At 41.0% G+C, this 72,089-nt stretch overlaps 1 protein-coding gene across 3 annotated transcripts; it reads left to right on the top strand.

The window, feature by feature from the left end:
• The first annotated feature begins 4,056 nt into the window (after positions 1-4,056).
• Positions 4,057-33,590, top strand: LOC138621779 (monocarboxylate transporter 2-like). 3 transcript variants are annotated; one of them, XM_069700084.1, is made up of 5 exons: positions 4,057-4,209; positions 17,426-17,671; positions 25,541-25,684; positions 27,060-27,863; positions 28,410-33,590. In XM_069700084.1, exons 2-5 carry the CDS (start codon positions 17,455-17,457, stop codon positions 28,688-28,690), a joined length of 1,446 nt encoding a protein of 481 aa, XP_069556185.1. In that variant the 5' UTR covers positions 4,057-4,209; positions 17,426-17,454; the 3' UTR covers positions 28,691-33,590. The 3 variants fall into 3 exon arrangements, with proteins under 3 accessions (XP_069556185.1, XP_069556187.1, XP_069556186.1); XM_069700086.1 differs by lacking the exon at positions 4,057-4,209 and adding an exon at positions 4,283-4,722; XM_069700085.1 differs by lacking the exon at positions 4,057-4,209 and adding an exon at positions 7,913-8,003.
• The last annotated feature ends 38,499 nt before the right edge of the window (positions 33,591-72,089 follow it).

The following is a 72,089-nucleotide window of genomic DNA, read 5'->3' on the forward strand; positions in this document are numbered from 1 at the left end:
TAAATATGAGAGCTCACTGGGCGTCGAGGGGAAACACCAGTTTTCAATAAACTGGTGTTTTAATGAGGTCGGAAAGGAAAGAAACGTGAAAGAAGGGATTATTTTACAGGTTTTTTGGGGGGCTCTTATAGAAAACAGCGAGGAAGTGAAAACAATCAACGAGACACGAGCGTTAAAAGTGCAAATACACATCTATGACTGACTTTTAAAGATCTGAGGCTGGGAGACATAAAAATGAGGAAAGGACTGAAGTCCTGGTTTTGGTCCTTTCGTGGCATTACAGTGAAGAAATATAGAAAAGCACCAGACTTGAGGCTTTTTGTTTTGGTAATTCAGCTCGTGATCTTCTGTGAAATACGTATAATCTTTTGCAATAACAAATAGTTGTGAGAAGGTGACGCATCCAGAAATCTCATGACAATACAACTTGTGCTGCATACGTGCAGCTTATTGGGTTGAACGACTATTAGCAGTTTTGGCCAGACATTAAAGATGTCTGAAAATAAGCACTGTCCTAGTTTTCAAAGCTCTTAATAGGCAAAAACGTCAACAACCAAACTGCAGAGGCATCGTTGGAAAGAGCTGCTGAATCATTGATGTGGAGAAAACACGAGATTCTTCAAGATGTTTAAATCCTCTCTTTCAAAAACTGCACCTTCGATTGGAGCAGGGTATATCTCCTGGAACTGGTAGCCCTGTGATTCCCTGTAAATGCTGCTCATTTTCCAGGTAGAAGTAAATGTCAAAACGTCCCGGCAAGTTTTACTGCTGATGCTATTTAGAAATACAAAATGAATGATGGACTTTTGGGACGAGCGAAGAGCGAGCATCCTCTGAGCCGACAAGGACGCACTCTTCTCTTTTAGTTTAGGTTCGTTTGTTCGTGCGGAAAGGACGCAATTCAGCAAATAACATGCCTCAGGAAAGACCTCAGAACACAAGGCATTGTGGGTAGAAGGGAGGCAAACGGCCAAATAGGAAAAACAAAAAAAAATGGTGTTTAGATTGAAACGTTTTATTTGAAATGTGTTCATGTGCTGTAGAGAACCGGCTCTGACCAGTTTCCGAAGCACCGCTCCCGAGAAACAAGGTCGCTGCTGCTGTTGTTTGTTTTAAAGACAATGCCTCATAATTATGGAATATGATGATGATGATGATGAGTACACTTCCTTGTGGGAAGAGTATAATTGTTTTCTTGCATGACAGCAGCTCAATTTGCAGTGTCACAAATAATGAAAACATTCAGACAAGAGACAAAGATACACGCATTTAAAACGTTAACATTCAACGTTCATATCAACATTACAATCACAGAACACACTTCACATTCAAGTCTTCCCAATGTACATTTAATCTGGTTTAAATGCAATGTTTTGACCGGTTGGTGTCACCGCTTGCACAAAATGTAAAAGTTTGAAGTTGTTGGGGTTCATTCTCTCCCAATTAAAAAAAAAACAGACCGCTTGTATTTGTGAATTCTCTTTTATTACAAAATACAGCAGGTTTTTGTTCTTCTGTCCTCAACTAGGAAGAAGCACCACAGAGGAAGTCCTCGCTTAAGTTGTGGGAAGAGGAATCCGATTTGTTGTGAGCAGACCCCCCAAAAAAAACAACTTCAGAAAATACACAAAGCAAGACGCGACTGACTTTGTGGAATTTGTTCTGCCGCTTGTTCCTTTTTGTTCTCGACCCTGAATGCAGAATAAATTTAAAGAGGACTCAAACGGGGAATTAAAGAAAAGTGCGAGACGAGGCTGGAGGTGGTGATTGTCTTGCAAATCTCTACTGAAAAAAAATAACAACCAAAAAAACAACAACACTTATCATGAAGAAATAAGAGAAATAAAAGCTGATGCTGGTGGTGTCCTTCAGATCGGGAGCGTTTTCAACTAGAGACAGAAGAATAATAGTTTCATTTAAAAAAAAAGCAATTCAGTTCTCAATTAGTCTGAAGAGTAAAGATGCCATAATGCTTTAAATTGAATTAATTGATTCTCTTTTATTCCTATTGATTTAAAGTAACAAATGAGTGTAGATTAGAAACGGGTCAGCTTGAACTCCTCATGAATATCGCTGAACCTTTGTTGTACTCATTTATTCGTTACATTTGCCAAGTCGGCGTCAGCATATGCAGAAGCTTCACCGTGAACCATTCCAATTAATCCCTTGGATTGAGCTCCGATGACCCAGATTGAGTTTTCTGCTGGTGACGCCAGCGGCTTCGTACACGCAAAAGAGCGTTTGGGAGGAACGATGGATCCCACACGCCGCCGAAGAAGTGAAAATCGGATTCCGAAAATCAATCCGCTGCTGATTTGACATTTCATCTGTTTTCATTTCTTCTGATTTAATTCACATCACCTCTCGGTATTGAGCTCAGCTGCCTCGAGGGGTGAAACATCAGCTGACTTCAAGTTTAACTGAATCTTCAACTCGTTTTAGCATTTTAACTGTCTGATGCTTCAACTTCCCTCAGTTATCGCACTTCAAATCCTACCATTTTAAATGCAATTTAATTTTCTGTCAGTAATCTTTCAGTCCACTAGAGGGCAGCGTATCAGTGTCACGGTTTTGCATTAAGAGGCGTCAAAATCCATGTGGTTTAAGATAATAAACAACGCGGAAAAGCACGTGAACAGATGGAAAAACAACACGTGGACACACAAAAATCACGTGATACTTAAGAATTCAACATCTTGTACCGAACTCAAAGCTCGCCTCCTGTACGAACATCCGTCAGCACCGCTGCAGCTTCCTTTTGAGGACTTCACAGCCGTTGGACTCGATGATCGCCGTCGAGTGACGTTCATCGACTGACGTTCATCGACTGACCTCCATCTTGTTACCTGTTTCACTTGACACCTGTCTTCTTCTCATGTCAAGCCAACGCCAGGTGTCACAAAGACACCCTGCCCTCTAGTGGACTGGCAGGTCTGTTACGTGCTGAAACGGGGCTGCGCTGATTAAAATGGTTTAACTGCAAATGTGATGCAGCAAACACGCGTCATAGTTGTATTCAGAAAAGGTTGCAGTAATGTTTGGAGTCCCAGCAGCAGTTGTGTTGAAAATAATTACATCAAGCAAAAAAATTATATTCAAGACGCTAGATATTTTAATTTCTACCGCTTGAGAATCATTTTGTGAACCAATAAACTTTCAACTGTTTTATTCTCATTGCATCCCAGTTCAACTACTTTCCGTGATCACGTGGGAAATAATATTTGAGCTCCATATAACATTAAACTTCAATTGATAGTTGAACCTTCTCAGTGCTTTATGTTAATGAACAATTGCCTTCACCTTACTTTCAATTTAAACAATAAACTTGAATAGTTTATAGTTTTAATGACGACAATAAAAAAAATATCATCAGTAGTATTCAGACAAATATTGAATATCCATGCAGTTTAGAGCTGAAACACTTGATGACAGCTGATAAATAAATAAAAAAAGAATCACATTTATGTGAATTACAACTATATTACATATTTTCATCTGATTTATTCAACCATTTTCATGTCTTACTTTCTGATTTTGGTGCAGCAATTGACACTTTTAACTCCCTTCAGTAACAAACTGTTCTTCTTGTTGTTATTACTGTTACTAGTGTTCATTATGTGATTTAAGACCTTTAATAACCTTTGTGTTTTCGAGCTGAAACAAAGAATCGAGTCGATTGACAAGAAAAGTATCATATTTGTTATTTAATAGATTCATTTTCATTATGTCGTTCCAACTTCTCAGTTGTGAGTGTTGCTTGTGTTTCTATGATGGTAAATGAAGTACTGTGGATTCTGGGAAGTAATACTTGCCAGTTTCACCATGTTTTGACATTTGAAACCATCTAAACGAGTAACCAACATTAATCATAGCCCCGCTTTCCTCCCACTCTCCAGCCTACAACACAACCTTACAGAGCAGGGTGGAGGAGTCAAGGGTGTTACGAGCACTGAGTAGTGAGTGACAAGAGTCCCGTGGATCCGCTGGGCTCGACAACAGAGGCGGAGGCAGGCGCGGCGCGGCGCGGTGCGGCGCGTCGCGGCGCGGCGCCCCCTCCGCAGCGCGCCGCAGCTCCGCGTCAGGCAGCGGCTCGCTCAGGAAATTTAAACACGGAGCCGTCCACGGCACAGACACACGCATCTTTCTGCTCCCAAGGTCACAGAGCCGGACGCCTGCGCAGGACACACACACACACACATTCCTCCAAAGGTAAAGCAACGTTAAATTCTTTCTTTTTTTTTTTCCTTTTTCTCGCTGATGGCGCGGAGAGACGAGCCTCCGCTGTCGGTGATCAGGAGGATTAACCGAGCTTTGGGCGTTTGAGGGACGTCGCCGTATGCAGGGATGATCATGTGCTGCGATGAATGAGAACTATACCAAGAGCAAGGCTTTAAGGCTGTGGAAGTGTCCCTGCTGGATGGTTGGCATCTACATTTTATGATGCGTTCAGGGGCCTTTGGAGGGAGGTGGAAATCTTGTCTGCTGCCCGGCGGTCAGTTCACGGAGAGGAATGTGTTGCATAAAACATAAATAGATACCATTTTTGGAGCTTCTTTGAGCGGCCGGGTTAGCTGTGGTAGGCCCTGGGCATTAAGACTGGCTTCATCCGGTCACTGTCCTTACATCAGCAGCATCATATGATTAGGCTGCAGTGCTGAGGAGTCACTGTTGTTGCATCACCTTTTCAGCTGTAGTTTTTCTGACGTGGATCCAACTTCACAGGTATTCACAAAAAGATGCATCATATTAAGTTTATTATTATTATTATCCAAGCGTGTGATGATTCTTTTATTTTTATTTATTTTTTTTTTTGTCACAAGTGGAGGGTGTTGTTTCACTCCTGGTCAGCTGGTGGGCTGTAAATATAGCTTCACATGCCTCATTCTGCGGGCAACCTCTGAACAGTCCATCCCTCTATTTTATTTAACTTGAATAATTAAAATCCACACAGGCTTGTATTCAGGTCGCAAGTGTCCCCCCCTCCCCCCTCCCTCCTCCCCAGTTCATTGTAAACGGTTTGTTGTGGCAGAGCATCACAAGCCTTTAAAGCCAGTCTGTGTATTTACTGAACAGCGGCCACTGTGGCCAAAAGTAAACCAAGGTTTGTTACATTTCTTATGAATTCAACTTTTCATTTGCAGGAGGCAGACTGTGTCATTTCCAAATGTACACATCCTGCTTTAAAAGTAGCCTCAACACTTCAAACAAACCCTTTTAAGGAGTCGCCAAGACAAATCAATTACAGGAGGTTGTTTGGAAAGACATCTGTTGAAGACAGTGAACCAACCAAAGTCTTCCACTAAGATGAATTCACATGATGCGATACAGTAGTTTATTAGTTGATCAGCCCTACGGAGGCTCATTGGTAGCGACACCTTTACATGTGGCTCCCAAATTGAAATGGAAATACTCGTGTTCACTTTCTTGCTCAGAGTTTAATGACATGTTTGATATGATGTCTGTTTCTGTACGATAAATATGAAGCTACCGCCAGCAGCCAGTTAGCTTAGCTTAGTTTAGCATGAAAACAGAGAACTGGGAAACAGCTGGCCTGTCTCTCTCTCTCTCTCTCTCTCTCTCTGTCTCTCTCCTCAAAGGAAAGAAAATCCTCCTTTTATTTGACAATTGACATTCATTTATATTTATAGTTAATTTATTTTGAGACGATGTCATGGTTCATGCTGCTGTACTGGTTTAATCTCCCCATAAATCATGAACTTTAATTCAGACATTTGAAGTTGTGGACAGTGAAGGGACGTGAGCAACCAAAGTCTTGGAATAAGATGAATTCCCATAAAAGCATAATAAATCATCAGCTCATTGGTTGCAAAACTTTTTACAGGTATCCCCCAAGTGTAAAGTGAATTTAACTTAAATTGACATTTAAAAAAATAAAAAATACTTGTATTCCCTTTCTTGATGACAGTGCAATGAGATGTTTGACACCACTTCTATTTCAATACGATAAATATAAAGCCAGTTAGCTTAGTTTAGCATGAAGACTGGAAACTGGCCTGGCTCTCTCCAAAGTAAAAAAAAAAAAAAAAAATCCATCACCCAGCTCCTCTAAGGCTGACGAATTCAACACGTTGTACCTCCTTTGTTTAATCTGCACACAGAGTGAAGTGTGTCAACAACAGTGTGGTTTTATGAGGGGTTGTACGTCTTGGCCAGGTGCAGCTACTTCCTGAAGCTCGGATAGATGGCTGCTGGCTGCAGCTTGTGTTTGTGTTTTGCCTTATTTTGGGAGTTTTGTGGTGCCTCCTGACATTGTTTCTTTCACTTAAATTGTGTTTCTTGACCATGTGTTGGACGCTAATCGAGACTGTCTGCATTGTCCACTATTTGGTTTCTGTCCTGCTTTTCTTGTTTTAAATGTAGTTTCCCTATGCAGGTAACCTAAACAGTGTTTGGTTGACAATGTCCACAATGGTATTTTCTCAGAAAAGCAGCGTTGGTGCGAATATTAGGATGTTTTTTTTTTTTTTTTGCTGACTGAGATGCTGGTCCCATTACTCAGGGGCCTGACATGTTTATCATAATTAATATTATTTGTAAAGGTTGTACTCAAATATATCCAGAAGCAGGGGAACCAGTTCTTTTTGGGACACTCATGCACAGTTTTTCAAAGTATTTGGCTGACAGGCATCATCTTTGAGAACATGTTGCCCTTCGGGGGACACACCCCGTCTTGCTTTGTTTGCCTTGTAACCGAAGAAACCTCTTTCTGACTTTATCTGTACGTTTGAACTCGTTGTCTGGCTGCAGAATGACCCGTTAGATATTAAAGGATAACAATCTAAACATCCTAACTTGTGTTCAGTACTGTATCAGTGACCCCAGACCGGGTGGTGCTCCTGTGTGTACTTTGTGGTTACGAGTAGATGTAAGTAAATGCAGTTTCAGATAAAGATCAGGTTTCAAGATCAGGACCTTTTTCCACTTTCCCAGGGTGAAGCCGGTTATGTGCAAACACATCCTGATGAAGAGCAGAGTAATATACTGAGAACATAGGTTACGACACTCAAGTACACCCATCATCATCAAACTACAATCTCCAGTGGTTCTGTTTGCTCAGGAAGAAGAAGAACACACCTCTTAATGTTTTGTAAAAATGCATTCAGTAGATTTCCCTTCAAATCTGACATTATATCTAAACAACATATCAATTAAAATCAAATGGTAAAATAGAGAGACTGACAGAGAGACTGATCTTTTTTTTTATTTAAAAGGAAATGAGAACATAAGCCTGAAATTTCTGCTTTACTTTTATCTTATTTTAGATAAATGTAGTTTATTTTTGCCGGCACTGAAATTTATTATTATTATTATTATTATTATTATTTACTTATGTCTAGTGTTCATTTATTTTCGTTCTATATATACTGCGTTATGCTGTTGCATTGACTTGATCTCCCTGCAAATCATTAACTTTTAATTAGGTATTTTAGGAGAGGAACTGTAAAGACAATAATAGAGGCAGAGGCCGATATGTTGGCAGCTGTTAGCTTATTGGCGATATATTGTTTATTGTATATTGTAACAAGAAATGTGAGTACAGAAAAGCCAAACCAGGTGTGAGGTGAAATTCGAATGGTGTCTCCATTATATCGTGGATGTGCAGCCTCATTGTTTCTGCTGTACCCTGACTTACTAACCTGGCTGGAGCTGGATTTGTGTTACTTTTTGAGCCATTTAGCATTTCAGTTTAATCTGCCAAGACAAAAATGTAAGAGGACTCTGTGTCTGACCTTCATGACGCGCTCAGAGGTGTGTAGCTTTGGATTGGATGATAATGTGGGTGTTGGCAGCCCACATGGAAAAGTGAAGTCCACTTCCCGGCATGCTATTGTGTCCACACAGATTTAGTTGTGTGGAGGTGACAGTTGATTTATCTTTTTGTTTCATGCCTGTAATGACCCCAACGAGGAGAAGTGGGACAGAGGCTGCAGCGTAAGGAAACAAATTTCTCTCTTGGCAGAAGGTTTGCTGCTCAGTCAAAGGTGTGTTGATGGAAATTTATCAGTGTTTAAAGTTTTTTTTTTTTTTTTCATCCCCAGGAATTACCTCAAGAGCTTCAAAGTATTGAGGCTGACAATCGAATAGAAAGGGTATTCTAGTGTAAGTATATTTTACAGGAAGACCCCCTGCATGGTGGCCTGGGAGCCATTGTTTCTGTGCTATTTGTCCTGTTTGTTTGTGTGGAGGACCAAAGGCGAGCGTGTTTACCTGAGATCAGATGGCGGTTGTGGTGGTACACTGTAAGAGGAAGAAACGTGAGAGTTAATGATGAACTATTTCTAAAACAAAGTGAACAGTGTTACTCGGAGGTTACCTTAGAGCTAATCTTTCGTTGCCATAACTTCAGGTCCCGTGAGGTCTGGGTGGAGTGGGTGTTGGAGCGACGGTCATGCTGGTAACCGCTGACCGTAGAGGTCAAATTTTCTTTTGTAGAGTCCGACGGGGCTTTTCAGCACTTGTTTATCTGAAGCCGTTGAATATTTCTGCCATTTCAAGGTCTCGACAAAACTCTGCTCCAGAGGCACATCCTGTGCTTGAAAGGCTGTAAATAGTTCATCTTTTCCAGGTTAATGTCTTCTTGCGAGCGGAGTCTGATTTAGCTGACCCTCTGTTGTCCTTGGTTACGATTCAAGTCCCACAAGACTCCACAAAGTCCACATTAAAAACACATTATTAAGTGAGCACTGACCAACCTCTCACACCTTCCACTGCCAGTGACAGAAGGGAAAAGTAGCTCCACTTTGCAAATAATGAGTCAAAGAAAATTGTATTTAGGAGACCATGGAAAGGTGGAGGTTATCCTTTCGATGGTACATTTTCCGTTTTTTTCTTCCTGCTTTTATGACCCCTAAAACCTGCCTAGAAAGTCTCCTGATATACTACCCAGGAATTTGAAGGTGATAATTATACAAATCTAACCTGGATTTTTTTTTTTTTTAATTATTGATTCCATTAAAGAGATGTCAAGGTTTAAAACTACACTCATCAATTGTTTTAACAATTATTTAGATGACAATTTGTATTGTATAGTGGTTGGAATAGTGGTTGCTGTATCTCCCCTCAGTTTCACAGAGGGGTTTCAGGGTCTAGCAGCTTATTGTTTTGGATGTGGGGCCCACAGCTTTACCGTTCTGGTATATTCTCTCTGCGCTCATTAGCGCTGTTTCTAGATGCAGGCAGCCATCTCTGCCTGCTACTTGAACAGAAACAAAAAACTAAAAAAGTTAACTCGCTAGCTAGTGAATTATTATTATTATTTTTTTGCATTTAACCTCTTAAAGGATATTTTACACTCAGGAGTTGGTGGAGACCAAAACGGAGCGTGAGGAGCGTTGATATTTGACACCTTCAGGTCCAAATGGATTCCTATGTTGCTTTGTATCGGCTGGATGTAAATAGGAAAATGTTAATCACCGTTCTTATTTTATGAATTTATAGCAATGTTGTGTTTGGAGCTTGTTGCACTGCTCCTATCCAGGCACAAAAATCATCTATTTAGACCTGCCAACTCTCCCGGGTTTTCAGGTTTTCCAGTATTTGAAGGCCGTTTATCGGTACCCTCCAGTTTTGTTGTTTCTCTCAGAAATCCCCCGTTTTGTATGTCTGATTTTACCCCAGTTGCCAGATCATCGACGAAAACCAATCAACACACCGTGGACAATTTCAACCTAAAGGTTACTGTAACTTGGCAACCCACGACTCTGTTCCACCTGCGTGTGCCAGCTTTTGTCTGCACCGATAGGCCAACGGTTTGTTCCCCAGACGGATGCACTGCGTGAAAGGAACAAATGAGAAGGATGTTCTGGCGCTCCTTTCTCTCTAAGTGATGACGGATGTGTAAACAGATGAAGTCACAACGCAGCCAACAGAGCGTAAATTATGTGGATGGTAATTGTATCAGACGACATAGTGGTTATAAAATTTGCTAATTAGCGCATGCTGTTATGTAGAAAATGTTTTCCACTTTTGGAGCGAGGTTTACTGGCTACTGATCATTGTAAGTAGCGAACCTACTTAGCTGTCAAAATGCCAGGTTAGCGGCCCACCTAATAAACTGAAATACACCTGCAAATTTACACAGTGGACGTCATTGCCGTGCCACACACCATATGCTCCTGGTGTGTGTGTGTTTTTGTTTTTTTGTTTCCTCAAGTCCACCGAAGTCTCAGTTCAGATTTTTGTGGGTACGGAAACAGCCAAAGATGGTGGCGAAACCGCTGTAAACCCAAATTCAAGCTGCAGCACCGGTTTCACGTTTCTACACGCGGAAGTTGTGTTTGCCTTCAGCCTCTCACCATGAGAGTCACACCCATGTCTTCCTCCGTTACTGAAGCTAACCTGAAACACAACACCGGGGTCCCTTGTTGTGAATTAAACCTGAGATTCTGTGTCGCACCGCGCTACAAAGAATGCAGTTCTTTTGGGCTTCCTGCCGGGCTGCTCAGTGAAGTCCTTGGAGGACACACAAGGTGTGCACCTGACTTGCAAACACACACACACACACATACAGAGGGTTTTTCTCATGGTCCAGCACCACGTCACCTGGTCTGATGAGCTTTTGCCAGTTGGATGATTTGATTATAGAAACACTATTTTGGTTTCTGGCCTCCCGCCTCTCTTTGCTGCTCACTTACTGAGGTATGTTGTCTGAATAGACTCACCAAGGTGACGGCAGCCGGTCACCTCAAGCGCACACAGGGGACATTGTGTGTGTGTGTGTGTGTGTGTGTGTGTGTGTGTGTGTGTGTGTGTGTGTGTGTGTGTGTGTGTGTGTGTGTGTGTGTGTGTGTGTGTGTGTGTGTGTGTGTGTGTGTGTGTGTGTGTGTCCATGTCCATGCTTCTTGTGTTCACAACTGTGGTTCTTTTCTACCTGCAGTTTTTTCCTGGCTTCTGAGATGCAGAAGTTTTCTTCCGTTGTTTGTTCAGTAGATTCCTCGTCATGATTAATGTAGAACAGTTTGAATTCTGGTTACCACTATTTTTCGTCATTGTTTTTCGCAATTTAAAAAATTTGTATCAGTTCATGGATGTTTATATATTTAATGTACAGTGTGAATTAATCAAACTGACTTCGGTGATCCTGACTTGTTTTCTATCTCCATCATCAGGTCGAGATTTGTATTTGTGCTATACTTAGATTTACGACCAAATACCTGCCAAACAAGCCTCATGTGCCCTTGGTGCTCAGTACCAAACAAGTAACAACCCACCGTGATATCACCCATTGTTTTATGAGCAGCTGTTTTGAAGCCTCGAGTCTGACATACTGGCTGTTGCTCTCTTGGTTGTTTTGGAGCCAATTGGCCATATTTGGACGAGCCGGAGCGGATCTGACTGAGAACCCGAGGACACTACGCCCGCCCACCTATACGAGCAACCTGACTGCACCCCAGGCATGTCAATCAAACTAGGCATGTGCTCAAATTGGAGCCAGAGTTTTCTTGGAGCCAGCCCCAGTGGACCTCAGTGCTATTGCGCTCTACACTATCGCTTACTTAGAGACTACATCCATTTTTATGTGCAGTCTATGGTGCCAAATAGTTAATGTCAGCATAGTAATGTGCTTATAAAGATGGTGAACATGGTAAACAATTTAACCTGTTAAATCTTAGTGTCGTTCATTATAGATTTAGAAGAAAGGCTTGTCGACACTCGAAGTGTGTCAGCTGGACTTAATCAGTCGTTCATCTTTCACACATATGAGAGAACATACACGCTTCCGTTGTAACCAGTACACCATCTAAATCTAACGCATATATTTACACTTCAAGTCTATTTTTTTTTTTCCATTTTAAACCCATCACTTTCTCCTTGTGTGTTGGTGTCTGAACACTGCCAAAATGCTGTTGACCTACGCTCAGTACTGTGCCTGTGTGGGCACAGATGGAGGTTTGAAGCTGCTTGATGGAAAAACAGAATCCAGACTTAATGTGTTTAATCATATTTTATGACAACAGCAAGCTGGTCCCTATTAATTATGTAGCACACACAAATACTCACCGTGGCGACCGGTCCATTAATAGTGGAATAAAGTTGTGTGTTGGCATACTGGTCTGTAGCTCCTGACCGTTGACCTCTTTGTTGGTGAAATTCTGAAAAAACATCAATCAATTAAGTTTTATTGTTACCGGACCCCTCGACAATGATTTACTTCTGGTTGGAGATTTGAAGTCTTATCTCCATAAAATAGTCTTTCAAGTGATACACAGCTCTTTCCTGTTGGTGTGGATCACGTTCTTCTTTTGTCACCGGAGGTCAGCTAACTCCGTCCTCGCTTGTGTTTTTATAAATCGTCAGGTTCGAACCAAGCGGCAACCAGCAGTGACGTTGTGGTTTGTTTTTTTGAACGGCCGTTATGAAGCCTGGAGTTCAGATTGTGGCCGGCGCCATCTTGCTAGTTCCGAGCAGTTTGGAGCCGGTAGTGACCATATTTGGGCGGGATGGGGGAGAGCAAGTGGGAGATCTGACTCGATCTGATTGGAAACCCAGCGATACCACATCCCGCCCACCGATAGCCATAATCTGACAGCGTCACAGGGTGTCAGTCAAACAGACACGTCCCCCCCCCCCCCCAAACACGGCTTTTTGAAGCTTATTTTGAAGTGGAATTATTGTCAGATGGACGGCTGGAAAACCAATAAGAAGAAGCAACTTTAGCTAACAACACCGAGATAACTCATGGAGACATTTTATTGACTGATAATTTTTGGAGACGAGTCTAATGGGAGTCTATGGAGCCGCAGGCTTTTCAGAGCCAACCTCTAGTGGCACCCGGTGGTATTGCAGCTTAAGGCACTTCTGCATCTGCCTCATTTTTCAGACCCGGAAGCTACGAACACTTTTATCTACAGTCTATGTTTTGAATGCAGCCCGTCCGCTGCTCTTGTGGTCCGTTTTGTGAGGTGAAGGCCACATGATGAGGATCTGGACTGGGAAACCAAGAAGGAAGTGTTGACATTGTAGCGACTGTACAATGACTTTGCTTTGTGCGACTTCTTATGTACTTATGTGGTTTATCAAAACCAGAGCTGTCAAGCTTTTCTGGATGTTTCCCTTCTTTTTCACCCGGTGGCTGCTCTTTTATGGTCAATGTGTTTGGAGCTTCATATTCGTAGCCATCAATTTAAGCTGCTTATGGGTTCTGAGGATCCTTCGTGCATTGTCGTCACATTCAATCAATCAAAAGCAGTATCTCCACCGAGAGCTGCTGCGGACAGCCTGTAATCTGATTAGCATGGATTAGACCCACTGTATGGAACTCTGGAAAAAAAGGCATAATCTCTAATTTTGATTCAAGGGGCAATACGAGGGATGTTTACTCAGAGGATTATATTTGCATTCACCAGCCTGGTTTTAGTTGGAGATGGAGAAGTTTTGTCTGTATTTACCGAGTTGAAACCAGGTATATAATTAATTAAATATAATTCTACATAATTACTAATACCAGTCTTCCAGTGCTACAGCTTCTAATTTGTCTGAAACCACCATTACAAAATAAAAGACCCAAGCTAGTTTAGTTTCCCATTTTTGTTCATTCTTTCATTCATGTACGAGGGACTTTTTTTTATGCACATTTATTTTGCCTTTTTGTCTTTAAAATATGGTGATTTGAGGAGAGGTTGCCGTTGTAGCATGAAATGTAAAAGTTGAGCAGAATATTTAAAGCTGCGCTAATCAAAATATGTAAAGTGAAAATGATCACTTGTAGTTATCAGTGTGTAGAAAGTGATCAACCAACTCTGCCGTTTCCATTAGCTGTGTTGAATATTTTAACGTTTGGTAAAACCGTCTGTAGCTTTTCTTTTCCGGTTCACTTTCACTGCTCTACCACTATAATTTCCAGTGCAGCAAGAAGCTGATTTCAGCCCAAAAATCTGCAAAACCAACTTAAGTTTTAAGTGTGCAAAAAATGCGGGTGACCACAGTGGACCATGTCGCTGTTACCTAGATATTTTACACAGGAGTTGGTGGAGACCATAAGTGTTGTTACTGTTTTTCTAAGTGAGGCAATAAGTGTTAAATAAATGTTCACAGTCCTCTTGATCTGGTGGAAATTCATTTACATTTTTTAAGCGGTTGGAGATTTAATCACATATAAAGTGTATGTTATGCAAGACAGTAAAAAACAAACAAACAAACAAAAGGAATTAACAAAGTTGTCATATTGACCATTAAGATGTATCGATGGATTCACGCTGCCAACTTAAAAGCCTCTTTTTGATCCACTACCGTTTGCCCTGTTAAAGTTACTGCATTACACTGTTAATACAAACTCAACACTTAATGCATCTGTTTCAAATTAAAAGGCCTTTGCTTGCATTTCAGTAGGCAGAACCCATTCATTTCTTAACATAGCTTTTATTTGAACGTGTTGTGACTGAAATCAGACCCTTTTGATGAGTCGTGCAGAACAACTATTAAAATTAGCCTGATTATAGTGTTGATTTAATTAAATTAAATAGATTAAAATATTGAGTCTACATTATTGACTATTCATGTAAACTTGCACCACAGTGTTTACACAACCTTAGAGATTTGTATGAATATTTAAATGCAGATACGTGTTTATATGTTACTTGTTTTTATACATGAATTTATTCCTTCAGACCCATTTATAGTTATTTTAATGTCACTCTCCAACTTGCATAAAAGCCAGCAGCTGTACCTTATCCTCATTGACTTGTTTCTTGTTATATTGATATTTATTAATTTCAGCGGGATCAGATTTCCTTTTGCTTTTTGCAGTCGTTCTGTTACAGCGGCTAGAATCACTTTAACATGCAAATACCTCATTTAAATAGATCGATCTTCACCTGATATCAAAGATGCAATTACTTTTAGTAAAGCATCCGCAAAAGGCGTTCAAAATAAATGTACAAACTTTTAGAAGAAACACGCAATTTAGAACCCTTTATGTCAGATCTTAGTATGTTTGAGTCTCCACAACACTGAAACCCGATCTGTCCAGAGCAGCAATGAGGAAGTAGAGCGACATCATTTATGAATGTGGATTTTCATGAGTCATTTACACACACTCTTGAGGGCTGAGGCTTCCACTTCCCTTTTAAAGCTTATGTCAGTAAATAAAGCTGTTAGACGTCGTTCCATGCTGGTTATTATGAATCAGCAAGCTGAAAGTTTATTTTTACATTGCGTCTTAAATAGGATGGGAGATTTTTTTTCAAAAGTGTGAAACAATGAAAAAAAAAAAACGGTTGTTTGAGAAGTTTCGTTTGAAGGAGAGGTGTTGTTGTTGTTTTTTAATCTGTGGGACAGTGTTGTACACAAAGCTGTGAGAGCTGCTCTCTGAAGAGATAAATGGCAGGGTGGTGCAGATGATAGTATTTAGAAAATACTCTGGTGGGATGTGATAACTGTCATAGGGGAGATGTTGTCAGTGGGAGCACTGGCTTAAGAGAAGAGGACTAAGATGTGAGAGAAAGCTGCTTAGTTTTAATGGCTATAAACAACATCAAGACCCTTTATTGATCATGTATGGATTCATGCTAATTTATTTTGCCATTTCCTTTGGTCTTGTGTGTGTGTGTGTGTGTGTGTGTGTGTGTGTGTGTGTGTGTGTGTGTGTGTGTGTGTGTGTGTGTGTGTGTGTGTGTGTGTGTGTGTGTGTGTGTGTGTGTGTGTGCGTGTCTTCGTCTGCTTAATTTGAAGCTGATTAAAGTGTAAGTACAGTTAATGTGATCAAGCCTTGTCCATATAGAAATGACAAAGTGGTAAAAAGTAGACCTGCAACAATTAGCAGATTAATCGATTAGTTTATCAAAAGACAATTAATAAGTAATCATTTAGTTTTAGTCAATTTACTTGCAAAAATGTTTGTTTCTGGTTCCAACTTCTTAAATATCAGGGTTTGATGTTTTACTTACCTGTTTTATGAAGTAAACTTGTGATTAGGTTTTGGATGATGGTCAAAAAAAGCAAAAAATCTGAATACATCTCCTTTGGAAAAAACATTTTTCCAGATGAATAAATAAGTAAATATTGGTCAGTTGCACATTCTAGCAAGTGCAGACCACTTTAAATCATATTGCAGGAACATTTAAAAAAAAAAATATATATTTTCATCATCCACACTGCAGCTGTTCACCGTATGCAACTTTGGGTGTTGAAAAGAGATATTTTTGTTAAGAAATGTTTGGTTACCAAGAATCTGAGCCAAAGTAGAAGAAAAGATCCTACCTTAACACAGAGAATTAATTGTTATGCATATTATTGTAAATAAAGGGGTTCTTAGATCACATATTGTACCTCCATAAAGATGGCGGGGGGCACATTTGACTTTTAATAAATAGTCATCAAGTCCCATATGTTGTCGTAATGACAACAGGATGCAGCTCATGTCCAATTAAAACAAAGCTGAACTTAATGTGTGAAATTGGAGTGAAGTGCCCCTTTAATTGTCTCTGTTCTGCTGTCTGATGCAATCACTGGTGGAAGCTATTTCACAGCTATACTTGGGTAAATCACGTCTAGCTGGGTTAATATCAATTAATTGTTTTCTTGTGATTTTGCAATGCAAACACGACCAAACATGTTGATCCGCCTGGCTTCCCATGATCTCAGTATGCACCAGAAACTAATTGTACGTTTCGTAAATTCTTCCTGTCTGCTTAGAAAGGTGAAGCCAATACAGTTAGGCATAGCTGAACACAGCAGCTGCCCTCTCGGCTCTATGATGTTTCCATGAAAACATAAACGCGTGTGTTTGTGTTAAACAAATCAAAAGAGTGACATGTGGCAGTGGGCAGTTTCCACTCTTGGTTTTATTAAAACAAAATTCACATGTAATTAGAGCATGTTTGTTTTGTACACAGCACCATATGATTCAATACTGCCACGCGCTTCTGTCAGCTGACAGCCTCCGCCTTAGTTTCCACTGCAGCCTGAGGGCAGAGGGGCGGGGTCAAAGTTCAAACTAGACAGGGCGGGTCTGGTGTCTCAGGTAGAGCGAGCTCATGTCCTGCGGCCGTGTGGGAGAGCGTGTGGGAGAGCGTGTTGGCGCTCGTCCTCTCCAGGATACGGATGTCCTTCTCGCTCGTGTACTATTTCTGCTGACACTGGTTCATCTGAACGACGGAGGGGCCACAGCCGTTTGACCTCCTTAATAATCCCACGGCCGAGTGTGTACCGTCAATAAGAGCTGATTGGATGTTTCTATATATTTTCTGTAATGATCTGTGACGTTTTTTCTATAAACAGCTTCTCAGCTTAATTTATTTCTAACCTTAAAGTCCCAAAGGACTTTAGAGAGAAGGAGAAAGAGCTTGCTGAGATGTGACTAATCAATAATCAATCAGCAGGACAAAATGAAGTCATGCATAATGTACGTTTTCTTCTCTGTGAGTTTTAATTTCTTCTCCGTCCCTTTTTGTTTCTGTCATTACAGAGAATAGTCAGCATTGAGGTGGGCCAGTGATGCCACCCCCGGCCACGAGTCCCCCCGCCACGGCCCCACCAGACGGCGGGTGGGGGTGGGCTGTGGTCCTCGCATCTTTCATCTCCATCGGCTTCTCCTACGCTTTCCCCAAGGCCATCACGGTCTTCTTCAAAGACATCCAGATCATCTTCGATGCCTCCTACAGTCAGATCGCGTGGATCTCCTCCATCATGCTCGCGGTCATGTACGCTGCGGGTGAGTCGCGGGTCGCATTTACTTTCATCTAATTTTAAAATCAAAGTAAAATTGAATTTTTTGTTGTGTGAGGGAATACGAACTACATACTGTTAAGTCCCCTGGTGCACTACCGACGGGAGAACGTCAGGCTTTATAGATTAAGGTCACGTAGATTTAAAGGAGCAGTATGGAGGATTTAATGGCATATAGTGGTGAGGTTACAAATTGCAACCAAATGACCACCCTCCCTCTCCTCACCCTCCCCAGCCAAGCATGTAATACAATCTATAGTGGTCACAAAAGGCACAAAGGCCCTCTCTATGTCCAGTGTTTGGGACTGTTACCTTTTCATCTTGAGTAGGAGTTAAAAACAAATACTGGAAAATACAGTTTGATTTTATATGTATATTTTATGTTTTCAAAAGGTTGTAACAGTTTATGCGCATGCTAAAATCAAACACTGACACTTAACACAAGAGGTTCAAATATTCCATTTTATTCCAGCACAGGTTTATGCATCTTTATATATTTCTGTTCATTTATGTAAAGTCAATCTGGTGGTATTTTTTTAAAATTTAGTTTCTATTTTTATTTCACAATTTCCACAGACCCATTTTTACTTGTGGTGAAAGTGTAAACTCGCCCGCTAGCTTAACTAAATGACCTGACTGAAAACGAACAGCAACAAGTAGTCGTGTCATCTCAACTCGTTTGTGTTTTACTGGTGATGGCCATAACGTGGAGTAACAGTCACAGAGGACACAGTGCTCAAATCTGCTAGTTTTTTGTTCTACCTTTAAGACAGGCAGTGACAGCGTACAGATGTAAGTAGGTGGCGTGATCGGATCATGACCTGGATTTGAGACCACCAGGATGCTGGCACAGCGTCACACGCTGAAGCCCTCCAGACAGCCAGAAAACCACAGTGCTCTGCCAAACAAACAGAAACAACAAATCACAATTCCTTGGAGTGTCACTGACAAGACCTACAATCGGCATGTTTGTTCGGAGAGATAATCTACTCGGAGCTGCTGGATTTTGTGATACACTGCTCCATTTCTCTACATGAGCAGATTGACAGAGTTTTAGATAAACAAAAATCAGTTCTAAAAGTTTTGCCATTAAAACTGCCAAAAACGGCGTATATTGTTCTTTTAAAAAAATTTTAAATAAAGACATTGAAGCTGAATTTTCATTTCTACATACTGAACTAATAAAGCTCAGCCACCAATCAAATTCAGACCACCATTGTCGCAACCATTTTATCATCCCAAACACACTCCTCGTTTTTTGTTTTAACGAGGAGCCTTTGGAGGGTCGGGTTGTGTTTTCAGCAGGTCTCTCCACCATATTGCTCCGATCACCTTCTGTATTTCCCACTCTGGCCTCGGCCCTGCAGCCTTGTGCTTGGCAGTGCCACGGCTGCCATCTGTCCACGCTGTAATCCTCCCGTCACTCTTATCTTGCGCTGTTGTCACCATCTGTACTGGTCATCGGCGGGCCTGGAAAGCTCACTTCCTCTGTCGTGGAGTGCAGCTCCCGTCGAAAAAACAGACAAAGAATTTAGTAAATCTTCATTCAGTAACTAAGAGGTAACAAAAAATATCAGAACATGAAGGCCGAAGATACATTCAAGGTTAGGAGCAGTAGGCCTCGTGCAGGAATTAATCATGAGAGAAAATGTCCTTAATTGTCACATAAATGTGATTTAAAAGAACTTCTTGGACCTTCGTTTGCATAAATTGAGGAGAGATTCAGACCTGACGAACAAGTAAGCGGAAAAACCCTCTGGAATATTCCCTAGAGTTTCTTTTTCACACCTAAATGTACGAACCAAAGTTCATGTTTTCGTTGCCTTATATACATTTGATTTGGTTAGTTTCATTACATTACATTTCGCTTTTATCCAAAGCGACTTACAACACACCCATCGGGAGCAATTTTAGGGTTCAGTGTCTTGCTCAAGGACACTTAGGCATGTGGACAGGAGGAGTTGGGGATCGAACCACCAACCTTCCCATTAGTGTGCAACCCACCCTACCGACTGAGCTACAGCCTCCCAAGTGAGTCCCTTAGTTTCATATTGCAATTTTGCAAGCGTCTCATTTCTTTCACGAGTTTATAGTTTTGATATTTTTAAGTGTTTTTTTCAACTTTGGAATTCTTCGTCGGACCAAAGTACAATTAAATCCTTGGTCTCCTCCTCTGCTCATGTGGTCCTGCAGTTCATTTTCACTTCCTTTTGATGAGCGACATTAATCTGCCTCAGCCTCAAATAGTCTGACCCATCCAAAAAGTGTTCCACACTGAAACGAGCCGGACCGTGGTTCGGTTTGATCCCGACTGAGACCACCTCTCTTGGTCGGATAAAAATGTGCCCCTTTGGTCCGCACCGTGGTTCGAGGCACCTTTCACACCCGCTACTTTGGTTCGGACCAAACTCAGAAGTCCGAAGGTCTGGACCGAACAAAGTTGGTGTGAAAGCATCTTTAATTATTAATGAATCAAATCAATCAACCAAAATGGCAATTTGAAAATAAGTCTAAATCCTCTGTTGCAGTTGACAGTGTGAAATCCATCACTGTGATCTTTGGGAATGCTGATGAAGCTGATCATCAAACTGTATGACGGGACACCTCATGAACAGGACGCATTCGTCAGGTTCAAACAAGCCACTCTGCAGTGAAGGTTTGCTGAGTGTGACTTCAAACACGTGCTGGTCAGAATCTAAAGCAGCCTGAAAATTACAAGCATGATTACAATTATTAGTGCAACACATTTGTTGAACATCAAGAAACGTTTCTGGTTGCTGTCAATTAGTGCCTTCCCTCTAACCTCACCGAGAGAGCCGCACTTCTACCGATCACCCACTGCTGCTTCACAGAGATTGTATGTCATTATCATATGGGGGACGGCGTCAATATGTGCAGTTGCTAAGTGAGCAGCTCTTGTTACTCATTCATTCATATTGATTGCTCTCATCAGCTATTCATTAAACACCTGCTCTCTTGTTCTGCCTCGTACGCTGATGAAGTAATCGCTGTTTGACTGCTTTAACACCTTTCTAATTCCCCACCGCTGCGTCCGGGTGTGTGTTGGTGTTTACACTGATCTGTCGTCACGGTGAAGCGGCCTGATAATGAGCCGACAGCCTCCGACACCCAGAAATAATAATACAATGGATCCAAATGACCTTTTACTTCTTTCCACAGCCCGGTGATAACCTTGTGTCTTCAACCTGTCGACCTTTTTATGAACTAAACATACAAAACAAGCTTGTTTTCAGCTGGATTGACTGAATGTCATAAACCAGAGAGGTCAGGTCACCATGAGGTCACGCTGTAGAAAGTTCAATATCCACCATGCTGTCCTCCCCTTTGTTAAAATCTTTGGCCTTTGACACAGCACTATGTTTACCAGGGACTTCATTGTTGTCTGAGAGTTCACGACCCACTCAAACTCCTGATTGATTTGTCAATAAAAATGCCAAACATGCTTGTTGGAGCCAAACAAATGTAAATAGTGGCTTCTTTGTTTTCTGATTGGTCTGCTTCTTTCAGATTTGAACCTGTGGACGGCAGCGTTGGTCGGTCAGTCCACCACCACTTTGGTCTGAAATATCTCAACAGCTATTGAATGGATTTAATACAGACAACTGGGGTGCCCAGAGGAGGAGCTTTCTTAACTTTGCTAGTCCCTGTACTGTGAATTCAGTTTCAATACTTGCCACACATTTTATTTTGGGTTTCTACCGTATTTTTAGGCAATCTCCCAGCAACCCTCTCATTTTATTGTTTCTTTTGGGGAACTGTAATTTCCATGTCCCTCAAACACTACATGGCTGTGTTTTTAGCTTCTGTCTGACACCTTCCTCTCCAGAAGCCATACAAATTTGCATGTTCATGTCAACGAAACTGAAAATGGTTTCACAGAACTCAAAAGTTGGTGGAAAACAGATTAACCTGCAAACCTCAACATGAACCAATCAGCGATGTTGGCGTGACAACGACCTCACCTCTCCTGGAGATTTTGCATCGTCAGTTGCCTGATCAACCATGCAAATCAACTTGCAAACAACATCTTCTTTTTTTTTCTCCAAACAACCAACAACCTTTCCCCTCGGGCGGTATTTTAGTTTCACAATCTGTCCTATTTGAAACAGGAGGGTTTGGCAATGTTTCAGCTCTGTGGTGCAGTCCTTTCTCGTGTTACATCAGACAGCTTGTAAGGCAACCATCCCTCATGCCTTCAGCACGGCGAGTGTCGCACTCTGATGATGCGTTTAAGCTGCATGCGGTGTCTGTGTTGGATCAATGTCGCTAATCCAGAGAGAGAGAGAGAGAGTTGACCTTGGGTGTAGAAACATTGTGTTACATTCACTGTCAGTCATAAAGACAAGTTGAAGACCGGATGAGAAGTAAATCGTTTCTTAGAAGGCAAAAAAACAACCTTTAAAAAAAAAAAAAAAAAAAAAAAAAAAGATTTTACATTCTACAAATGAAAACATATCTCTGGCATATAGAGTGCTCACTGTCATTAATTTATTCTTATTTGCATGAAGACACCGTAAAGTCACAATCCCCTTCAGCTTTAAACTAAATACCATCTTTTAACATAATTTGTAATTGTTGGTCTTCCTAAAAAACTTTTCTTGAACTTTAAAAGTCATTTCCAGTTCAGCAGCACCCTGAGGTTCCCACGGATTTGCTGCACGTGAAAGTGATTGAACACTTAACCTCTGTAGTCTACGTGTGCCCCTGTTACACTGTCGAAGAATCCACAGACCGTGAAGGGACTCAAATGAAAACCTTTGTCATTGCTGTCGGTGGATTAGCCAAAGAAATGGGGATATTGTGGGGAAACATGTAAGTGTTGACATTTCCGCCTCTACAATGATGAGGTGGTGGCTTCTGTGCCTTGTTCAAAGGCACCTCAGTGGTGCTAACTTTCCGCATTCACACTGTTCTTGCAGGTGACCCTATTCTCTAAGCTTAAAACCAGCACCTTAACATCATCCATCCGTCGCTGCTCACTTTACCTCAAAGCCTCATGTCAACCTGAAAATGCGGACGAACCGTTATCTGGTAAATAAACTGGGTTTAGTCCGGTTCTTCCTGTTATTTCACTGAAAAAGTCTGTGAAACAAGTCGACAGCCAGACGCGGTCTCTTCAGAAAAGCGTGTCTGCATCTTCTTGCAGCCCAAAACAGCTTTTAAAAGTTGTTTGCTTCCATGTCTGTCGACTTGATCCTATTTGAAGTGTGATGGATAGCCGGCATCCTCGCGTCGTGAGCTGTACCAGCCTCTTTGCCACAGCTCACATTAAAGGCTCAGGGAAAAACGCATTTCTATGTGTCATTCCCTTTTGGGATCGAGGTGGTTATATTTAGTTTGGGGTTTTGTCCGCTGTGTAATGAAGTCCACGCTGCGTCTGGCCAGGAGATGATAAGCCTTTTTTTTTTTTTTCAAGGGAGGTAATGTGCAGGCTCAGGGGCTTCCTCATCTCGGTCCTACTCGGGTCCCGCCGAGCCCCTGAGAATACTGATCACTGCCGCGGATGCAAATGAGGGGAACTTTCCTCAAGGTCGAAAAAAGATTCATGCAGAGCGAATTTAAGTGAGATGACTCCTCGCCCGTTGTGGCTTTTTTAAATTGCAGTGGGCCTGGCAGAAATATGATACATCTTCTGGCTGGTAATGAGTGCATTATTTAAAAAAAAAAAAAAAATGTCATTACATTTCTCTCTCCCTGTTCGATTTTCACCTCCTGTACTTAAAATTCAACTGAAGGTTAGAAGATGGTGGCAATTATAAGATTCCTAAAAAAGTGCTGGAAGCTGCCTCATTATGCATCGGATGTTATGTTCAGAGAAACTGATCAAAGACTCTCACAGTCCTTCCCTGGAAAAATGGAACCAATACAACATAAATTCACCATCTTTACTCAAAATGTAATAAAGTGAGTCATAATTTAGAAATACAAAATATATTTCATAATTCCTGGAATTAAACCAACCTCACATAAAACAAGTATTATATTAGTTTTGCTTAAGTTATATTTCAGATTTATTTTGTCAGAAGACTAAACAATATTTAGTGATAACAGATGATACAGATGGTGAGTCATCAACTTAATCACAAGCTTTAATCATAATAAATGACTTTAGTTGTCATCCCTACCGAACATGCTAACATTTTAAAACTGCAATAAACAATTTAAAAAAAAAATTTCAACCGGACTCTGCAGTTACAATTAGTTTCACAGTCTATTAACATCTTTCAACTTATTTATCTTTTTCTGGCCCACAACTTTAGCTTTCTGTTTCACTCTTTCAGCTCTCATCAACTTTGTTTGCATCAACAGGCAGTTTTCAGCACGATACTCCCTCTGCACCACCAAATCGCCCCCTGATGGAGTCAGCAACTAGGTGGTAGCATTTAGCAGCTCAGGAGTTTTCCTCATGAATTGCTGGAGACGATAATCTGACCGATACTGGATTTTTGGGGCCGATACCAACATTAGAGAGCAATACAATTCTGATATTGATATATGGGCCAAAATATATAAATGGAGTGATTCCTTAAATGTGGTTATTAAACACTTTAATACTTGTGACAAAGATTTGTAATGGAGTCAGGATATTTTACAATTACCGATCGCACAGACATCAGTGCACTGAAACACTAAACTTCACTGTTGTTAATAATTATGAAACACTATTAAAAACCACACGCACACATATATAGAACAATTTGTAATTCATCCCAAACATATTTTTCTGCAGTATGTTCTGTAAAAAATGTCATACCATTCATATATCATATTGCGTGCCAGTAACAATATATCTGCGAGAGGCCGATATCGGTATGGGCTGGTATATCGGTCAGGCTACACTGCAGACCAAAGCAGAGCTATAAGAGGGGGCAATATTGCTCTTTAATTCATCAGGTCATTCACTATATCAAATCTATCAAATGATAATATGTCAGTCTTTTGTTTACTGCGCTTCCCCCAAGTGGTCAGAAAAGCAATAATGCAGCTTTAAAATCATCTTTAATGTTGAGATTCGAGGATTTGGCCAAATCTCAAAACCAGATTTGTTGTAATTGAAATAATGTTGGACGAATAAACCCCTAATCTTTATTATAATTTATGACTAACAGCTAAACAATTACAATTCATAGCAGTGAAAGTGTGGAAAGATGTAATGTTGCAAGAAGTACAGCTGGTCCACAAAGTTGAACCAGAAAGGGCCTTTTTCAAGATTTCATGCACATTTCATAATATGAATGTTGACCTCTGTTTTCACTTTCAAATATGGTTAAACTGGGGATTTGGCTGCACCTTCACCTCGTTTAGGATTTTTACATTTGCTTTGCAGCTTTAGTTACCCGAATATAAACCTAACCTGCTTGCAGTAGGTCATTCTTTTACATCACTACAACACGGCAAATGATAGAAATAGTTTTGTATTGGTTCTGTGTGAGAAATATGTTTTGTGCAAGTTGCTTGTTTGCACAGCAGCTGAAAATGCAACCTGAAGAATAAGATATTACCTGATGCATTTGAGCTGTTTTTCTAAAATAAACATATGCTCTGTATCCTAAAACACATTATATAGAATATTAAATTACATTCTCACATGCAAGTCTTTTCTAATTTATCACGCTGTCACTTACAGTACTTACCTCAAATTGATTTGACACAAGATGGTGTGAGTGCCGTGTTTAAAAATTGAAGCAGGCCAGTTGCTGCTATTAATAGCAGATGGGCTCTCTGGCGTGCCGCACTAACCAGATTAAATCATTATTCACTCACTTTCAGCGATTCTGACAATTGTGAACATGCAACACGCGTGTTTTAATTCCCTGTTTTCCGTGTGTTGCAGGTCCCATCAGCAGCATCCTGGTCAACACGTACGGCTGCAGGCCCATCGTCATGATGGGGGGCTGCCTCTGTTCCTTCGGCATGATCTTAGCTTCCTTCTGCAACAGCGTGGTGCAGCTTTACATCTGCATCGGCGTTATCGGCGGTAAGTCCGTTTAAATCCACTTAAGTCCATTTTAAGTTAATTTGATTATCTTCTACTTCTTAGTTGCAGGTTAAAAATAAAACCAGTTGAGAATGAAGAATGTTTATGTCTTTCATTCATTCATTCATTCGTTCATTCTATTTTTTAGAAAAAAAATTTATTGCTTCCATTTTTTTACCCTATATTTTCAAATTCTATGCTCCATCTTACAACTTACTTTATATATATATTAGGGTTTGTAAAACAAAAGCCTACCTGCCTCAAAATTAGAGTCCCCTGGTCAAAGCTGAATTTGTCCTCACTGTTTCTAATTTCAGAAATCTACTTCAGATTCAGTACAACGGTATCAACTCAAAGCCCAGTGAAATTACATCAATTTACCTTTTAATATTAATTTGATTTAATTTATTCTGTACTAAAGCTCTTTAATAGATCAAACTACGGGCAGCTCTCAATGTCTTGTCATCAGAGAGGTGGTTCTTAATCTTTATAAGTATCACCCCACTCTTGAAAATACAAAACAATGTGCAACCACCACCTCCCTGTCCCCCAACCTCCACCTCAGGAAAGGTAACGTTAATGTCATTGCTAATAAATGTAAATGTGCATGTTAAACTTGAGAGTCCCAATCCCCAATGTTACGAACTGCTGCATTATATGAAGTCATTTAATTATTGGTAAGTTTATCACATTATTAAGAAAAGTGTTTTCACATTTCCTCAAAGTATTGTAACTTGCTATTCTTGTAATCCAGCTGTTAAATCAAATTGACATTACTTTATTTTTTTGTCATATTGTAAGTTAAACAAAATCTGAATCAAATAGTGTGCACATTACTGCTGAATGAAAAAATATATATATATATATATGTGTCTACGTATTGGTGAAACTGTCATACTAACAAGATGGAGAGTCTACAGCCGTGCCAGCTGCTCTGTCAAGCTGTACTTTTAGTTAAATGCTAACAGTAGCACATCTGAATGCGCTCATTGACAATGCTAAGATGTAAGCAGGTGTAGTTTTTACCCTTTTGTGACGTGTTTAAGCTTCCTAATATCTGTTTATTATCACAAAATGCAGAGTATGGCTGCGGCTGATGGGAATGTCATTAGTTTTGCATGTTTAAACAAAATGATTGGATAATCTGTGGAGTAAAGCTGCTAGCATGGCTTAAAAAAAGTTGCACTTCAAAGCACCAGCCATGGAACTATAGTTAGCTTGTTCTCAGCTGAGCTTCTTATGATCGTGTTCTTTCAATTTCTTTCTGTTTAAAAAGTAAATGAGATCATTTTTAACGGTTTTCTTTACCGCAGGTTATTGCATTAACAGTTGTAGTATAGCTGTTTCAAGCCTTAATATATTTCTGTCATCATAGGACTTGGACTAGCCTTCAACCTGCAGCCAGCATTGACTATGATTGGCAGATACTTCTCAAAGAAACGCCCCATTGCTAACGGAATGGCAATGGCAGGCAGTCCGGTCTTCCTGAGCACCCTGGCTCCCCTCAACCAGTACCTCTTCAACCAGTTCGGCTGGAGAGGCAGCTTCCTCATCCTGGGTGGCCTGCTGCTGAACTGCTGTGTGGCCGGTTCCCTCATGAGGCCGCTGGGACCGCCGGCCAGCAAGGCCAAGAAGGACGAAGAGTTGGCCGTCATCGCCACCACGACGAAAGAGAAGCGCACTACCTGGCAAACAATCAACAAGTACCTGGACTTGTCGCTGTTCAAGCATCGCGGCTTCCTCATTTACCTGTCAGGCAATGTCATCATGTTCCTGGGCTTCTTCGCACCTATTGTCTTCCTTGCTGCCTACGCCAAGGACATGGGTGTGGACGAGTACTCTGCCGCCTTCCTGCTTTCCATCCTGGCTTTCGTCGACATGTTCGCCAGGCCCTCCATGGGGCTGCTGGCTAACTCACGCTGGGTCCGGCCCAGGATCCAGTACTTCTTCAGCTTTGCTGTGCTGTACAATGGGGTATGCCATCTCCTCTGCCCACTGGTTGAAAACTACACTGGCTTGGTGGTGTATGCGGTTTTCTTCGGCTTTGCGTTTGGCATGGTCAGCTCAGTACTGTTTGAAACACTGATGGACCTGGTTGGACCTCAGAGGTTCTCCAGTGCTGTAGGACTCACGACCATTGTGGAGTGCTGCCCAGTTCTCTTTGGTCCACCGTTAGCAGGTATGGTCTCTCTGTCCGTCAGTTCGTTAACATAATTCATTCACTTGCATAATTACTGCCTACAGATTCAAGTGTATTTAGCATTTCTGGCTATTAGGTTCAGCCAGTAAAACCCTCAACATTATCAAGGCCTGGTCACAAAACAAATGTGTTTTCGAAGGGCGGTGGTAACTATTTGTAAAACTACTGCATCTGATGAGCTCTCTGCGAACATGATAGTCATTTAAAAAGCCAGCTCCTTTGCTAATGGGAAAGAAATTAGTTTACAAGATACTTTGGAACATTTCATACTTCTAGGCACTTGGTTCCCTCAGAGGTCAGCATTGTCACAGATTTACTTTGCCCCCACAAATGACAGTCTTGATGCCACAGATAGAAAGGAATTGATTTTGCCATTAAATGTGGGTTAGTCCAGGATTTTACTGAAATCATAATATTTGACAATAGTTGACATTTAGACATGTTTTCTGTTCAGTTTATCTCAATTCTGTCACTCTGTAACTGTGGCGATACCTTAACATTTTAAAACTTTGTGCTGTCTTGCAGGAAAACTGGTGGATATCACCAAAAATTACAAGTACATGTATTTCTGCTGCGGAGTTGTTGTGATTCTGGCCAGTATTTGGCTCTTCGTCGGAAACTTCATTAATTACAGACTCTTGGAGCGTGAGCGCAAGCGTGCGGAGATGTACAAACGGACTGAGACGGAAGATCCGGACCAAGTTCAAGATCAAAAGGAGGCCGACGGTGAAGGCCAAGCCTCTGAGATACTGGTCGACAGTAATCAGAAGAACGAGGAAGCTATGCAGCGGGAAACCAACATCTAGATCGTTCTACTCCGCTAATAGCTCACATCACCTCCGCTTCAAACTCACAACACCCACAACGACGATAAAACGACCTTGGCCCCAAGCCAAGAGGTGCCTCCCGGTGTTCCACCAGGCTCTATTTGGGGTCCTCTATACTTCCCTGAAACTAACTGCCAAAGCAAACAATGTGGTAGGAGGTTGTGAGGCATATAGAAATATTTACAAGAGAGTAAAGTGTAAGATACTGTATGCATGTGAAGAGGCTAAAAGTCAGAAAATATCTGTGGAAAACACTGTAGTACCGAACTGTGTCCTCATATTTTTTTGCCACATTCCCTTCATATCGGATAAACTGCAAAGACTGCAACTGGGGACAGAAACCCAGTGACAGTTAAAATCAACATTTGGGTTTATTGTTTCTGGACTGCAGAATTTTGTTAACTAAGAGCAAACATATAATTCAGAAATTAGTAATGGATATTTATATAATTTATCTCCACACGTCCCGATAAAGTAAAATACTCCAGCCTATAGCAACACGTGTCATTCTGTTCTTCCTACTGTGTCTTCCGATATGACGTGAATGCAACATCAGTGTGTTGCCACAGTTTTATCAGCACCAGCAAACTGAATTCACATGTTCAAAATAAGTTAAGCCTTCCTCACGACATATTTCGTAAATAAATAACGGTTGAATTAATAAGTCGAAGCAATCGAAGGAGTTATTGGTGTTTAGAAAGAAATGTCTGTCACTAAAAAGGTTTCACGCTGGCAACAGCCAGTATCCGTTAATGGAGATGTCTTGAACAACACTGATTTCTGTGTTCACCTCACAACTAACTTGATTTCTTTCCATTTTTTTACAGTTTGTGGGCAGTTTGAGGTTCTGGTCGCACCAGCTGTAAAGACATATCAGACAAGCTGCAATTGTCATGAGCAAAGACAGCTAACCAAACAACAATCTAAGAAATCCTCATTGACCATGATGGTGGACGCAGCCATTCTCCACGCATCCATCAACCTTTAAAATCAAAAGTTGTGGAGAATTTGTGAAGGTCCTAATTGCTCCGCGTTTCGTACGGCAATTGGGTGCCTTAAAAAACTACCACTCCCATAAATAAAGAGCAGATGTGTTCACAGCTGGTGACGATGGTGTTATTATGCTGCCCGCCTGAGCACTGTAACGTGTAGTAAAACCTGCACAAAAGCCCCACTTTAATACTTTTGATTAAGTCATAAAATGCTGCATTAAATGTCTTGGGTTCCATAGTCTGATACTCATATACAGTGTGTTTCACTCAAGGAGAAATGACCACACTTCACCCCAAACAACTTTATGGATTTACTGCAATTCAGTGAATTTAAATTGAATGTAATTTCCTCTGCGGGCCTTAATAAGGTATTAACGACCAAAAACCATCTGCTTAATAGTGGTTTTCTACCCCTCGAGCCCGTGAGCAATATCCTCACTCATATCTTAATGCAGATATACAGGGAAATGTACTTCTAGTAGCTAGTGACCGTCCATTGATACATTGCCTTAAATGTATTGTAGAGTAATGACTGCAGGGGAATTGTACAGTAAATACTTGATAGTATTATATGAAGCTGATAAACGTTTGTGTTAAATGTCACACACTTTTTTTCCCCTGTAATTAACCTTAAACCACACGAGAACTCATTGTAATCTGTTCAATCTGTCTCTGTATTGGAAAGTATTTAGTGTTCTGTATACTGTAGTCTCCCCATGAACTAATTCACTAACAGCATTTACGGAATATACTAATAATTAATGAATTACTAATCAAGTCTACATGTATAGTGTGCACTCAAATATACTGGATAGCCGTATGCTGTCGCTATAAATGTCAATACTGTTGAATATGCTGTCCATTCCACGTGTTAGTTTTTGTACACGTCACCCGGCCGTGCTGTCAATCACATCAGCTTATGTCCTGAACAATGGTGTCCTGTCTCAGATGTCCGAACACACTTTAATAACCAATGAATTGTAATTTTTTTTAAAGAAGAAACAGAGATATTTTCTGATTTCCCCGCAGCTTTAAATGTTTATTCAGAATCATGAAAATAGAAGTGCACCCGTTAAGCACGGGTGTATCCACGTCTCATCTCTACCCAACACTCATGATGACACTCGACACTGCTGGGGTGTACAGTTTGTGGGGAAATCAGGGGAATCCCTCTGCTGCTATGGGAAATCCTGAAGGATGGGTATCCATGACAACTGCTATGCTGTTTATTGTAAATAAGATCATTCTGAAAGATTTGCACACTATTCTGTTCTTCAGTTTCCCTGAGCTTGTTTTTGGACCTGGACTTGGGCTCATTTACATTTTCATTTTAGGACGAGCGAGTCTCGAGTGTTCGGGTTACGTCTCATAGTCACCGAGGTCATCTGCTAACTTTTCATCTTTAGACTCCATCTCCTGAAATGCACTTAGTTCACCAGCATTTCATGCCGACATTAGGCAGTATTTTTATATTACCATGTCTGTACCCTCCTTATGACTTTGATTGATTGACAACACTGAACCTTCGTGAATGTTACTTTATCCTGCTTGCACTTAACTAGTGGACAGAGAGGCTGCTTTAATTCACTATGCTCACTGTACACACACTACATGATGATTCTCAATGACGGAAACAAGACTGCTGTACAATCACTTTCTACCTAGTAACACTGCCCCCTGCTGGTGTCCAAACACAAAGACCAAAAGCTGGAGAAAGAGTTGTCCCTCAACAGGAAAACAAACCAGATTTGATCATTTACTTTTTGTAATGTGTAAGGTTTAACTTGTATGGTTATATCGGTTTGGGTTTTTTTGGGTTTTTTTTTTCTTGGAGGGGTATTGTCAACTTGAATAAGATTTCTTTGTATTTAAATGTTAAAAAAAAATGGAACAAAACACAACCTTGCAATAATTAACTAACTTTCCCCCTTTTTCTCCCCCCCCCCCCCCAATGCCAGTAGAGTGTTTGAATTCAACCATATTCCCCTAAAGTCAGGAACAAGAACTGTTCCTCCTGGAAGCCCTCTCAGAGCTCAAATAACAACAGTAGTAAACATGCAGTGAAACAAAAACAAAAAAAGCAGCATCTGTTGTGGTTCAGAGGTGTCAGTTCCCAAACTTCACATCAGGTCCCTTGAAGGGGTTGAAAGGTAATTGTAAAGTCAAGAGATGACTAACACGTAGTCTGAGAAATCAGATATGAATTCATCTGTGATAAGGTAAATAACACATGCATGAAGTTTTATGGTATTTTCCTTAATGTAGATTGCACTTCAAATCTATGTACGTTTTTATTTAACTTGGTTTATAATGGTGTTTATTTTGAGAAGACAAGGAAATTGGTAATATTTGAATCCAAATGAATGAAATGCACCTATAGCCTTATCAATTATCCTGCTTAGTATCTCGTAGATGTCTTCACGTGTGTTTATGTAGAGATAAGAGATTTATTTTAAGGCTTGCTTAAACCAAATTTATTTGGAGAGGTTACGTTTAAATGGATAATAAATACTATTTCCCCTCTTGTATTATTTTTGTAAACACACACGACGTCTTGAAAAAACAAAATGTTCACTTTAGGGAAGTTTGTTGAATTAACTATTGTGCAGCTTTATTTGATTTCCTGGTGTGTGGGATGATGTGCAGACCGCAATAGATGTCACTTTACTGTTAGAAACACGCAAGTTTAGGTTTTCAGGGTTGACTGGACAGCACTTAGCAGCAAACACTGTCAGCTTGTTGAAGTGACAGCAGGAGTTTCAGTCGTTCGTACTGTTTCAATAAAGAGGCAGAAATAATCGCGTCGTCAAACCACAGAGGTCCATTATTTTTGCGAGAACAGGACTTAAACTTGTCCTGCTAAAGGAATTCAAAGGATCTGTTTTGACTCTGGAATATGTGTTCTGGGCCTGAATGTGCTGTAATGAAAGTTTATGTTTTCTTTTATATCAGAATTTTGGAAAATGTCAAGTTTATTGTGAATTCAGGTTTTCCAACGGTCGCAAAACGCAAATGCATATATCCACTTGCAGAGCCAGTGAGATTACCTTCGCCTCCAATTTAACAAAAATCCTATCTGCAGAATGAAATCTTCCAACACGTGTATCGAACTTGAATTCCTTCACGCGGATGTGGTAAGAGGATCCAGCACGTGTTGGTGCTGGTTGTGTACAAGGGTAGTGTGCTACTGGGAGGCTGAAGGATTGTAAAAGCTGTTCAGATAACTGTGCCTTATTGTGCTATGCTGACCACTATGAGCATGAACGACGATATCGCTTCAACCGCCACACATTGTTTGTGCTTGTTTGTGCCGTTTGTATGTTTACAAATCACTGCAGTCTTTCATTTTCTGTAAATAATCGACTTAACGTTGCTGCAAATCAACAACAAAAAAAATTCCCTCTTTAAACTACATATGAACAAACAAGCCGTCGACGCGAGACGGCGAAGCACTGAATCGATTCCAGATATTTATTGTTTGTTCGGTCTGACAATATTCACTGTATATTGTGTTTATAGGGCTTCGTACGCAAAAGTTAAGGATGCAAATATTTCTGTGCGCGAACACCTTTAAGGGCAGTTTGTTTTGACGTGTTTGGACCTCCGTACCGTGTTTTGTCTCAGCAGTGAACTCAGTCCACAACGCCCTTCCAGTAGCAGACGCACTGTGTGCTTTCTCACCGGGGCAACGACCGTATGCTGCACGGAGTCGGAACGTTTGTTTTCAGATTGTGTCAGTCTTTCCACTACCTCTGCTGCCGTCATGTCAGAAGAACCACGCGGGTATAGAAAACGTACTTGTGTTGTTTTTTTTTTTTTTTTGTAACTCTAATATAAAGATATCACCTATCACACTAGCTGAATAAAGTATCTGTCAAAAAAGAAAACATTGACGCCTGACTTCGTTTATGATTTTGTGGTTTGACTGATGCTCGACGTCTTAAATTTGCGCTGCCGCTCGTTACGCGCAGTGACATTTGTCTTCATTGTGTGTTTCATCAATGCTGTATCGTCAGATGTCGAAGCTGCTGATAGATAAGTATTCCAGTCAGTTCTCAAAAGAACATGAAACTTTTTACACCTAACTTCATCCAGCACACACAGAGCAGCATTTAGTGAAGTTGTGTTTTTTTTTTTTTTCTCCCTCTTCAGCAGCTAAAACACGTGTCCACTTTGTTGTTAAGTGTCGGGCTGGTGGCGTCCAGCCTGTCTGTCGCAGCATTTTTCATTGAGAACAGCTTTTGCGGACCGCAAAAAAGCAAAACCACAGGCTGAAAGGCGCTAAAACGCTTCGCAGACGTCACGAGAGTTGTGGAGTTGGGCGATCGTTTTCTGCGGGTTCGTCGCTTCAACCAAAGCATTTAACGTCACACGCAGTCGTTAGAGCTGATGATAAGAACAAAAACACTGACGAGTGCAGCTTTCACTTTTGTGCAGGGTTCCACTTAGATGTTTTTAAACCGACAATATAGAGTTTGTATTTTCATTGATGCCGTTGGGTATTGCTTTCTGACATCATTTTGTTGTTGTTGTCACTCAGCCTTTATTTAATAGTTTCAGTGGAGGTTGACAGGAAATGCGAGAAAAAGAGCAGTACAGCGACCTGCAGCGAAGGCCCGGACGGCGAGGAGTCAAACTAGGGACTTGACTGCAAAGCAATTTCCCCCCACGTGGTCTACACCTTAACCACTCGGTCAGTACATCACCCTCATTGTGTCTTTTTGGACTAAATCATAATCAGCACATCTGTCTGCAATAATAGCCCAAATTAGACAGGTGACAATTCAACATGTGGCGGTTTTAATCCAGATTAAGGTTAACATTATTAGAACGTTTAAGACCACACAGAAAACATCTCAGAGAACCAGATCCAAATATGTATAATATTTTGAACAGATATACCTGTATTGTATACCGTAAAATATTACACTTCAGACCGATGCAGCTGGAAAAACGTCATCACCTTAAAATTCTGGCGAGTGATCTGATCTGATCACCGAACTCTCAAGTCTCACAAGTTTTTTTTTTTTTTTTTCCTCGATATTCTGATAACACAGAGGCAAACAAACAAAACTCCCAAATTAAAACCGAACCTTCACGGTGGAGGAAATAATCCTTCGGCATATCAGTGCAATGAATATTAATATCTCTCTGTGTCTTTCCACCCACAGTCAGCACTTCAAATCAGCTGGATGGGACAAGAAGTTCTCCAAATGAAGCCCTTCCTGCAATCAAACTCACTGATGATAAATAAATCCGCTCATAACGAAGCATCAGTCTGTCATGAATTCTGCCTGGTGACCAATCCGAACCCGCACTTCAAAGCTGCAAACCAGAACCCCCCCCCCCCCCACCCACACACACACACACACACACGCGCACACGCACACGCACACACACACACACACACACACACACACACACACACACACACACACACACACACACACACACCTCCCCTCCACCCGCCTCAACCCACACGGTCTCATTAGTATGCAATATGGCGAGGCAGCGCGTGCCGATGATGGCTGGAGACCCTCAGGCGGAGTTTCAGGCTAGATTTTAATGGGGCGGTGAGGGTCACCCAGCAGAGGGAGAACAATACGCCTCTGCAGTTCACTGTGATCGGCGTTTCAGCAGAATGGGGCAACCCAGTGGTGGGGGAGAGAGGGGAGAGAGGGGGGGGGGGAGACCTGCTGGGGTTTGAATGCAGAAGAAGTTGACCTTCAAAAACAGTGTCAAACAATATTCCCCCCGTAAAGTTGCTGAGTTTCAGGTCGGCTGCCTTCTGAGTGCCGGCGGTTGGCAATTAGCTGCCACATTGGCGAACAGGCCAACCACACGTCACTGACAATGTTGTGATAATAGGTTAAACTCTGAAGGGATGCAGGCGGTCCACTGGAGAAGTTACCGTTTCTTTGCATTGAGCCGGTAATTGCATTACACCTGCTTCCAACGCCTTCTGTTCCTCTGATTTTCTTCCTTTGGTCTTTTCTTCTTGCATGATTACAAGGCTGCATAAACACACTCAGGCCATTTCTCTCGCTTCTTTTTTACTGAAGGTAGAGATTTTCTGCTGCTGCACTCGCATTAAAATGTGTCTAGACTGCACAGAGCAACCCAACCTTTACGGGAAAATATAGATGCTTTATGTCTCAAAACACTCAATTTATACTGTGAACGTTTTTAGTACTGTACAAATACAAATACAAATACAACACAGTATTTTTTTGTAATATTAAAGACGTGTTAGAAACCCATTCTCCTTGTAAATAAAATAAATGGGACGTTACTTCGACGAGAAATTATGCATTTATCCGCAGTTTCATTCATGCTTCGCAGTCGCTTTCTCATTCACAACCACTGAAGGCTGCGCCAATGGCCGCAACAGGTCCCTCCACAACCTCAGCCGTGTCCATACTAATGTTTATTTAGGATTTCATATTGTTGTATGTGTTCATTAAGAGGAGATTTGATTTCCTAATCTTTGTTACTTCTTGAAGTTTTAGTTAAGCAGTCTCTGTAACTTTCCTAAACTGACAGTTGTCGTGGTGTGAATGTTACAGTTTAGTTTTTTCTGCCCTTCACATTTTGTTCTCTGTTTTACTTCCTCCACCCACCAGAGGTCCCCTGTGTCTCTCTCTCTCTCTCTCTCTATGCCCAGTCTCCTATTGGCCACGCCCACCTCACCTGTTCCTCAATCTGCTCCACCTGCACCGCCCTGCAGTTAACCCACACAGTGCCTCTACCACCAGTCTTCTTTCTCTGTTCGATGCCGGATCAAAAAGTTTTCGTCGCTCGGAATTTATGCTCCAGTTTTCCTGGATTATCGCCTTTTCTTGTGAGTATTTCAGTCTTCCCTGAACCCTGGCCAGACTTTGCTCACAGTAATGCTCACATCTACATCACTTTGGATCCACTTGCTGAACTGCAACGGCAAAGATGGTGAGTTTGAATTTCTCTCCTCAAGTGGTTTCCCCCTTTAAAAACCTCCACGTGTACAAATGAGTGTTTTCGAAGACTTTCCGAAAATGTAAACCTGTAACCCCCTATTTGTCCGTTTTGTTATGTCGTACCAATCCTTTCTTTTCATGTGAAGTAAAACCCATGAAAATTGAGGAAAACGCTTTACTGTAGCATTCCCAGCCTCAGCAATCACGAAAGAGGCTTGCATCATATTAGAGGTGGGTGATATCAACAACGCGTACGCAGACAATATTGTCTGCCTCCAGTATCACAGTCTATGTACTGAAGCTCGAGAGGGAAAATCTAACCTGAAAGAAAACGGCTCTGAAAGCATCAGTTTCAAACCCTGTTATCGTGCTGCACGCAGCAACCGTGTGAATGCAACCAATAAACGGCGGCCCCGAGGCGTTCTGACCCAAACCGGACCCCAAACCAATATGGCCAAAAGCTACAAGCTGCTCCGCTGTCTCAACAAGACACACATTAACCTTTCCCGCGTTATTTTTCTGTGGAGATCGCCCACTTTGAAGTGCTTCCATTTAACCTTCATTTAACTTTTGTGTCATGCACTCCCCGGCGCCCCATTTTGACAGCGGAAGCCTTTAGAAGTCAGAAAAGGCCCGCGGCTATAGATGGCATATCAGCACATCTGTCTGCTCCAGTGCCAGGTTGTGGAGTGAAGAACTGGCTGTTCAGTCTTTTGTAAGTGTCCTGCCATTTACTGGCTGGATCTTACTGTAGCTAAGTGTCAAGCAAACATTTGAAAACGGTATAATCCTGATCTTCCAGGGGGCGAGGAGCCCTACTTTTCTGGAGATTATTCAGACAGCAGTATAAAGTTAGCAGAATATAGGCTTCAGTGGACAGTCTTTCCAATGTGTCTATTTTGGCTTCAACTTGAAAGTTGAAAAAGTAACTATTCTTATTTAAATCTGCTTTCACCTCTTGGGGGGGGGGGGCATCACAACAGTTGCAAAACCAGCAGACACAGAGCAACACGAGCAAACGTTCAACTTCTGAAATAAATAGATTTAACCGTTCTTTATCTGCTGCGTGTCGTTGCTGTTATTCCATTTTTTACATCGATGATAACCGTGGCCACTTCATTGGGTACACCTGTAAAATCGAATGCAATTCAATTATGTTTTATTGAAGTTGTTTACAGTCGTGGACAGCAGAGAAATATTGAGCGTAGGAGTGTTTTAATGATGTCTGTGTTTTAAGTCTACTGGGGAACGCGCCTGCCTTCACTTTGCCACTGTCAATATGTCAGTTTGTGAAAAATTGTAAGGGTCACATTTCTCACTGGCTCGCCAAATATTTGAACCAGATAATAATACCTGTTCCACGGCTTTGAAAACATTTGGCCCTAGACACTGTTGTTATTTCTTCATTTCTCCCACGTCTGTAAGAAAGTAAGAAAACACGTTTGGCCTAAAAATGAATTTATATGCACATATGTACAAAATAGTATCAACATTTCATGAGCCTTAACACTGGTTCTGTTCTCTCCTGTTTATGCTCTCACATATGCTCGTGTATAAGCATACCTAAACATTTGTTGATGTAGAAATTTCCATATTTCTAGTTTTATTTGTTGGGGTTGTTAATTGGTGCAGTGTGTCGGTATGAGTCACTGCAGATGACAAACCCTGTCTGTGCATAATCTGCCTGGAGAAAATCAGCTGGGATTTTGACACTGGCTCCAGATTTTCCATCTAATTGCAGTTTTTATGCCTCGTAATAGACTTATTAACCAAACGAGTCTTCAAACGGAGCGCTTTGATTTGGGTTACACAAGCGTGACTGGTGTGTGTGTGTGTGTGTGTGTGTGTGTGTGTGTGTGTGTGTGTGTGTGTGTGTGTGTGTACCGGCATCCGGCGCTGGAGGGAATAATGAGTCCGGAAGGAAAATCGTTTTTGAGCATCTGAGGTTGTGACAGGGTTTCTCTGGCTTTAGCAGAGATAAACTCAGACAGTGAAGATCTGCCTCGTTGCTTTGATCTGGTCTGCCTTCCCACTTAACTTCTGATGACACTGCGCTGAGAGGGCACCGTGAACACGAAGCTTTCCCTCTCACCTTTACCTCAGGTGCTCTTCATATTGAGCCCATATGGAAAAAAAAAAAAAAAAATGCAGTGTCTAAACTGCATATGAGTGAGACAGCTAGGAAACATTTTACCCATCAAAAAATTTGAGCCAACTCACGCTGTGCAAATCCAGCTGCAGCTCAATATCTGAGACATCCCCGGCTGTGCAAGCGCATATATCTTCAGTGTTTTTTTTTTTTTTTTTTTGCATGTCTGCATTCCAGCACGAAGCTCCAGTCTGCACGTAGAGGGCACTCTTAGCTCGGTTTTCTCAGCCGTCCCTCCATGTAATACCACTGGGAAAGTATTTATAGAGGCTGGCTTCAAGAGGAGGAGAGAGCAAGTTTTTATTGAGGTGATGTTTTCTTTTGTGTGTGATAGAAAGGTCAGTTTGGTGGCTTTTGTTTTGACCAAAGGACAGGCCTTCACATTTCTTAATCTGTATTATTTAGGTATAAAAAAAAAAAAAAACATATGCAATGCTGAATTTGATAACTCTGTAAGTTCTGAAATGTCTCAGCCGCAGCACACCGGAAGAGAGAGTCCACGCTCATTTGATGTCGGACAGTTCAATTTAGATGACAAGCCTCCAAAATGTGCTGTCATCACACACAGACTTTCTCTGGCCTTGTTGGCAGTGAGTGGGAGACCAAATTTGTGAACTCTTGTCGGTGCTGAGGCTGAATAATTTTGGTCTACGGGTGGATTTTGTGCTGCAAAACTGTCAGTCCGACCATAAAAAAAAAGCCTTTAGTGAAAAAGGCTTTAAAACAAGTACATGATTCAACCTTGTCCGTCTTTGTGTCGGTATCAGAGCAGGTTTTTCCGATCATTAATTACGGTGTAATCTCTTTCAAATTTAGCAAATGTTCCCAGTGAAAATGTCCACATTCAATTTCAGGCACCGCCACAAACCAACAAGCAAGGCCATGATCACGAAGACTGGCAGCTTCGGCCATCATAACGCCAAAAATTTATCTCCCAGAAAAAATGCCTTTCCTTGGCAGCGTGTCCTCGTTTCGTCCTCGGTGTATGTTGTTTTTGTCCTTCGGAAATAGATTTTGAAGTTTAATGACTAACAGGCAGATTGTACAACAGAATCTGTTCTCATGAAGTCATTAGTTTACTGTGTTGTGAGAAATTAAGAATACAAATGAGTTTGATCTCTGGTAATTATGCAAAAGCAGTTACTGTCATTTATTTTTTTGGACTTGTTTTTCATATTTTTCTTCAGCAACTTTATTCTCTTCCGCTGCTCCACAGATTGACCTTTTTGTTTATAGTGGTGCATTGTAACTAAGTACATTTACTTAAGTACAATTTTGAGGTTCTTGTTCTTCTTGAAGTTTTTCCATTTTTATTATACTTTCCACTTCTACACTGCATATATTATTTACTCTACCATATTTACTTAAATGCTAATAGATACTTCACCAGTTAAGAATTTACATGTGATCAGTTTATATGACTCATACATTAAGCAATACAGCATTGCAGCTTCTATTTTCAATATATAAACAGTTATGTAACAGTTGTGTAACATTGGCAGGGACCAATCTGCTGTTTAGAATATTTTTGCTTTTGATAATATAAGTAAACCTGATAATGCTGATGGTGCTTATAATCAAAATATAGGATACAGGATCTTTACTTGAAAAGGAGTATTTTTGTAGTGTCCCGTTGCTACTGCCGAACCTGCATAAAGTGATTTTTTTTTTTTTTTTTTTTTTTCTGGATTTGGAGGTAAGTTGGGAGAAAAAACACTGACATGTTATCATCACCTTTTTAAGTTCATATTCTGTGTCTGCCTGTTTAATATGTGACTGAGTCTCCCTTTTTCTCTGTTTTGGTCAACTGTCTCGCAAACTCTCCCTTTAGCTGCTAAATATTGCACTGCGTTCAATAGCCACCTAATAAGTTTTCTTTTCTTTTTTTTGTAGTTTTTGGTGGGAATAAAACGGTAACCCGCCATGGAAACATGAATGTCTGTCACCGACTGAGTGTTAAAGTTACACCACTGGTTGGCCGATTGTCCTTACTTCCTGTCTCAAATTAAAAGCACCTTTTACCTCGTGTCTTCTGTGCAAGTGTTGCAGCTCTCTTTTACCAGAAATGCAAGCAAAAGTTATTTGGAAATGTCCTCAATTTTTTTTAAATTTATTTACTTATTTGAAATAATAGAATGGCTATAGACAAAATGTCTGAAAGCAAAAACAAAGTCAGGGAGGCAACGCAAGAAGACTTGCTGACGGTATAATAAAACAATCAAAATATTGAAGGAGACGGTAAAGTAGGACAGGCAGAAGCTGGCGGGACACACACCAGGAACTGTAAAGAGCAAACAGCATAGCAAATAAGACCAAAAACAAGAAGGATGCCGTGAACACACCATTAAGCACAGAGTTACACTATCTGCTGACACTGAAAACACAAACAAACAAAACAATTTCTGCAGGAAGTCATGTTCAAACACACCGACACTGCAGCACAGAATATCTGATTTAACCTCTGTTTAGCCCAGTAGGTAGGTTAATGATCTGTCCGTAAAAAAAATGTAAGCAAATGGGGATAAAAAAAAGACTAAAATCAAGTTAAAAGTTCCCTTTAGATTACCATTTGTGTTACTTCAGTATTTCTACTGATTGGCTGCAGTCACAATACTCCACTTTAAAAAAAAAAATCCCATCCCTGAAATTAATTTTAGACCAACCTGCAAAAGATACACACAACTGGAGGTATAAATCACAGCTCAGACTGTTAAAAAAAAAAAAAAAAAAAAACACCTCTTACACAGGATAAACAAAAATCAACAAACAAACAAAAACAATAGATGACACCGTCTTTTTTTTGTCTTCCTTTCACACTGCGATGTCATTAATCACCTCCTTCAGCGGTCGCGTTCAGATTATTTGCTCGGCTGCCAAAGTTGGGCAAAAGTAGGGCACCGTTTTTTTTGGTATTTAATTACAATCAAACTGCTGACGTCCGAGCGAATGTACTGCAAGTCGCAGCATTTCCTCCGACGCTCATCTCTCTGTCTCACAAGCAGCCCTCAGAAAACACCTTGCAGTGTCTGTTTCTGCAATAATTTATTACTCAACCCTTTTACGTAACCATGAGAAGACGCTGCGATCCAGCCAAACCTTGAATTCAAATGGAGATTACTTTCTAGTAATTGAGAGTACAAATATTGAGAAACACGAAAGTCTGAGCTGAATTCACATCTGTCCGTCATATAATTACAGTCGTGCAGGAAGTTAGGATCTGCAGGATGAGGTTACTTCAGGCTCAGGTGCCAGCACTTCTCCAGCCCTCTCCGTGGTTCCACCTCTCAGCTTGCTAAAAACCCATCCGGCTTCACTTAATGTCACTTCGCATCATCCTGATTCCTGACCCGACACTCTTTGCATGAATTCAGAATGATTTTTTTTTTTTTTTTTTTCCTGATGGTTTCCATGTGTCTTCCTGAAATGCAAACACATGGTTTATGAAGGACGGGATTATATGCTTTCATCGCAGTCTTTTTTTATTTATTTATTTTCTCTTCCTGGGTAGCAGGTCACCTCCTGACCTATAACACTGCAGGCTGCTATACTTAGGCATGTCCTGTCCACGGGGCAAGGTTAGCCAGGATTCATACAGCAGCAGGTTGCATCTTTCATGCCATGACGTGAGGTAAAAAGGTCACCTGTCTGGGCACCCAGTCAGAGTGCGATTGAACAAACACAGGCTTCCTCTCGCTCCATGAAGTGAAACTGCACCAAATACTAATAGATCTCAGAGGTTGTAATTCATCACACGCCTGAATTTTTTTTTTTTTTTTTTTTTGTTCTTCTTTGTTGTGTGAGGCAGCTCTGGTTGTTCATATTTAACAATCCTTTTGGCTCCAGTCAGCGGTGGGAAGTATTGTAAGGTTTAAAATCGTGGTGTCAAATCCAAGTATTTCTCTAAAATGTGAAATATTCAAGACTGCAAATATCCAACAATTAAAGTTTGGAAAAACAAACATCTTTACACTTTGGGCTGTAGTGCTTCATTAGGATTGCATAAGTGTGGTTTGATCTGATTTGATTGGCACGACCAAACAACGCATAAACAACGCATAAACTGTGATCAGATGCCCCTCCCATTTGAAACTAGGAAGAGAAGTGAGCGGCACCCTTGGGGCTGAAACAAGAAGCCGGCACTAAAAGGGCCAAAAACTGCAGTTCCTTGAATGGCCACTTGAGGCAGGCTTTAAAATCGAGCCGGTCCCCTCAGCCCCCCCCCCATGTTAAAAAGTCCTGGCTTTACAGTATAAATAAACATGTTTACAGCTTAGGATAAAACATGTTTTGGTCTCTTTTGCTAATTTCTGCCTTCCTGACAACGTGTATGGGAGGTGAACTGCGAGCTAAACACTCTGCAAAATCACGACTGTTTGCTGTCTTGGCTCCTAAATGGTGGAACGAGCTCCCCAACGACATCAGGACAGCGGGAAGTCTGTACATCTTCCGCCGCAAACTAAAAACACACCTCTTCCGACTTTACCTTGAATAGTAGCACTTAAAATGGCACTTCCTGATAGCACTTTGTAGTTTGGCTATCTTGAAGAAAATTTTACTTTCTTGATTGTTGTTGTTGTTGTTCTGAATTTGTACCCTCATGGTTGAAATGCACTTATTGTAAGTCGCTTTGGATAAAAGCGTCAGCTAAATGTAATGTAATGTAATTTACCTCACCCATTTGAATTGTGTTAAGGTCTAAAGTTATCCATAATTTGGAGGGAGGTAGGGGGGAGTGCCTTGAGTGACATGTGGGGGGGGATTTTGATGTAAAACAACTAAAAATGTAAGCGTCCACGAAGGACCATGCAGCTTATTGTAGGACATTTATTTAGAAAACAGGTTTTAGGGCCTTTTAAAGTAACCAGTCATTTGAACTGTTAAATTCATTTGTACTTCTCACTATTTAATGCATGATGTGATTTTGAACTATGACACAAAACTTTTCTCCACATTTGACAAAATGTTTATGGTCACAGTTCGGGAACGTTACTTGCTGGTCTCCCTACGAAAGGGGCACATTACTTCCCGCAGCACCACTGAACGTTGGCACCGCATGTAAGTCATGGGACGAGTAAAATGCCCAATATAACCATAATTTGTAGGGAGACTGGGCTGCTGTCCAGCTAGCAGTTCAGAGTGGAGAAATAACAGCAAAGCTAAAGCTTAAGGTGCTTTAGCCTCGACTGTGGGGAAAAATGACTTCAAGGACAAATGTTGGCACGGGACTCGTACAGTGAAGAGGGCAGCACAATCAATACACTTCCTGTCTCGCAGAGGATTGGTTTTGCAATTTCAGCATATCTCTTTGCTAATCATCTCCCCCTAATTGGCAGAAGTAGAAGCATTCCACTGCAATGAACACCTCTTCGCTCATTATATAAAGAACAATAGAGCATAAAAATGAATCACTTTAGGTGTGCTCTCCAAATTACCTCACGGATAGAGCACTGTTCGCCGCTGCTGCGCTGAATCTTCCAACTCCTGCACAGTAGAGACCGGCTTCCTCATAGCAGAGCGAGTGTGCTGCTGCTTCACCAAGGTCAGGTGGCATCAATGACTAGCTTTCCTTTAGTTTACTCCCCGGGACGAGCACCTACTCCTCCCTTGAACCTCCCAGTCTTTTATGGATCTGAGGTGCTCTCCTCCACCTGTTAGCTGGCCTGATAGCAACGAGGCCTCCCTGCAGACCGGCTCGCGCCCCGTTCGGCTCAGAGAGGCCATCTGTGGAGTTTGGCGCAGGTGGGAAAACTTCAAAGTTTGTGTTCACCTGCAGTCTGTTGCACCAGCAGGACAAGCACTCGAGTGTAAAAAGTGAATTTCTCCAGCCCTCATCAACAGTCTTATCATTTATAGGCAACGGCATCAAAACAGTTAGCTTTAAATAATCAAATGTTAAGGTTTATACGTTTTTTTTTTTTTTTTAAAAACACATTTAAATGTATGACCATATTCAATTGCAGATAATACAAACAAATATCTTTATAAACATTGTAATTTGAATCGTAGAGTTTTTCTTTGTAATTGAATAGTGTGTCGAAGGAAAATGTTGATGTTGCCACTGGCCTCGTCGTTTCCCTCCGTCGTCGAGCATTTCCTGCGAGAACAAGTCTTTTGATGTCCGTGTTGCTGTTGTCTTGCACCAAGCACATCGAGCACACAGATCCATATGTTGTAACTGCGAGACCACGACTTCCGTTTGAAGGCAGCATTTATCCCAGCAGATATGAATCCAGGTCACCGGCTAACGACTCGGTGATCTCGTCTGTTTTTGCCAGACTGTTTTCATTTTCTAGAGATTTGCTGCATCTTTAACCATAACCACCACACACTACACCAATCCTTACCCTCGCCTTGACTGCGGTTGTTTGTGTTTCCATCCCAACATTAATAAGCCCTCATTGTGTCGAGCCTGGTACCAGTCTTGTCAACAATGGTGCACCCCAGGCCAAACGAAATGTCCCTGAAATGGTCCCAAGGGTTGATTACTACAAGCCCAGTTGAGGGTCACATGACATACGGAGGCAGTAAAGCACATCCACTGACTTCTTCTCCACAGCCTTGTTAACTAGGCTAACATGACTTCTACTGTAAGGCAAACTGTGCCAGAGGGCAATGCCTGCCAATACTCCTGCTAGCTTGGTTACTCTTGCCTGTCACAGCTGAGAGTCTCCCAAAGCGATGCATACATATGGGCTCCACTTGTTATTTCTGCTCTGAGATGGAGGTTGTCTGTACTGTAATCTTTTTGACAGGCAGCTTGAGAAAGCAGGCAGAGGCAGTTTTGGGCGACTTTTTTTTTTTTTTTTTTTTTTTAACATGTTGGGTGAATTTGATTTTGAAGAATGAGGTCACACTGTGAGATCTGATTCCAATGCATGTCAGATCGTTCGTGCAGTCTGAGAACAACGTGTTCTCGTGCATCAACAAGCATGTTTTTGGCTGGACTGCAAAACTGCAGGAGATTATCTACATAAATATCTGTCATTGACAGAATGATCATAGTTTCACCATAGGTCGGACGAATGCCACAACTATTTGTTTCAAATTAAAAGTAGTCACAGAGATAGTTCCCCTCGAATTCCTCCGGCTGGTCTCCGGGGACCTGGAGACACTCCCTGATCTTATTCTTTAGGTTATCACCCACACTCAACGACCGCAGGGGAGAGCGGGAATGTGGACCGACCGGTTTTATGCCGAATTCTGCCTCCCAGCTGAGAATTGCATGCACCTCGCAGGACGCACAGCAAAAGGAAAAACCTCCGTTGTTAACTACATGGCAAAGTTGTAGATTGCCTCGTTATTAAACGTTGTTTTTTTTTTTTTTTAATTCTGACAAATTCATTTGGGGTGACAAAAATTCACTTTGTCACAGTTAATCACATAAAGTATGAGCCGATAAAACAATTTGATTTAAACATGAAGTGTCACGACTGAGTGTTAAAGAGGTGCATGAATTATTCAGTGGAACTAGTTGTTGCTGTCGAGTAATGCATCCCCCATTATTTCAGCTCAAGTCACTCTGAAATGTATGAAATTCACACTATTGAGCCATAAAGGCCCAAAGTATTTGCAGACAAAACCATCTGATTTATAGATCTCCAGAAATGAAATGACAGTACGGATGGATTATTTGGCAGAGATCTCTACGTCCAGCAGAACCAGCAAATCAAGAGCTTTGCCTTTTAGCTCAGATCCCTCTTCATTATTACTGTTCGGTACAGCGACCACATTTCTACTGCTTCTCCCAGCTTCACGAAATAAAAAGCCTTCTGGCGTTTCCTACACGGTCCGTATCCCAGGTTTTGACCTGTCCTGTTATTATTCAGATAAAACTTCCAAATTCACATCTTACAATGACAACAGTTGTAAATGAGGCCACACCTTAACCTTGAATTATGATTGTTAGCCTTACAGGGACCAGGTTTTTGTGACAGTTTGTACTACACTACAATAAACGGAGGTTCTGCAGATGAAACTGCTGAATCAGCCCCCCCCCCCCCCCCCAACAAAACCTTTCCAAAGATAAATGCAGGTAGAATTACACATTAAATGTAACATGTGTTTGTCCTGTACTCCTAATTGCTGGGTGAATTGACAGTACCCACCTGACTAATGTATGCGTTTAGTGTGTCACTGCCAGCTGTCCTTTTACCTCAGCGCTCAGCCGCCCTGTGATAGTGCTGCCCCCAGTGCCCTGTTCCAGTTGTGAGGAAATATGTCCCCCGAAGCTTGTCAAGGACATTACTGCTCCCTGCCACGCAGCTCCACACAACTCTTTAAACTTGTTACACACCGTAACATAAATGTAAAGTTCCTTTTTAAATGTGCTTTGGGCGGCACGGTGGTGCAGTGGTTAGCACTGTCACCTCACAGCAAAAAAGGTTCCGGGTTCGAATCCGGTCCTGGGCCTTTCTGTGCGGAGTTTGCATGTTCTCCCTGTGCTTGCGTGGGTTCTCTCCGGGTTCTCCGGCTTCCTCCCATCATCCAAAAACATGCACCTCAGGTCAGGTTACCTGGCGCCGCGCTAGTGGCAGCCTGCTGCAGCAGCTCCCCCCTGAGAGCCCCCCTGCTGTAGTGAAGAAATTTCCCCTCGGGGATTAATAAAGTGTATAAAATCCCCCCCAAAAAAAAAATAAATTCCAAAAATGCAGCAGAAGCTGAACTCGGATATATAGTCCGTTGCAGCTAACAAACACAACTCCAGTGCGGAGATGAAATGTTTTCCAAGAGGTAAATTTGTATTTCAAACATGCTGAACAAAGCTCATTACAATGATTACATGAATATGTCGCCTTGTTTGTCTGATTGCTGTGCAGGCCCTTCACTAAAATCAATTTCCACGGTTTAAATTGGATCCCCTAATGAAGAGAAGTTCTCTCCCCGTTTCGGCGCTCGTTCCATCGCATCGATTGATATCTGGTTTAGCGATCGGCGGAGGAAAACAGCAGCGACACAGTTAATTCTGCATGAAAAGTGTAGACACCAAAAGACAAAGCAGAAGGTTCCACTAAGGGTAATGTTATTAAATGATGTCTATCTATTTGTCTATTTATGTGTGCGTGCACATATGCATATCTGCACCTGTGTGGGATTGTATTTTTGCATATATGTACTCTGACATTTTCAGTTCTAATGATCTCAGCAATTGGATTTGGAACATTTAGTGCTCAACAATTTTTTATGAACTCTCGAGACTCTGCAAGGACCTCAGGAACATTGAGTCATTATAAAGCTGCTGTAAAAGACAAAGAGGCACTCTCACACTGAAAAGCTAATTGCTTAACTAAAGTTGAGTTTTCATAGATTAACCATGAAAACTGAAGAGATGATTCAAAACCTGTCACTTCTTCTGGATTTTTTTAATTTTTTTTTTTTTAATTAAAGTTATTATCAAACTGTTCATTGTTAATATTCTGGTTCAGCTTTGACACCAGTGTTTTTCCTGTGAATTATTAGGAGCGTTAGAGGTACCCTTAATTACTCCAAAAATGAAAAAAATATATGTATATTATTGTGGCTCATCTGGATAAATTGTTTCTTTAAAAGTATATCTGACTGCTCAGGTTTCTCGGCCCCTTTTACCTGCTTTTTGGCCATGAAATAACCAACAGTGTAACATAATTGTAACTGATCCTCTCCTCAGCCCAAACACCTGACATATCACAAATGACAGGAAGTCAGGTCACTGGACAAACAAATTAATGTTTCCCAGAATTCCTTCTTCCTTCGGAACTTTCGACAATAAAACAACCAAATTTGACTGGTCTTAGTAACGGGTTGAAGAAATATCTATTTTCAATTAAATCTGCAGTTTTGGAACATTTCAATAAAAAAAATTAAAAAAAACACTAATATATAAAAGAAGCTGTGACTCAAAAATATTAGTACACGAGGTGGGAAGGATCACACTCTGTCAAACACATTTAAAGTATAATCATTTAATTAAGTTGAAGTATGAGTCGATCTGTTCCCATGACAGCCCACGCTGGAGCTTTTCATGGGCCCGAGCTGCACCAGCTCCAGCGCAGTCAAGTGTAATGTCAAATGGTACACCACTGAAAGTAGCCTTCAAACATCTAATTTCATTGCTGAATTGGAGTCACATCACGCCCAATAGAATTAATAACCAGAGCTGTGAGAGTAGTCGTTGTAACTGACCTTGGTTTCCTTTAAAGCCAATAAAACTAGTGCATGAATAGCAGACTAGCAGCGCAGCTGTAGCGATAGCAATGTCAGTCGGTCTGCCGCTTTGGTCCAAACTGGATTTTAAATTTTTGTAAAATATTTAAATTTTTGTGATCCCCAACTGTTCCTCTATAGCGCCATCATTAGGTCAACATTTCAACAAGCTGTAGCTTGAGTGGTGAAAACACACAATCCGGTTGTCATTGTAAGCACGGCTGTGCTTCAAGTTTAATGAAAGGTATTTATTGGAGTGTGTGAGTAAGACAATACATGGATTCCTTAAAAAAAAGAAAAGAAAAAAAGATGTCTTACTGTCGCATTCACTCGTATGAAAAAAAAAAAATCACAATGGAGAATACATTAAAAGCGATTGGTTTGCGGGATAAAGTAATCCATGCATCACGTCAGACTTACAGAAGTGTGGACGCACGTTAACACAAATCCTACCCGAGCAACAGCGGCAAAACGTTAGTATGAGTCAGCTCTGAAAGATGATTTATTGCCCAGCTGCACACTTACAGTTATGTGCTGGAAACAAAGCAGTTCTCCTTAAATTATTCACGAGATATAATAAGAGGATAGTCGCCATACAGAGCGTTTGTCGATGAACACGGGGCTTTGGGAAAATAGACCTGAGAAAAGGGAACTACACTGTGCAAAGTGAGCATCTTTCAGTGAGATGGAAACCGTCAGTTTAAGAGTAAGACAAAGTCTGATTCCAGAGCGGAGAAAGATTTTCTGAGGAATAGCGAGACCTTGGCTTCGCCTCGCTTCAGGGAACCTGTTTGTAGTGTGATGTTATTCGGGCCCGTGGACACTTCGAGCGCTGCCACAACAAAAGCAGACTCGTCGGATGGGGGGGAGAGAGACGCCTTTCAAACGGCATATATTAAATGTCTTCTTTGGCTGCTTTCACCTTCGTGTTGGCTGTCCTTTTGAGTTTGTGTCGCGCCCCCGGGCTGTGACGCTAACAAGGCTACCCGCTACGGTCTCCGGTCACACTGCATTTACCTCCCTGTCAACACACTGTAAATACAACAGCAGCAACTTCCTGCCTGAACTTTATTCTGTGAAATCACACTTCGAGAGATGTACGGCAGATGGATCGGGATACTTTGGAAATGAGCGCAGCCACAAACAGGGCTGTGGAGATAATTGTTTCCAAGACAAAAAAAAATGGATGAAATACCAAGATGACTCACAGGAAGTCTGCGTCAGCAATTCGGTCTGAGATAAAAACAAAAAAAACCCAGCAGCTTTCTGTGCCACTTCAAATAATTAAACAATGAACATATCGCTCCTGTCTGTGCCAGTCAGTCCCCCCCCAAAAAATACTGCAATTATCCTCTTGTTTTGAGGTGTTAGTGGAAGTCCTTCTTGGCCAATACCAAATTTAGAGCTTGCTAATGCAGCACGGCACAAGGGAGATTTCCATGTTTCGCCAGACTCTTGATTTCTCATGTCTGAGTTGTGATAAATGGGCTAAGTGACGCACGCAGCGACTGCACAGTCCCAGTATCTCTTGGGCCTTCGAGGCCAGACAGACGGAGGGAGCTGAAGGCGTTGGAGGGAAACTAAATGTGTCTACATGTTTTATAAGGAGATAGTCTTGGTACATAATACAACTGTCCTTGAAATATAAATCAAACTCTCTATAGCAAAAAAAAAAAAAAAAAAAAACGCAGCGAAGCTACCAGTGCTGATTGAGTTCTTTGTTCTTTCACTTCTGTATTTTTGTCAAATGCCACTGAAGCAAAGCAGGTTCCATTTTGAAGCGTCTTGAATTGATCGTCTGGACGGCTTGTTGTATGTTTTTTTTGTGGGAAACCTGGAAGAACACTTTCCAAGGCGGCGTTACGTGTCAGTGTCACGTTTTGTCTCACGTAGGTATGAAAAGTAAAGGTGTCTTAGTTTTAGCCACCAAAAACCTTGGGGAAAAAGCTTCATGGTTAACAACCAACCTCTTTACTTTGACTTCACCACGCTTTGTACTTCTGCTGTGTTGAACTTGGGTCGTATTTGCTGAGTACTCGAGGAGAGGCCGCGCGAACGACGCCCTCTTGTGGTGTTCACAGCGTCGGGACCCCCGTTTTTCTACAAGCCTTAACTTCACGAGTCGTGACGTGTTTGCTGATGGATACGGAAATGTCAGAGGCCATGGAGGTTTATTTCTTGTTGGATGTTATGCTAATATATCGTAATTATAGTCATGTGACGTTTGTCTTCACAACTTGGATAACAGCCTATTTCTGAGGAAAATGTTCATCTTCCCAACGGCCTCATCTTTTCTCTCGATGCCTTTGCATTTCCTGCATTATGTAACCCGCCTGTTAGCGTGCCAAATTGTTCGCCTCTGCGGCTTCGAGACCTGTCCATGTTGCCGTTGCCCAGCAAAGGTGTTTTTATGACTTAACTACTTGAACGTCAAGCATACGGTACCCGACTGCCCATGTTGTAACCACCAGCTTGCCATTTCAATTTTACACAGCATTCGTCTTTGACCCTGGTCATATCTGCACGCACTTTTCATGCCGAGGCAAAATGTGAGAGAGACAGGACACCACCTAGTGGACTGACGGGTGTGTTACACGCTTTGGTGTGATCCGAGGCCGTGCATATTTATGTTCTCTGGTGTCACAGAGGTCAAGAGCAAATGAGTGTTTATGAACATTATTAGCATCTTATGAATAACGACAGACAGGTAGAAATGGGATGAAAAATAGGGGCCTTGTACAGCTTTATAATAGACGATTATCAATGTCAAAATTTGCAGCTTTAACAGCAGTTCAGTTTTTGAAGTGATGCTAAAATCATTTGTATACACTCACAAAATGCTGTGGTTTGTCCACTTGCTTTCAAGGAACTACACCAGAGTAGACTGGGAAGCAGTATGAAGGGCTCCTTTTCAACATGGTGCAGTCCTGTTGTTTGATTCACACTTAAGTTCAACTGACAGCTTTCATACTAGGCCAACCAATCCACAGTAAATGCACCAAAATTCATCTGAACCAAACTAAAAGCCTTTTGGCTGCAGACAAAAGGACTCATGAAGGGTAAAAGGTTGGATTGAGTGATTCCTCAGTTCATTGTCAACTGATGTTTGACTGAAATCTTGCAATGATCCTGCCAATATTTCACTGAGTGATGGACATGAGCAAGGTCACAGACTTCTCCTGGTAACTAAATCTAGTTGGGCGTTCAGTGTAGAAAGACAAACACTCAGCTCCTCCATTAATGGTGCCACGTTTCGTAATCCGATCGAGTCACAACTTAACATGTCAAGACTAATTTCCGTCTGGTTCCTCCTCAGCGCACTGCGATCTCTGTGATGTGCAGGTAGTTCTGTCACAGGAATCTGAGAAGCTAATGAGAAGAAATGAGGGCTGCTTTGATTTCCTGAGCAGCCCAGTTAGTTTTTTCATCCCAGTTCACTTCATCTCGTGTTTTGGGTTGTTTCTCTTTTGAAGTGAGACGTTAAAGTCGGTCTTTTGGGATTTTTTTTTTTGAATTTCGCTCACACAATCTAGTGCCTGTTGTTTCTTATCAGTGAAAAATAAGTCAAACATTCGAGGTCTCCGAAAATGTAAAAAAACAAAAAAAAGTCTATGATGAAAAGGCCTTTGATGGAGTGAGCAGTTCATTTCACTCTGATCACAAAGTCAACACAAATAGCACTGAGTCGTTGGTCATTTTGGCACCTTGGATTCTTATTAGTTAATAAAAGGTTTAGGCCAAAGTCTAATTTAAGTATAAATCCAGGGCATGTAATCTGTCTGTTATTCTGTCTAATCCCCGAGGAAATAGACCTCAAAAGCCATGTTTTTGGGGGTGTGTCCATTTCATTGATAGGCAGTCAGGTTACGGCTATCAGTGGGCGGGACGTAGTATCATCGGGTTTAGATCGAGTCAGATCCACCAGCCGCTCCCTCCCACCTTGTCCAGAAATGATCAATTCTGTCTTCAAACCCCTCCAAACTCGCAAGATAGCGACGGCCAAACTCGAAACTTCATAACGGCCGTTCACAAACCAATTGGTGACATCACTGTTGGTTTCTGCTTGGTGTTGACTAAGACCAACATTATTGCCAGTTTAATGTTCAAGTCAGTTTATGCAGGCGGTTGAAACAGGTCAGACATGCTTTTTAGGTGCAATGAAAATCTAGACCTTCCGCACAGGCAGTCAGTGCGTCCTGGGCCTCAGGTTTGGTTCAGTTGCTGTGGCTCCGCAGAAGTTTTTATTAATAACAATATAAAGGTCATAAATTATGACTTCCTATCAGGTTCATTCTTTATTGTTGTCACAATAATTGCATAATAAATCAATAAAGTGAATGAGGATAATTGGAGAGCTTCATCTTTTCAAGGCAACTCACATATAATTCTGCATTGTAATAAGAGCACAGTGGAGAGTTTTCTTATGACTGATTTGCTGAGTTTGGTACATAGGTGACGTGTTTTGGGAAATTCTAGCTCTGCATCACATCCTTCATCCTCCGCTAGCCTTGAAGGAAGCCCTCCACTGTGACCGTTTCAGCTGCATCACACACCATGTGGACAGTCGGCATCTGTCTTGTGTCCTAGGCAGCAGCTGACAGCTAGCCTGACAAATGAATCTCTGGATACCACGTCCCTAAGCGGGAAAGAAAAAGTCACCGATATTCACGTTACAAACAGGTATTTACCGTTCTACAGTTTAATCTGCAGTGCTGTGAGTCAGAGCAGGTACCCGGAGAGAACATAGTCTAATGTCGGCTTTCCATCACTCTTTCGCAGCTGTAATATAATCACTAAAATGTTTTTTAGGAAACAAGAAAAATGGGCAATTAATGGATTGAAATATAAATTGTTTTTTTGAACAACAGAGATTTTGACTACTCAGACACAGGTGTGACTAATTACCCTATTTATTACCACAGTGCAATTACTGCACAAGCAGAGACATTTATTGTTAATGTTATACTATGACAAGTAAAAATGTCAGGTGTGCGGTGTCAGTGAAAAAGGTCTGAATGAATCAGATTAATTTGGAAACGAGATGTGGAAGATTTATGACGCTAACAAAACAATGAAAAGTAAAAGATGGGCAGACTTTTGACAGAAAACAGAGGACATAAAGGAAGAGCTTTCAATTTTGCTCTCCAAGTCAGTCAGTATAGTAGAACAGTCTTGTCTTTTTGTGTGTAAATTTTTTTTAAATCTAGCAGTTTGGGTTAAATTTTGCAGAAACCAAGATACAAGATGCAAAACAATCATTATTTTGGTCCCCAGCAGGTATGGTATAGCCTGGATCCCTGTACTACAGCCAGTCACAAGAGGAGCAGGACAGATTTATGGAGATGGAAATGCCAGTGATGATTACTTTTAGATAAAAGCAGTGCACACCCTCGCTGTGTTATTACTTGTAATATTAGAGAGCAAGAAGTTGTCCCCTGTAGTGTGGCTGAAGAATGAGGACAGTGTTGCCAAGTAATCTGCCATCCTCCCCCAGTATCTGCTGTCCACTTCAGACGATAACCTCTCTCGGGCGGGCGGGAGGTTAGATCTTCATTATCTCCGTGTCACATTAAAGCTCATACACCGGAGCCATTCCAGGGCCCCTAGGGTGACCCGGCTTGCGTGGTTTCTCCTGCCACAGATATATAAACACACGCAGGCTCGAAAGCAGAAAATAAACTACAAAAAAAAAAAAAACAACACAAAAAAGCAGCTCTAAAGACCCTCAGACGCACCACTTTACAGCTTTCCAAGTCCAAATACACAATATAAATGGCTGTGAATGAGCACATAAACATAAATGTATGCAAACACAGTCTAACATAAAGTGAACACGTTCAAGTTGCTAGCTGTCCTATTTGTCCTCTCTCATTTCTCCCCTCCACATTCTGTACTATCACACACACACACACACACACACACACACACACACACACACACACACACACACACACACACACACACACACACACACACACACACACACACACACACACACACACACACGAGCACACACACGAGCACTGCGCCACTCTCCCTGCCACTGACAAGATACATGATGAACGCATCCACAGTGATTTATAATAACTCACTTCAGAGCGATGCCATTGCAAAGGAGGAAATTGAACAAACAGGCCATGTTATCTGTCACCAGATGACCCAGTTCAAGTTCAAGAAGCTGCCTGTCAAGTACAATTGACTGCACAACTGATATATTAGACCTTAATGGTAGCAGGAAAAAAGAAGCTCTTAACGATTGCCTTTGCTGGGCATGTGAAGGTCCCACAGAGGGGTGGATTGCAAAAAGGAAACAAATGATTTCCTGAAGCAGCATCTTCCTTCCAAAAAAAAAAAAAGATCCATCTGATACAGATGCTCGGATGGCACTCTGAGGGGAGAGGTTTGGTAGTGAGTTGGCCTCCAGTGGATTAAAAGGCATCTCTTAATTAGAGGAATTAGGTGGGAAAATGGTGTATCACATCTGTAGAGATTATATTAACTGATTTGTTTATCATGAATGCGATGGGTTTTTTCAATTACAGTAAAAAAATAATATAAGTGAGAAGTTTAACTAAACATGAAACAAGTACAGCTTGTGGTATGTTAGTGTTATATACCAACGTTTGCTAGTAAAATATTTTTGTTGCGAGTATTTGCAAGCAGAAGTTAATATAGCCGACATTAGCAAACGTTTGACAGCAACTTTTTATTTCAAATCAAAATATATAACTACACCCGACATGCTGCACGTCTTTTGGTTATTTTTGGCATTCCTGGATAGGATTATGTGTCAAAGTGTTAGCAACTGTGACTACAAACTCACATTTCAACTAAACACAATAAACAAGCATTTAGCTTGAAATGGCCAAAACCTCCTTTCTTTTTTGTTACCAACAAATGTGTACCAAAAGTGTATTAAATGTGCCAGAAGCTGGCATCAAACATTTGATCAGATTCATACAAATGTTATGGTTAATCTCATTGACTGTATATAAAAGTGGAATTAGTTTCTTGGTCTAAAAGATGTGTTTTTGGGGCGTGTCTTTTTGATTGACAGGCCTGTGGTGCAATCAGTTTACCGCTATCGTTGGGCGGGACGTAGTATCGTCGGGTTTCCAGTCGGATCAAGTCAAATCCACCGCTCACAAAACAATAGGTGACGTCACTGTTGGTTGCCACTTGGTTATTCTTGGATTAAATAGTTCGTGCAAATTAGTCATATAAACATTTTGGTATCTGTAATGTGCTGGCAAACAGTTATCTGTTGCAAACATCCAGCAGACACAGAGAAACATTAGCATTCATCTGGACTTGTGTCTATGGCCACATGATAATTATATTCACTATTTTTAAAGACAGCTCTTGAAATAATTCTTGAGATACTGAATCTGGCTCTTCAGCTGCTAAAGGCCACTCTATTCACCAGCTAGTTGCTAAATGTGGTATTGTGGAGGCACACTGCTGCTGGATTAGCCCGTGTATTTTAGCAATTTGTATGCCGTCGTGTTGAGTTATCTCGGTGGGTTGTAGTTTCAGATTATCTGATTCAAATCACTGTTACGTTACGTATGTAGCAATTTTTACTTAACAACCTCTCTGGATACAAACAACAATGTTAAATGATGTGTTTGTAATCGCAGGTTAAGGGTTAAAGCAGTGACTGAAGTTTTTACCCAAAGAAAATGACATATCAGATCCCACTGCTTTTCACTAATTGATCACATGACCAAAACGATTTTCCTCAGGAAGTTTATTGCCACGGATAATTTCCCATGAAGCGAGAATAAAAGGCCATCTTATAAAATGACAGCAACAAAACAAAACACAACGTATCGGCGTTATTAAGAATCCTGTGAAACATATGTTGCAGCATATGGTTCAGAGGATCGGGATCTGATTTGCCGTCAAACGGTTTAACTCGATGTAAAAAGTTTGAAAAATATCCCAGCACATGGCTGCTTTTGGAAAACACATTAACCTTTTTGCAGAGTGAGAAGGAACTGAAGGCACAGCTGTGAGGGCGAGGTGGAGGCAGTGGAGGTGCATTCAGATTTGCAGTGTTGCACCTCATCCTACCCCGGACGTGACTCTGGCAGGAAACTGCACTTTCTTTCAAATTTCTTTTCATCACAGCGAACCTAATCATGCACAAGCCTACCCACAGAGGGAGCAATCTACACTCGCCCGCAGGGGTAAAATTGCAATCAATTGACATGGCATGCGATCCCCAGTGTTCAGTTTACAGTTTCATTAGAGGAGCAGCAGAAAAGCTTCACGGTGACACAGTGGACTGATAATTTCACACCACTGAATCATCTCCTGTTTAAACACACTTTGGCCGCCCTGGTATCAGGCCTGTTAATACAGTCACTCATTCTCCCTGTAATCTGATATGATATATGTTGATAGGTACAACCCCAGGGCCAGAGAGCACGGCCGAATTCATGTCCAACCGCATTCTGCAACAAATAGTGGACCACTTTAATGAGCATAATGAGCAGTCTGAGCATGGAAGTTCAACTTTGATCTGGGGAATGGTTGCGCTGCTGTGTTTTACTTTGGTTTCTTTCCTCTTTCATCAACGAACTGAAGTTGGTTCATTTGTTGTCATGTGACTGAATAATTCAGTTTTGTGGAAATGACTCAACTTAAAGACTTAAATACTTGAAACTTCAATGAAATAAGCTAAATTAACTTTTAAAAATTTCTTCTGTGAACCACAGTGAGCTGTAAAGAAAAGCGTGATTTGAAATTGATGAGAAAACACTTATAAATTAGAGTTTTGCCCATCCAGTTGGAGAAGATTCGCATAAAAGTCGGGGAATATTTTAAGCAAACAACTAGGCTATATTTGATTATCATTATTGTAGCAGTGCAGGTAATTAGATGTTGTAAAATGCGATGTGCAACTGATAGAATCTAGAGGAAGGAGGGAATTGCTTCATTTAAGTATCAGGAGTCTTTATTTTACATCAATACACTGATTCCTGAATTGAAATTCAATTCATTATTTATACTCGTCCAGTGTAATAAAAGCTAGCAGTTTGCCCGGGAGCTAACTAGTTAGCCTGTTGGCATCGGTGCGTGAACTAAATGGGAAATGACGAGTATTTTAGTGCCGTGGTTGAATGTTTACGGTTTCCCACTCACAGTGAATACATCCTTTAAAATCCTCTCGATAATTTTAATAGTGCTGCTGGCCCGTAACCGTTTGCCTCTACTCGAGCTGCAAAAGCACCAGTGGTTCTGTTTTGATTCATTTTATTATAACAGAACTTTATTTAACATTATTGTATCTTCATTGACCTTATTTTACCAAAACTTTAAACGTATTCAACAACGACGATGCTGCTGAAATAAAACTCCAAGACTGACTGACGTGAAGGGCATTGCTTCTGAACATATGATGAATGATTTACACCATCTCCAGAGGAGTGAACCTTTTCCCATCGTATTGTGTGAAAGTACAAAAACAAAAAAACAGGTAATAAATAATATCAAATCGCAATAGTTGAAGAATCACCAATATTTAAAAGTTGCAATATGTATCGAATCATCACCAACGTACCGTGACGGCACTGAATCAGGAGATAAGCATATCGTCCCAGCTCCAAAAGAATCCATGTAAAACAGAAAGCACAAGTCTCAAAGGTAAAGGTAAATGCTGATTGAACACTAAATATCACTACATGTCATACAGAACTGTGTATGACTTTTTGTAAATTATATAAACTGAGCAATGGACTAAATCTCCAACAATGCACAGTAGTCTAACTAATATATTTGACACAACATATTGGTATTTTAAACATTGGCTGTCACATTGCAGTCTTTATTTAAACCGACTTTACTCTTCTCCCTACCACACTTGCCAATCAGTAACCTGCTATTTAAACATGGATATGTAATGTGGGGCAATTTAGAAATGTCAAGTTATTAACATCAAACCCTATAATTAATAATAACTGCACCAGTATTAGCAGTAAACACTCTTAAAGCGGTGACTCGCTGTTAATCGAGACTTTTAAAGATGTGTGAACATGAGAGACAACAAGGTCACATTTCTAACATTTCAACACTGACGAGATAAAAAATAAAGACACAAAATGGAAGCTTTTTTTTTTTCTTCTTCATATAAAGCTTTTCCAAAGTGGGATCAATAATATGCTTAAAAATGAGATGAGCTCTCCACAGTCACCTGTCATCTTGTCTGTCGCTCATGACTGTAAGCTGTTAAAAAAAAAAAAATCAAATATAAAGGCACAAGACTGACGCTGGTGTCTGTCAGGGATATTGGGATCACATGCTAAATGCAAATGACATGCACTTACATTGTTTTACAGTAACACTGCTATTATTGCAGGCATTAGTCTAAATTACTAACCCATAACACAACATTTCTGCACAGCCATGGCCGGGTTTGGGCTTTAATTTATATGTAAATACATTTGTACCCTGCGTATTATTTGTCACCACATCATTTGTTGAAATGAGATGTGGGATGTTTGGTGTGGAGGGATGTTGATTACAACTCAGATAGTTGAACTCCAGGGAATAAGTCCAATTTCTTTTAGATTTTCGGTGGAATAAAAGGACAATTTCCGTTGCTGATTTCCAGCCTTCCAGTTCATGTTTATTCTCACAGTGTTAACCTGTTGGGACGTCCAAAAAACAGGAAATTGCCTGACTTTGTGTGCCGAAAAAGGTTTTTTTCAGGGAAGGAATAATGGGATGGCAAATGTAAAAGCCTCAAAAAACAAGGAACTCATTTCCTAAAGGAATATTTATTTGTACAAAATGATCATCAATTATCTTCCAGCTGTAAGGATGAGAAAGAAATATTTATTGACAGTCTCAATACCCAATCACATACCTAATTAAGCAATTCTTTATGGCATTATCCCTGTTTTGCAACATAAAGAGTCCCAAGAGACTATGATTATTGTGTGTTTTTCATTAACGGACTGAAAAATAACTTGTGCAACCTTGTTGCTGTAAGCAATTAAGGATTTTTGAGAGAAAGCGACTCTTCAGAACACGTTACAAAAGTGGGTTTAGAAATTTGAAACAGACAAAACAAAGCTGTCAAAGCTGCAACAGCTCGATAAAAGATCAAAAAAACAAAAAAACAAGCGAAGGTCGTGCGGAGCTACTGAATATCTTCACCCAGACTTAATTTCATTATTAAATTCACAAAACCACACACAATGAAGCCATAATTATCTTTTGCTCTCTTTGCAATATCAAGTCTGATTGAGCTCAAATACATAGTGGGGATTATGCTGCTCTTGGTGACCTTTCATTGTACTTGAGTCATTATATTCATAATATTACTGTAAATTAACTTTCAGGGGTTAAACTGGCAATTGACTCCTTTCAGGAGTCATGTGACATCACTGATATTCGACAGCTTTGAAGCATACCATAAATATCCCTTGTATGCCGTATATAGTACATAAAGCAGTGCTGATCAATATAGTTAATAGCTTACTGTATATCCTCAAAGCTCAATGTCTCCACTAAATAACTACCTAACTTTGTTTTATTCAAAGCATTTTGGACTCCATGTAGTTGGTGGAAATGCTGTTGTTAGCGTTGGTTAAAGGCAAAAATCTTCCCAGACAGTATACTGTAAAGCATTTGTCACAATATAACACAGAGGTCGATCATTTAAGATAAACTCTCTCTGCTCTGTCAACCTTTAAAAAAAAAATCTGGAAAATGTCACATGCAGGAATCTTGATTTTTTTTTTTTTTTTTAAATGTCATTAAAAAGCACAAGACTTTGTATAATTGGTGGTTGGTGACAGTTGTAATCTCTGCTTTGGTGTGAACAGGCTGTGCCATGTGTTTGTCCATGACTCAGAGTCTTGAATGAGGAGCCAAAAGCAGGCTGCTCATTATTGAGCTATTGTGTGGATTCAGTCATCAAATGCCTGGAATGTGTTGAGCACCAACAGCAGCCTCGATGTAACAGCATTTGTTACATTCATCAGCCTGATCTCTTCATTACTTCTGTGCCTCCACCCAAAACGTCATTGGGGAAAAGCTAACATTGAAGTGGTATTGATGAACTTAAACGCTTTAAAACCTTGCAGACAGAAATTCCTCATCCTTCCTTCCTCCTTTTGGTGCCCGTGTCTAATGTCCGAGGAACTTTCCGAAGCACTAAAGGCTCTTTCAGCTCTTTCTTATTCTGTTTGAATCGCTGTCTAACTGTCTGTAAATTTTCGCACCCAACAATGCAAAACCATGACAATCTTAAGATTTTTTTTTAAAGGTGGCTCTGTTAAAATTCTTTTCCCATTCTCCGTGTAAATGCTTAAAAAAGCTCGGACTGCGTTGTCGGCCCATCAACTGTAGGATTTCTTCTGTCGCTCTTTGTTGTGGAAACGTGGTTCCACCAAAGAGAGCAAGAGATGGCACAAACAAGCATGCACGGTATTGAAGAGTAACAGCCAACCACACTGGCGTTTGTAGGTGTAGACGTGCGCTGTCTTGGCCTGGGCGTCATTCAACACTGTTCGATACTGCTCGATACTACCTTGACTTTGATTCAGGTTCCTGAACGATACATCTTCAATGACAATTTTACAAAATCTACATTACACATTATGATACAAATCTTTAGTTTTCATGAAGTTTAGAGAGGGAGCGTGTAACCCAGTTTGTCCTCTATGGCTTCAATTGACATATATCCCCTGAACATCTCGCATGCAAGTTTTCACTACAATTTGCCGATGATCCCTAAATGCCTCACTTTCTATCGCCAGATGCTCGCTCGCTGGTTCCCTCCGGTCCACAGTTACTGCAGCCCACAAACTCAGACAGTTAATATGGCCAAATCTAGTTTGAAAAGAGTGAAACAAATCATTAAAATGTAAAACTGACCTTAGTTGAAACTTAATGACTTTATCTACATGGGTGGGCTGCTCAAGTAGGGCCAATGCAGAAGAAACACTTTATTGGTTCACTGATACTGATCACATTTAGGTAGGTAGGTAGGTATATACTTTATTAATCCCCGAGGGGAATTTTTTTTTTTTTACTCCCCTTTTTAAAAGCGAAAACACATAAGTGTGGGTGCAGCCCAGGTATCAAAATCTACAACCGAATGACAAAGCATTTTTAAATACGAGATAGTATTGAGGCAGTTCAGTCGGTGCCATGAAAGTATTGCAGTAGGATCCAAACCTTATAGCTCCAGCTGTGCAGCTAATTAGCTATCTAGCCTGCAGACTGACATTAGTGGAGCACTTTTCCCTGGTGGGTGTCTGTTTGGTCACTTGTGAGTTGGTAAAGAGCTTTATGTAACTTCAACTGGAAAGCTAATGTGGGCTGTTGTTCAAAGTCTGGCTGCTGCATAGTTCAGTGTGACTGATCTGCTCTGACTCTACTGCTTTATGCAAAATTTGATTGGCTGCATCAACATATGGTCTCCGGCCAAAGAGGACATCATCATGAAACCAAAAGTCTTCCTTTAGGTTTCTGATTTTTCAAAAGAGATTTACAGCACTGATATGTATGCTCCAGCAAGACCAAAACATTTCAACTAAATCTCAGTTTTGTTTTCTCTGTTTGTAGGCGGGTTAAATACAGAAGACTGAAAAATGAGTGGAAGGTTTGGAGTTGTTTTAAGGCACGTTTGACCAACTTAATGGTTGAGTCACAAAAGTAATGTAACGAGTAAAATAGGCGGTTCCTTTTCCAACTTTGTTAGTTTTGAAATAAATAATACATCATTAGGTAAATATTATAAGAATCATTAAATGTTTTTACATGACAAATTGACATCCTAAAAATATGGAGGATTTTCCTTTCATTCTTCACTGCTGCTCCGGCAGCGGCAGATCCAGTGAAGGGTGTATGCACGGAATAATTGCAGGCCGACACAAACGTTTTTTTTCCCCAGAAGTCTTGACGGCTGTGATTATTGATATGGACTGTCAGTGTTGTACCATAAAGAAAAGCCCTCTAACAGCAGGCTGCCACTGCTGGACTGCTCCAAAGTAGCCAGCTGGCAGCAAACCAACCTTGGCATGCCACTGTAATCTCCACTGACTCTGCTGCTGCACCTCCAGCACTTTGATCTCAGACAGAGCGCACACTCCAGAGAGCATCTAATGCACAAGTTGTGGATGTGTGTATTTGGACTTTGCGTGATAAGTGTTTTTTTTTTTTTTTTTTAAACCTTCCAGACGTTGTCACTGAAATCATAATAAATTATAGTATAAGTCTAATACAGTTTAAAGATACGGATGTAAAAGGACTTCAAATAGATAAAGTAAAAGATTATTTTTAGATAAGTGAGGAAAGTCATTTAGAAAACAAACACAACGCAATAAAACAGCAATAACTAATAACTCAAAAGCAACATTAACCATCTTGAAAGTGAAACTTCCCATCATGACCTCATGAAATAATTATTTTTGTAGCTTCACCTTCATGATGCCCTGCAAACATAATAATGTACTGCCATTTAAATTAATAATTAAAATAAAAATGAAAAAAAAAAAACATAATTCAACTAAACATAAACACACGACTGCAGGCTTTTTTTTTTTTTTTTCAAATAATTTGAATTTAATCTCCTAAATCAGTCTGGAGCACAATATTAGGAACACATGCATTATATTTTATGTGATTCCCTATGGAAGTAACTCGACAGCAGACTTTCTGCCACCTTCTTCCAGCCTCGTTGCTTTTTCACTGTCTGCGAGGTTTCGGCCTTCAGCGCTGTAACGTAACCTTTCAGATGTCGATAAATGTTGATGTCGTGTAACACGGTCAGACCAGGATAGAGGAGAGGAGAGAGGAATAGAGCATCTGACCTGTACTTGCCCCAAAAGTTGCGAGCCGCCTGGTGCTCTGCCAGCAGCCGCACTGTTAACTTGATCACGCAAAACTTTACATGCAACAACCGACCGCTCCCTGCAAACTGACTTGTAACCCCATAAAGCAGCACGCACGATTAGCTGAACTTAAAAAGGTCTAAGAGGCTTTTATAATCAATTCCTTATTGTTTCCTCCCTGACATAAAATCAATGGATGGCCCATCATGAAAGCTGGGCCGCTGTAATATGGGGGCATGACATCAAGAACATCTGATTATCGGCCACCAAGTGAAGGACCTTCAGAAGGCTTCATGAAGGATGGAGGTGTTTTCAAATGAAAGCAATTTACAGTCTGAAAGTATGAGAGCATCTCAGAGTATGAAGCACTGTCACTAGTAATACATTGACTTAACATAATTTACGAGTTCCAGAAATTACATTTAACCTTAAAGGTCCCATGTTTTACACTATTCTGATAGTTTATTTGCAGTTAGCACAAATATGTTTTTGGGGATTTTAAGCACCGAGTTGTCTTGTAGTTTGCTCGCTCCACAACAGAATGGTCACCCAGTATTTTCTGACAGATAAAAGTTTGGACAATAGGCCGTGCGGAGGACAGATATACGCCATAAATATGACTTTGTGACCTCACAAACGTACGGCGATCCAAACGGCACAGGGGCTTTGTGTGAATATCTCCATGTACTGAGCATATTGACATTTTCACGGTAGATACAGAATAGAATCTAGACCTGCTTTATGATGGAAATCCACATTTATTCAAGATGGGACCTTTAAATGTTTATTTGTTCAGTTGAAAACAAGACAGCTTCCTACAGACTTTCCAGCCATAAAAAAAAACAACCTTATAAGGTGTTTGTGCGAGCAGTTTATCATAACCCATAGTTAAGTTTCATTATACAACGAGTAGTTCCAACCGGTCGATCTGATTGGTCAGCTGTACATTTGGAACGTGCTCAAATCACCATAAAGCATCACACCATGCTCATCACCAGAAATATCTCTCAATGGGGATATAAAATTGGAATTGAATTTCATGTAATATGCAGTTTAATGTTGTTTTACTTGTTATAGGTCAATTAAATGTGACCCATTTGGTGGGTCTCTTTTGGTCCTTATTTGTTGCTCTGAGCACCCGTACCGTAACACCACCGACAGTCACGCACATCAAATTTGAGCGGCGGCTAGCTTGACCGGTAATGTTTTAACACGACACGGTGCTAAAGCCATAAAAATACATGAGTCCATCGATATCTTTTTTTTCAGCGGAAAAATCTCGGTACATCAAAAGTTTGTGAACATGTTATAATAGATATTAACATTTCCTGTATTTTTTATGTTTTTGGCCTGAATGGGCTTCCGTATCTAGAGGTAAGAAAATCTCTCTTCCTTTTTAAACCGATAGCGAGTCTTTTGTTTGAGTGGATGTGATTGGTCGTCCACGCTGCTTTTTTTTTGTTTTTTTTCATCTTCAAGCAACAGGAAGAGTAACTGCTGATTTTCAAAGGCTAATGGGGATGTAAACAAACAAACAAACAAACAAAACAGGACAAAGTTGTACATTGAGATTGTTTTTTTTTTGTTTTTTTTTAAATGGGAGTCAATGACTGTTTGACTTGTGGCCTGCAGTGTGTTTTAGCGACAAATCTAAGGTATTCCTAACCAGCCACATAAAATAATTCCGTAAAACAGTCGGGGAAAGCAGCCGTTGCTCCATTAAGACCTGCAGAGAACGAAATGAAATCGTTTTTTGTTTTTTTTAAATCTTCACTCAGCTGAAAGGTTACCACAACTGTCATGCTGCTGCTTCTGCAATGAGTCCCTGGGCAGGACTCAGACCAGCGTTGTGTTTGACATTTGCACACCACCTCAGGATGCAACGAAGTTACTCGGCTTCAGACAGATTTACCCAACTGTGCCTGTGAGTGCGTGCACCCGTGGATTGCTCTTTCCACACATACTCCGACCTGCTCCTCAGAACCACCGGCCCAGTTCATTCTTCTCTTCAGTAGCCGTAATAAACGATGAAGGTGCAGCTCCCCTCCGTTGGTTTGCATTTACTCAGCCGTGTGTTTTTTTTAATTGTTTTTTTTAAAGAAAACACACACAGAAAAACAAAGAGCTCTAACAGCCTTTATCCGTCCTCCATGCTGCCAGACAGTCCCTGACTGTCCCTGACCTGCAAGAAGCTCTTGTCACATTTCTCTTTCAGCCCAGAGAAATGGAGTTTGACTCGGGCTGTTCTTGCCCTGAATCCTCCGGGGGCTGTATTAAAAAGGCATCGCAGCAATGTTGACAGGAATACATTTATCGGGATTGTGTCTCCTTTCAAGAGGCGGCTGGGGGTGGCGCTGGCTGCCACAGGTCGCCTTGGTTGCCTGGCAGGCCATTTGATCTCCATATCACCTGCAGTGGATAGAGTCGCACCAGGCTGGCGCTTCAGACAGAGCGTCAACTGTGGAGTAGATAAAGATCAGATGGATGCTGCTGATTTATATATTTATTGAAATCACAAAACACAAAACTAATTTTTATTTTTTTTTGCAAATAAATCCATGCGCCTGCAGTTAATGTATTTTCCTCCCCTCTCTCTTCTTGTCAAGCCTTACAGTAATTGCCCAGCTGTGAGGCTTTTGGAATATGAATGCAGATGCTAATGACATTGGTGGCTTCATACTTCCTGCACAGGAAATGGTGCACTGTGTTTTAAAGCACTAAAAAACAACATCTTTTGTGAGATGTCACTTCTACATCAATTCAGAGCCGTCAGCAGTGGTACGTTCTCCCCATGTATTTCTGCACCACCAAACTTTGTCATGGTTTACAGCACCTACAAATCCTCGTAAAATGTAAGGACGATATTGTCGCAGTGTAACTATCAATCTTTATTTTTACTGCAAATGAACACCTCAGCAATCCCATCTAAAAGTGGGGATTACAGGGTTTGTAGGACGATCTGTACCATACATAATTTAGGAGTTTCCAGTCCAAGAAAGTAGTCTTTCATTAGATTTTTCAACACGGCAGAGGTGAGTTCAGTCTTTCATCCGAGTATCGATCATCATATCCTGCTCATCGTGCCGGTGAAGGTTCTTTTTTAATTATTCTCTCTTCGAGGCACTCTGTCTGCAGACGCCCACAGCAGGGTAACTCAAACATCAACATTCAGCGATGCAATGATGGGAGAGTTTCCACTGTGTTAATGGTGGTCACAAGCAGAGTCCCCGAGCTGCTGGGAATAAAGAGGGCTGGCAGCGCAGATGTGTGACTCACCAGAGGAGAAACTGTGTATGTTTGTGTGTATGTTCCTGGTCACATGTAAGTGAAACCGTGCTTGTGTCGTGTCTCATTTTGAGACCTGAAGGTGGAGTGCGACTCAAAAAGCAAAACAATTAGACAATTAGTCCTATTTTTATTTTTATTTTATATCTTTTACTTCCACTAAAGCCAGTATGCAGTGAAGCGTGTGGAGAATTGAGCTGGTGCCGAGTTTAAAGATGGAAACACTGCGTAAACATTTTATACCATTACACATTAGAATTAATATGTACAGCATCCATATTGGTTAGGCCACTCGGGGTTACTGATTTGATGAGAATGAAAATTACATGAGTCATATACAGTGGTGTGGCCTTTGCAGTCAGATGTCAACTTCACTGAGACTTATAATTGGCAGATTAAGCCAAATATTAACATTCTAGTCTCTGGGTTTAGTGAGAAAAATGGTTGTGGTGGTCATGAGTAGCTGGTATGATCTTGTGGCTTTAAGCAAAGCCTGAGCACGTAGGCACAAATCCTACTAGATGTTAGACAGGTAGAGCACGGGTGGTGGGTGTGAGTATTGAGTGGAGTAGTCCTGGGCCGAGCTTAACGAAACACCGGTGAAGGGAGGTGCCCACTTTATAACCCCAGCGAGATACTGCACACTCTCACGGCGTTGCAGAGGCTTTGTTACAGGTGGTTTCTACTTTGGTGTATGAGCCATAGACTATATATAAAAGTAGACGTAGCTGCCGGGTCTGAAAAATTAGGCCGATACGGAAGTGCATTAAGCTGCGATACCATTGGGTGCCCGCTAGAGGTTTGCTCCAAAAAAATCTCCGGCTCCATAGAGGCCCATTCAACTACTCTAAAAAAATTCTCAGTCAATGAAATTTCTCCATTAGTTATCTCGGTTTTGTTAGCTAGTCACTCCTTCTTATTAGATTTCTGGCCGTCCATTTGGAAATAATCCTGTCATTACTTACAAAATAGGTTTCAAAAAGCCATGTTTTTGGGGGTGTTGATTGACAGGTCTATGGTGCAGTCAGGTTTTCACTATCGGTGGGTGGGACGTAGTATCTCCGGGTTTCCAATCAGATCGAGTCCGATCCACCGCTCGCTCCCCATTAGTCATTGATACTTCTTATTGTCCGCTGATATATTTTGTGTTTACAGTATACTGTCTTATCTTGCGCACAGCCTTCTGTAAATTACAGTGACACCTTCCACACCTGAATCGGTCAGCACAGTAATCACTAATCACTGTCACATGCTCGTGGTTATTGCCAAACGTGTGCACCGCTCCACTGGCAGATAGACAGATAGATAGATAGATAGTTACTTTTGCAGTCAAGCGCGAATGGACAGATGAGGCCTCTCTGGGGTTATTGTGGGTGTTTCTCAGCTGAAAGTAGCTCTGCTTCTGGACAAACTTTTAGATATGCCATCAGATTTTTGAAGTCCCAAAATGTATCTCCTTTTCTTTAGGTTGTAGACACAGCAGCTCAACATAAAACTTTTTTTTTAAAGAGTGTGCGTATCTGTGAGGTTGGAGTTTGGGCCTGGATGAGTCCAGTTTTTGTGCCTGGGTGGCCTCTGTGACAGTCAGGGTTGAGGCTGAATCTTTCAGCTGTCATAACCTCTCCTGGGACACTGATTGTACTTTGAGCCCATATCAGACAATATGAGATGTACAGAAACTAATTCCTTGTCTTCTGTCGTCACAAGTACTTTAGATCTTCATTTGCAGAGGTTTTGTCATCAAAGCCCTTTAATATCAATGAAAATGCTGCTCCGCACTGAACCTGTTACCAGCTGCAATGCCATCTTATTATTGTGACAATATGCAAAACAGTCACACTTCTTTGTTTTTGTGTCTGTGTTTAGGCAGTCTAACAATGACACAAACTGGATATTGCATATATTTACTGTATACAATGGATGAAAACATCTGAAATACAGTTGTTTTTGAAATAATTTTTGATATTGGACAGTTATTAAAGACCAACTGGCAGTCAAACCGTGATGTCACCCATTGGTTTGTGGGTTCCTAAAGCCTCGATATCAGCATTTCAGTCTTATTTGACCGAGCTGGGAGGACTGAATAGTGGACGACACTACGCCCTGCCCACCTATTGTGGAAACCTGACTGCACCACAGGCCTTTTAATCAAACAGAACTGCCCCCCAACATAACCCTTTTTGAGGCTTAATATCTAAATATTAATGGGACTATTTTCAGATGAACCACCAAAAAACTAATAAGAAGGAGTGACTTTAGTGAATGAGACCATAATGACTTGTGGAAAACATGTATTGTATTTGTATTTCATGAGAGAAGTTGAATGGGAGTCTATGGAGCCAGAGGCTTTTTGGATCCAACCCCTCATGGCCTTCAGTGGTATTGCAGTTTAAGGTATTTTGCATAGGCCTCCCTTTTCACACCAGGAAGCTAAGTCCACTTTTATATATAGTCTGTTAAAGACACACGGTTTGAGTGCGTCAATGAAAAAATAAATAAGTTACACAGGGTGATATTTAGTTAATGACTCGAGGTATACATCTTGTATTTCCAAAATACAGAATATACAAGCTGGACATGTATTAAATAAAGCTGACTGTGTCTGGCCTTCACTGGTTCGAAACTACCTCAAACAGCCTGTCTTGGTACTTCTTTGACTTCAGCAATTTCTTTATATGTACAACATATTGAGCTCCTTTAGCAGCTTCACTGCTGTCCCTTTGGTATTTTACACTGTTTTAATGTGCATTGTAAGAGAGGTTAAGCTCTGATAAATGTGCATTTAGCAAAGAATATGCAAGTGTATCGAAACGGATCGGTAGAAATCAGCACAATTTCAAATAAATCTTACAGACAGAGAAAAACGTACTGAAGTTTAAACTGAGATAGATTGCCTTACATTTTGATAAGGGAAATCAGTACTCCTGTGGTGTCCAAAAACCACCATTTTAATTAAGGATGCATTGAATAATTGATCTGAAGACCGTGCGGGTCGACGTTTGTCAGAATGAAACGAAGCAGTTAGTTAAAGGGAGACACTACCTGTGTACTGGAGTTTGTACACAGGTACACAAATACCATAAAACATAAATCTCCAAACTCAAAAATAGCAGGAAGTAATCATCTTAAAATCTGCTGGTTTTGAATGCACCTTAAGTCACTGGCTGGCTCTTTATAGGTTTTTGTCTGTCTCTTAAAGGCCCGGCAGCATTTTAGGCGACTGGGGTTTGGATGAAATCTGACTCCGACACCTATTCTGACAGCAAAGTCATTACCAGGAGATTATGAATCAAACATTTAGTCTTCAATCAGGTTTATGAGATGGATTGCTCTTTTGCATTTAAATAACCTCTCCTGGCCCACTCAAACACTCCCCTTTATTAACGCTCACCCAGACTAATGATGTAGAACGTCCTACTAATTGCTGAAAATGCCAGCTTCGGATCCCCACGTCGCTCAGCCTTCCCACCTTTTGCTTTTTGCAAGCGAGAGATATATCAGCTGACACGGTGATCAAAGCCGAGCACTGATGGCACAACTTCAGTGTGAGTTGACGCGGAAGGTTCAGCTCAGGAGGATCAAGGGTCTTTATCACCGAGGAAGCTGCTGAATTCAAAGCGATGCAACCTCCAGCCTTTACTTTTCTGGTTCGGCTCAGTGTTTGGTTTTGAATCAAATATCCAAACACAACATGAGATCCTATAAAAATGTATTGATCCCGGTGGGGGAACTGGGCTGCTGCAGCAGCAGGCGTGATGGTGTTCAGCATGGAGAAAAGGACGACTGGAACATGAGCACAGAAATAACACTCGTATGAACTGTAAGTGCCAGCAATAAGCAAGAAAACAGAACACTATCCTTTGAGAGGTTCTAAACGTGACAATATTATATTTCTACTGAACAGCAATATCTTTTCTCCTTTAAAGCAACTCATATGGAGCTCCAAAGAGTTCATTAAATTAAATAAGAATACAGCCTTACTAAATAAATACAAGGACAAATAATGTACAGTAACAATAAATAATAATAAACTTTATTTGTATAGCACCTTTCATATAAGAAATGCAGCTCAAAGTGCTTTACAGCAAGAGAATTGCATGCGGTGTTTCACATAAAAACAGATATAAAGGACCATTTAAATATATAGAAAAGAAATGAGATGCATAAGAACAGATACAATGCATAAAATTAAAAACAAATTGAGTTAAAATATCAAATAACCAATATCCATTTTAAAGGCCCAGTAGGTCAACTGCAGGCAAGTGCAAGTGAACTTCAAGAGTAGCTAGATCAAGGCTCTTGAAGGCACATTGTTAACCAGAGAGTTTGAGATGTAACTCGGTCCGAGCCCATTAAGAGCTTTGCATGTGAGGAGGAGGACCTTAAAGTCAATGCTGTGTGTTACAGGCAGCCGGTGCAGAGCAGCCAGAACTGGACTGATGTTCTCTCCTCTTGGTTCTGGTTAATACTCACCCTGCAGAGTTTTGGATGAGCTGAAGTGTATCTGTTGTTTTCTTTGGGAGACCTGTAAAAAGTGCATTACAGTAGTCCAGTCGGCTAGAAATGAAAGCATGAATCAACTTTTCGGCATCTGTCTGATTTATAAACGGACGCACCTTGGCTATGTTTCTAAGTGGAAAAAAATATGTTTTGGTCAACTTGTTAATGTGGGCCTTGAAACTTAACTCAATACGTCTGTCTTTTTTTTCCGAAATAGTTGAAGCCATTTTATATTACAATTAATTAGAATCTCACAGATAGTAATTACATAAGTTAATGGCACCTTAAATATATCAATGAGGGATCTATACATCAATTGATCTCGCCAAGAGTATCCAACCTGCTAGCCGGCAGTTAATGATCCTCCCGTACAGCAGACGACATGTATGACTGAAAGGTGAAGGGGGGAGGCTAGTGGCCATTAGATTGACATAAAAAAAAGAAGGGAAATTTGGCAATAAAAATAGA

The sequence above is a fragment of the Brachyistius frenatus genome, unplaced genomic scaffold (assembly GCF_029030835.1).
Source record: "Brachyistius frenatus isolate BFR_SWC_R1_liver_20210118 unplaced genomic scaffold, ASM2903083v1 Contig_32, whole genome shotgun sequence".
Classification (NCBI taxonomy): Eukaryota; Metazoa; Chordata; class Actinopteri; family Embiotocidae; genus Brachyistius; species Brachyistius frenatus.

What these genes read in the sequence shown, in the direction of transcription:
- LOC138621779 (XM_069700084.1), top strand. Translation starts at nt 17,455, where the DNA reads ATGCCACCCCCGGCCACGAGTCCCCCCGCCACGGCCCCACCAGACGGC. An exon ending in CGCGGTCATGTACGCTGCGG is followed by an intron (nt 17,672 to 25,540) that starts GTGAGTCGCGGG and finishes CGTGTGTTGCAG; the next exon opens with GTCCCATCAGCAGCATCCTG. An exon ending in CTTTGGTCCACCGTTAGCAG is followed by an intron (nt 27,864 to 28,409) that starts GTATGGTCTCTC and finishes GCTGTCTTGCAG; the next exon opens with GAAAACTGGTGGATATCACC.